The sequence below is a fragment of the Tamandua tetradactyla genome, chromosome 24 (assembly GCF_023851605.1).
Source record: "Tamandua tetradactyla isolate mTamTet1 chromosome 24, mTamTet1.pri, whole genome shotgun sequence".
Classification (NCBI taxonomy): domain Eukaryota; kingdom Metazoa; phylum Chordata; class Mammalia; order Pilosa; family Myrmecophagidae; genus Tamandua; species Tamandua tetradactyla.
The window spans coordinates 10,593,051-10,665,139 of record NC_135350.1 but is presented as its reverse complement, the minus strand read 5'-3'; the positions used below and the strand labels follow the sequence as shown (position 1 = coordinate 10,665,139).

General features: G+C 38.1%; 2 long non-coding RNA genes across 3 annotated transcripts; both read right to left on the bottom strand.

The window, feature by feature from the left end:
- Positions 1-12,194: 12,194 nt before the first annotated feature.
- On the bottom strand, positions 12,195-28,100 carry LOC143667956 (uncharacterized). The gene is made up of 4 exons (XR_013168208.1): positions 28,040-28,100; positions 18,789-18,903; positions 16,725-16,793; positions 12,195-12,405 (listed from the first exon to the last, which is right to left on the bottom strand). It is a non-coding gene; the product is annotated as an uncharacterized LOC143667956 (long non-coding RNA).
- Positions 28,101-34,583: 6,483 nt separating this feature from the next.
- Positions 34,584-47,656, bottom strand: LOC143668461 (uncharacterized). 2 transcript variants are annotated; one of them, XR_013168455.1, is made up of 4 exons: positions 47,551-47,656; positions 45,921-46,106; positions 43,466-43,600; positions 40,476-40,636 (listed from the first exon to the last, which is right to left on the bottom strand). It is a non-coding gene; the product is annotated as an uncharacterized LOC143668461 (long non-coding RNA). The 2 variants fall into 2 exon arrangements; XR_013168456.1 differs by lacking the exons at positions 40,476-40,636; positions 43,466-43,600 and adding an exon at positions 34,584-34,683.
- Positions 47,657-72,089: the final 24,433 nt, after the last annotated feature.

Here is a 72,089-nt window from a genome sequence, read left to right as displayed (position 1 = left end):
TTTTGCAAGAACCAAATGATTGTAGGATATGAGTCTGCAACCTATGGCCCACAAACCAAAGCCCAGCTATGGTTGTCAAATAAAATACAGAATGTCCAGTTAAATTTAAATTTCAGGTAAACAACCCATAACTTTAGTATAAGTGCTCCCAAATAGTTATTTGCTAAATCTGGGAACCCTAAATTTAGTCCACCACTTTTTTTTTTTTTTTGACTTTGCACATACTTTTTTATTCACTGTTCAAATCACTCTGGGATTTATCAGTGCATCGTTCTGGACAAACCAACAAAATCTCACGTCCTACTCAAGGTTCCAGGTACTTATGGTGTTCAATTAAGCTATCTACATAAATTATATTACTTACTGAAGAGAGAGCAACAATAACCTTTGGCCCCTTAGAATTCTCTTCTCGCAGAACTGGTGCTTCAGCCTAACTTCAGAAAGGCGGAGCAGACGGCAAGGTGAGAAGAGCCAGCGAAGGGGGCGGGTGAGGATCCCTGCAGAACTGAACGTGAATCCTGACTCCACCCTTCATGGCTGGAAGTTACTTAAATGGAGGCCATTTCCCATTGCCACAAGGAGTTATATTTATATTCAAAAGGAAGGGGCCAGGTATGTGCTGCCATTACTGCAAGGGAAAAGGAGAGAAGACAAGAGCTACATTTACAAGGCTGTGTAATCCCCCAAATTCTCAAAGGAGACATTGAATGAAGTAGCAACTACAACCCCTTTAGCCTCTTTCTTCTGAGGAAATATTTCCTACTCAGACCACTATTTTTAGGACCTGAGAAAACAGAAAGAATGCAAGTTGAGGGGACAATTTATAAAATTCATTAGATAACTATATTCTGACCCATCACCCTAGGCAGTGGCTCTCAACATGTGAGCCTCACATGTGGAATATATTCCCAAGCACAACTCTGACTCTAGATATACTACAATTTACTCCCTCCTAAAAGGCTCTCAGCATGAAAGAGAGTGACAGTGATGTTATCACAGAGATAACCTTGAGGCTGATCTAAATATATTTTTAAATGTAAATGATGTGCAATCTTCAGAACTTCCACTGGGTCATAACAAATACTTACAATACACTTCACTCCTGAGCTGTGTCCCAGCACTGTGATTCAGTAATATTCTTTCACGCTACTTCCCAAGAACAAAATTTCCCCCCAAGTCTAAGAGTCCATATTCATATTGATCATGAAATAATAATCTTAAAACTGGGTCCAAGGTTACTTCTAGACCTGTGTTTTTAAAATCAATCTCTTTTCAACATATTCACTTTATAGGCTTATATTTGGAGCTGCCCAAGACATTCAACAGTTCATGCAGTCATTCATTTATTCTCAACATATGAAGCTCACATGTTGCAGACCACTGACCTGGTGTGATGGGTCACAAATACTGACATCTGATGAAGTTCGGTCAACCAGTAAGTAATGAGATCCTGCTCTTCGCTAGGTACAGTTCTGGAGGTAGGTTCTGGGAATTAAGATGAATAATCAGAGCCTTGGCTTTCTAGGAACTCGTGGCCTAATGAGGGTAACAGACTAGTAAAACAGGCAATTTCAATTCAGTGTGATTAAATAAAATGGTAGACATGAACACAATGTATTATGAACTCTTGGGAAAGGATACTGAATCAACAAGGGATTATTTAGAGAAAGCTTTGTAAAAAAAATGAATGCTTTGATGTTTCCACAAATACTTATTGAACCCAATGTCAATAACTATACTGGGTGCCTCCATACATCTGTTAAGAGAGCATGATGCCTGACTTAAGGGAGTTTATGGTCTAGTGGAGAGGGACAGTTGCTGCTGAATATGAATCAATGAAGTCTGTTGGCATCTTTGTCCCACCTGCCTTCTGACAAGGCCACTCACCTTTGAGGAAAGCCATGGCAGATATTTCAAGGAATAACTCCTCAGCACAAAATTCTCCCCCTTTTTTGAAAAGCTACCATCCAGAGTTGGCTAAACTACCAGGTTAATGGCACAGTCCTCTAGACTGTCAGGACTCCTGACACCAACTACAAGTAGAGGGTTTCCCAAAACCACCCTCAAATTTGATAATTTGCTAGAAAAACTATAAAAGTCACTGAACCCTATTATATTCACGTCGCGTTTATTACAGAAAAAGGATGCAAATTAGAACCAGATAAAGGAAGAGGCACATAAGGCAAGTCTCAGAGATTTCCAAACACATAGCTTCCACCATCCTCAGAAATCCATTAATATCCAGGCATCTGTGTATATCAATACACACAGACCATTGCCAACTCAGGAAGCCTACCTGTGCTTCCAGACTTTTTATTGGGGTTTCATTAGATAGGCTTGATTGATTGACCCATTGCCTAAATGGCTGAACTCAGTCTCCAGCCCTCTCTCCTTCCTGGAGGTCTAGTTAATATCATGTGGCTCAAAGTCCCAACTCTCTAATCATATGGTTGGTCTTTCAGGCATGACCAAGTAAGTCAACTCATTAGCATAAACTATCAGGAACCCATCATGAGATATGTGTTCTAGTTTGCTAGCTGCTGGAATGCAACACACAAGAGATGGATTGGCTTTTAATAAAAGGGGATTTATTTCATTAGTTCTTCATAGGAAAGGCAGCTAACTTTCAACTGAGGTTCTTTCTTCTGCAGGAAGGCACAGGGTGATCTCTACTGGCCTTCTCTCTAGGCTTCTGGGTTCCAACAACTTTCCCCAGGGTAATTCCATTCTGCATCTCCTAAGGCCTGGGCTGAGCTGCAAATGCTGAGATGAGGTATGCTTAGCTGCTTGGGCAGCTACATTAATCTCTTTCATTTAAGCACCAACCAATTAAATCAAACATCATTCATTGCACCAGGCATGCCTCCTAACAGACTGCAGATGTAATCAGCAACAGATGAGGTTCACATGCCATTGGCTCATGTCCACAGAATAGATCTAGGTACCTTCACCTGGCCAAGTTGACAACTGGATCTAACTAGCACACCTTGTTAGGATAAACGGTCAGGTACGGTCAGAGGAGCCCACCATAAATAACAAAACCACTCCTATCACCTGGAAAATTCTAAAGGTTTAGAGCTTACTCCCCTGGAGCATGGACAAAGGCCAACCCTCTCTTTAGGTGAGACCAAATTCTTATTACACAGCCACAAACCAATGCGTGGGATATGAGAGGTAATATCTCTGCATGACTCTGTCCGCCTAGAAACAACTGATTATTCCAGAAGTAGGAATGTGATATAAAGTGGACCAGTGGCACTCCCTTATTAGAATTTGAAATTCTGAGCTGAGACAAAGAATTGGAGGTAAATCACATTAATGGAAATTTAACACCCTCTGAAGAATGACCACAGACTTCTATTGATGGGGGCACGCAGTCATACTGCTTTTCACTCTTCCCACAGGTTGCTTGTTGGATTTCCTTCTGTAAGAAAACTTCAAGTTTCCTTCCATCTGAATAGGCTGGCCAGAGTCAGTGCTTATACTTACAACCCAAGGAACTTTTAGTACATGTCATCTGTTCACACAGTTACCCAACTCCTATATCTAAAGTAGCTATATTTCTCTCCGATCACAATTTACTGACAGCATAATGGTCCATAAAGTTTAAAATGTTATCTACCCTTCAGAGAGGTAAAATTTGAGGGAACATATGACTGTATAATATTAGAATCCAAAGAATTTACTGCAGGGAGGTTTACGTACCTTAATAGTCCAGAGAAGAGATATATAGGCATATGAAGAACTATCATTAATGCCTCTCAAATTCCACTAACTATGTTCCAAACCTTTCCCCTGCCATTCATTTGACCAAGCTTATACTGATAGTAAATGGTAGAGCTAAAGTTTGAAACCAAACCTGGGTATTTCCAAACCCCACATTTTTTTCCATACCACAGATATACCTATTAATGTCACTTTCCATTCTTCCTTTAAAACTATGGTTCTCAAATTGGGGTGGTTTCAGCCCTCACCCAGAAGTTTTTGGGCAATATCTGGATACATTTTTGGCTATTACAACTGTGAGGTATAACTGGCATTTAGTGGGTACAGGGCATGGATGCACTAAACATCCTACATTGTACAGGACAGGCCCCCACAATTAAGAATTATTAGCCCAAAATGTCAACACTGCCAAGGTTGAGAAACCCTGCAATAAAATAAGAAATAAACAAGTCTTTATTTAAAAATAAGTAAATAAACTTTTTTAAAAATTTAAAAAAACATATAATTTTTTATGATATACATTGAAATAGTATGCAGCCATAAATTATAAGCAGATCCACTGATGCACAAAAAATGCTTATAATATATATATATATATATATTTTTTGAATGGGCAGACACCTAGAAACAAACCCAAAATATATATTTTAAACTGGAAAAGCATGTTCCTAAAAAATTATATAGCAATCCCATTTTGTAAAAATAAAATCCATGCATGCATAAACATGGGCTTGCAAGCATGTAGGAAGAAGACTGGAAGGCTGTCCACCACTATGTCATTAGTGCTGGCCCTAAGGAAGAAGGGGATAGAAAATACATCTCAAATAAAAAAAGAGGAAAAATCATATTCTATCCACTTTTTAAAATGTCTTGAAATGTCAACTGTGTGTTTAAATTCAACTAGCTCAGATTGTTTCACATTTACTCTAGACAGAGACAAACTCACAAAAGGAAGCACCACTTCACTAAAATAGGCTCAGGAAGGGCATGTCTATTTATAAAGGTCTGCTGCATGCTCAAAAATATTAATTACATTGAATCGAGGTCTCATATCTCACCAAAGCCTCTTTGCTTCTGACTTAGGTGAGCCGTTATTTCTAATTCATGCGGTAACAGCACCACAATAGCCTCTTCTTTTTGCTACAAAGTCAATTCTTCTTGTCAAGATTTCCTTACTTCAGGGTGGGCAATGGTGGCACAGTGGCTGAGTTCTCGCCTGCCATGCCAGAGACCCAGGTTCGAATCCTGATGCCTGCCCATTATTCATTACTTCTGAGTAAATGAAACATCAACCACAAGCCAACTAACCATCTCTCAGCACTTAACCAAGGTAATGTAAGAAGAATTTTAGAGCCTAAGTTCTTGATCTAAAACCCAGAGCTAAATCATTAATGCAAAAACAATTTGTCCCTATATAATCTTTAATATTTGTTTACACCTTTCTAGATTTCATTTCTTTCACTGGGCATAACAATACTGGTATTATTTATCTTCTTTCCATTTCTATCAGAGCCAAAAAAAAAGGGATACTTGTTCTTCACTTGAGGTGTAATTTACAAGAGTAGGTCAGTCCAGAAGCATCATCTTTCAAATGCTAGGAGATAAAGACCTTTGTTTTAGAAACATGTATTTTTTTTTTTTAATATAGAGGACTGAGGGAGTTTATAATTTTTTCCTTATACTGGTCATTCACTGTCATTGCTTCTTTAAGTTAATCCTACATCTATAGAATTGCTGAAAGTCCTCCCTTTGTTCTGCAAGGAAAAACCCTCTTCCTCTACAGGGGGAAAAGGAGTTTTTCAGTAATTGAACATTAGCTATCCCAGATTATCGGAAAAGTATTTCCTGTCATTTCTCTTCTCAGTTACTGGGAAGACAGTTCTTATAAAACTCAGAATAAAATAGAACTGCATGTAAAATTAAATTGTATCTCAGTTATTTATCTTTTCCATAGGTTGAGAATTCAAACCGCAAGATTCAAGATTCTGCCTCGAAAAAGGTTCTTAGTTTTTTCTCCAGTACTGCACATCTCAAAAGGAGGTGTGTGTGTGTATGAGTGTGTGCATTAGCATATGTTTGTGTACAGAAGTGCAAGTTTGTATGTGTATATGTTTTTTGTTTAATTCCAAGTCAGTCGAGTAAGACATTTTCCGGAACTTCAAAACTGGGGCTGGGGACGGGCCACAGTGGATCAGCAGGCAGAGTTCTCACCTGCCATGCCAGAGACCTGGGTTTGATTTCCGGTGCCTGCTGTTCTGGTTTGCTAGCTGCTGGAATGCAACACACCAGAGACGGATTGGCTTTTAATAAAAAGGGGATTTATTTTGTTGGTTCTTCAGAGGAAAGGCAGCTAACTTTCCACTGAGGCTCTTTTCTTACGTGGAAGGCACAGGATGTTCTCTGCTGGTCTTCTCTCCAGGCCCCTGGGTTCCAACAACTTTCCCCGGGGTGACTTCTCCAAAGGCCTGGGCTGAGCTGCAAGTGCTGAGATGAGGAATGCTGAGCTGCTAGACTGTGCTACATTGCGTTCTCTCATTTAAGCACAAGCCAATTAAGTTAAACGTCACTCATTGCAGCAGACACGCCTCCTAGCCAACTGCAGATGTAATTAGCAACAGATGAGATTCACCTACCATTGGCTCATGGCCACAGCAACAGAACTAGGTGCTTTCACCTGGCCAAGTTGACAACTGAATCTAACTACCACCCCTGCCCATGCAAAAAACAAAACAAAACAAAAACGGGGGCTGGCACATAATAGATGCTCCATATATGCATGTTCAGTGAATGACCAGTGAATGAAAAAAGGTCTGTAAAATTTTTAATAAAATAAAAAGTATTACATTGTCCTTCCTCTTGATAAACCCACATCCTTGTAAGAGAGACAAACAGCATCACCAACAATTCTTCCTGAAAACTCACGTTATCTTTATCATATTAATAAATGCATTAATAGCTTGAATTAGTGCCATGTTTTTCCATAAAAATGTCTATGCAGTTGATGTGTTTTTAAGTACTGAGCATAATGAATTAAGTTTATTTTTTCAAAGTCAATCTCATTGAGGAATTAGTCTGCTAATATTTTGTTTTGATTATTAGTAATTAAAGATTATAATCTTTGGAAAATGTTACTTTCAGATAAACTGAAAATAGGATTATAATGGAACAGAGACAGCACATTTCATTTTTAAGTAATGAGAAAGATTTATTCTTGAGTTAAAGACATGAATTACTTTCCAGTCCAATATCTTTCTCTCACATACAATAAAATGGAACAAGCTGCTTGAGCTGCTACATAGGACAATTTCTATGATTACAACTAATTAATTTTTCTGGCAGCTGTAATTAATAATCTCCAGTCTACTGCTTCAGGAAATTTCAGCCACAAAGACAATGAAAGACTTCGATGCAAATAATAAAGACTTTCATACATGGAAAGATATTTCAAAACTGTTGGCAATTAATGAAAAATATATGTCCAGAAATTGCAGGTGCTCAACCAATTTCAAATGACATAGCCTTTAGCTATCCAACCAGCAAAAGAAATAACAAAAAAATAATTAATATTAAACCTAAATGCTATTGGTAAAGAAAAATTATCAGACAGAAATCTGTTACTCAAATATAAAATTCAATGTAAATGTTAGAACTATCAATTAAAATAAAGTGTAATATCAAAAAAAAAGTAGAGAAATAATAAATTGGGAGAATGTAATAGAGGTTTAATTTTTGTATGTCTAGTTTTATCGTTAAACTCAAACTGACTAGTTTATAGCTAAAATATTTCAATCTTTATATTTATCAGAGGAAGGTAATCTAGTTACAAAATTAACCTAAATCTAAACTGCCCATTCTGCAAGCACTAAAACTAGTTAAATCTTTTATTTCCTGAAACCATAATTTCTCAGGCACTGGGCTATATTCTCATTATATAAACTACTTTTCATTTACTTTAATACAGCTTTTTAAAATTTTATTTGCAAACCATGACTTTGTATGAATACTGGAAACTGATACTGAATCATTTGTAAGAACTGAGTTGAATTTTGGGAAGATAGTGACAGAATGGCAATAAATCTGGAAAATGTTTTCTGCTATTGTCTCCAACCCCATGTTCATTTACCTGGGGCACAATCTCTTGTTGGCCAATTCACTCAGCAGCTCTGCTAGTGAAAGCTAGCTGACTAAAGAGCTCCCTTCCAAGTCTAACACCTGAACAATCCATCAATTTCATCAGAAAGTCAAAATTAGATGGTAACATGTATCAGATAATTACTCAAGACATCAAATCTTTCCTTCCCAGGTAATAGTTTATTTAACATGCAACACACCAAAAACATATCTTACATTTTTTCAATATTATATATTTGAAATCATATCTTATTCTGTCCATTTATCTTTGCAGGCCTGAGTTTAAAGCTTTTCTCCCCTACATGGATCAGCATGTCATCTGTAATGAACACCATGTAGAGGGTTCTTACAGACATCTTGGCCTGCCACATACCACATCTTAGAGGTCCCTTCTTTACCAGGTCCTCCTGACATTCTTGTATTGACAGAGCACCAAGCCACTCTCATGAAATTAGATCATTACTTCATGTGCAAGCATCTCTATCTGAATCTCTGGAAACCAAATCATGCATCACCAAGGATAGTTTCACATGCTGTGTATGACATCCAAAACAGAGCTTTCATTCCTACTTTTGATAAGATGGAAATTTTCCCTTCACCTGGGCAATGCCAGTCAGTTACGTTTATGCCTCATTCTCTTGTGACATGTGTCACGTTTTCAATGAAATGAAAAGCATATTGTAAGCCTATTTCTCAGCTGTGACATGCTGTCTAAGGCTCTGGGATGACTCAAGTTGGAAAATATGCCTTTCCCTTCACAAAGTGAAATACCACACGTCAGGAAAGCTGAGGCCCCTGTGGGCTTGCTTACTTGTGGTTTACTGAAACAGTAACAACCAAGGAAAGAATTACCTGTTTTAAAGTCACACATAATTAAAATATATCTTTATTTAGCTTTAAAGAAAGGATGTACCTGCAAGCGATTTATTCAGTGCTAGAATAATTCAAAACAACTTCCATTCCTTCAACTACTGTAAGATATTTTATTTTAAAATCTCAGATAGCATTCATCAAAGCGAGTAGCTACAGCTTTCTTCAGACTTTAGCATGAATGTCAAGAGGCATCCAGACTTCTCAAACTTCATATTGGAAACATCTGGGAACTTCAGAAAATACCAATCCCTGTGTTCCACCCCAGATATTGCAATTTAATTGGTCCCTGCGTGGCCTGGGCTTGGGCTCAGTCGATCCTCAGATGATTTTAAAGTGCAGCCAAATTTGGGAACCACTAGCCGCCAGGAACACTGATTTCTATAGCACTATGTAGGCAATGGGTGATACTTACTAGGATCCCGCTGTTATCTGTCATGGTGAGGGAATGATATTCAGGCTAATTAATATTACCAATAATTGTTAACACATATTAAAGTGTCAGGCACTTTCCCAACATTTTATCTAATCCTCATCCTACGAGATACGTATTATTATTGTTATTACGGTCTCACAGATGGGGAAACTGAGGGTCAGAAAGCTTAAGTTGTTTGTACAAAGCCGCCCAATGATTTATGGTGGGCTGGTACCCGAAGCCTGTTTGATTCTAAAAAATGTGTTCTTTCCACTACACCAATCAGTTTCAGCAGGGGCAATATCACCTACAAGGAAGAGAAAGTTGCTTCTCAGAAGCTGAAAAATTCTTAGATGTTTTAATGGTTTGTAGTTCTACAAAGCTCAATCCTGCCTGGTAAAATCTTATTCATTAACATCTAATTTATCTTCTTGGAGAGAATTTACATTTCGTGTAAATTTTCTAGCTAGGGAGGCAACCATGAAAAAGAGTTTGAGAAACATTGCACTCTGTCATGCTCTATATCCATCCATTTGGGCTAATAAGTTAGCATACATACTGCTCATACACCACATACGAATTATCTGCCAGGCAGAACACATGTGGAGAAAATGGCCATCTTGATTTTACAATACTCAAGTTGTACTATGGTTGAAAAGAGACACAATATAAACAAAAGTATATGTCATAGATCCCTAGAGGGCTAATATTAGAAGAGTTAGTAAGGACAATAAGTACTATCTAAAAGTCATTTTAAGTTTCTATTCTCTTGCTACTCCCAGTATCTTAGCAGTAGGTAAATATTAGAGTAAATTCTGATTTGACATGGTTAAATGTCAAAATATTTCAAACTTTTAAACTTCTAGAAACTATTTCCTATAGCATTGGGTCACATGCAAAATAGTCAGTTAACAAATGTTTGTGAAATTAAAATGTAAGGAAATTACCATTTTGGAGGTTACTGAGCTTATAGTTAAATACACACAATCACAAAACAATCCTGAATAAATTTTATTTAGTCATTTTTGACAAAGAAGATGTCCTACTTTATTTAGGGTCATTATTTTAAAATCAAGTTTTATTTTATGACAGAAGGAAGTACAGCACAAAATAAGTACCACACTTTAACCTAATTTCTTCTTTAGAAAACTGCTGATTGGATTTACCAAATGTCACTGTTGCCCCATTTAGGAACGCATAGAGACATCTGAGGCTATTGCCAAGTGTTCGGATACCTGAGCTCAGACTTTAACTGAAGACATTGATAAAGCTTCCCCTGCAGCAGACAGAGAGGGCACATTTGGGAGGATGTGGGCTCTCTCAAGCCAAAAAAAGCCAATGTGTGGATGCCTGCTTCAAGGGAATATAGAAAGGAATTAGAGTGACAATCAAAATATGGTATCACATAAAACTAATTTGCCGAGGGCAAGACTGGAGGGTTTTGGGAAATTGCCTCAGAGGCATGTTGCTTTCTTTGAAAAGCACCACAGTCAAGGAAAATTCCTTTGTGAGGGGCAGTCTAGAAAAAATTTTAAAATTGTGAGGTTTCAAGCCATTGAGATAACTAAAAAATGTTTAAGAATGTTCCTGTGTCAAGGACACTAAGAGAGTTGTCCCCATAAACTATTGCTGGGAATTGTTACCCCCATCTCTGGCAGTGAGCCTACATTAGAGAGACAGAACTTCCAAGCGTAGGAACAGTGAAAGGAGCTGCCGTTCTTGATGGTGGCTGCCACCAGAAGTTGAGATTGTGTTGGGATACACAAATTTAGTGCTCCTACCCAGCCTTAGTATCTTTTGTCATTTTTCTCACTGAAGAGAAACTTAGCTCCAACAGAAAAAAAAACCAGAAAATCGCCAGAACTCTAGTTAAATTTGCATTGCAGAACTCAAACCATTGAGACTCAAAAAAGTAAAGTAGTATCCATATTCATAGCCTCATCAAAGGAGGTATATGAGGCAATAATAATAATGAAGCAGTGGTAGTAGATAGCATTTAAGTAACATTTGCTATAGGTCAGTCACCAGGCTACATGTTTTATATCAATTCTTTTTTTTTAACCTCTTGCATATATTTTTTCATGTGCATATACCCACATGCATGGGGTTTGTTTACAAAATTGAAATCATATTAAACATATTTTTTACATTGCTCTTTCCTATTTAATAACTTAGAGCAGGAGTTGTGAAGTATATAAATTCTTTCATTTAAAACATCCAAAAATCTTATGAGGATTCTTTTCATCATAACATAAGGAACGAAGTTTATGGAGTTTAGGTGACCATAAAAAGTGCTAGGTGACCAAATCTGCCTTGGCTTTTGTTGTGTTATTAGCTGATATTTGAACTTACAAGCTTAGTTCCCTTCTTTTCTTATGTCTGTGTGTGTCATGGAAGAGTTTTGCCTCTTTTGTGAGGAGCAAAAAGCTCACTCAGATTAGGTTTAGCCAAAGGACTCTCTATTGGCTCATACAACCTAAGTACAAGGAGAGAGCCAGGCACCAGTGTAAATGTCATGAGTCCTTTCCATCTCTATCTTGTGTGCTTGCTTCTCTTTGGGTGGAGGTCTCTTTCTCCTCTAAAGTAAACAATATTCTTTACTCTGCTGGAAAAAGCCACCGACAGGTCCAACTTAATCTCTCCTAGTTCATGATTCCAGAGAGGAAAAAACTCTTCTTTCAACTTCAGTATGAAGAAACACAGGGTAGGACGCTGACTAGCCCAGCTTGGACCCCATGTGTACAGCTCCAGACCAATACACTGCGGCCTGAACATCCAAAGCATGTGCCCACCCATCCAATCAAAAAAGTCGGGACTGTATGATTGGCAGCCTCTCCAGAACCACATGATGGGAGGGAGAAAGAAGCAATCCCCTTAAGAAGGAGTGGGAAGCACAGTTATCAAAGTAAAGAATACAGGACCCAGAAAAACAACAGATGCCCACTAGATCAGTGCTTCTCAAATTTTAATATGTTTACATATCACCTGGAGATCTTGTTAAAATGGAAATTCTGATGCTGAAGGTCGGAGACTGGGCCTGAGCGTCTGAATTTCTACCAAGTTCCCAGGTAATGCTAATGCTCTAGTTGGTGGCCGACATTTTGAATAGCAAGGCACTGACCTTCTTACACTCCATGGCCCACAACTGTCTAACCTCGTAGATGCTCTAAGGTTTGTAGTTCATGAACAGGAACAAATGCAATCTCACATGTTTTGTCTGAGTGTGGTGTCTCCTCGGGGCCAGCTGTGTTCCCGTCACAACACTGAAATAGCAGAGGTGTTGCACGTCAGGACTGAGACATATTGGCCGTTCATAGCGATAAAAACACTTTAGAGTCTCATAGCACCTTTCATTCCAAAGTGTTTCAGAAGCGCTATACATTCAGCACTACAGAAAGATGATAGAAGCGGTGGACTCCAGGGGGTGCTTGCCGGGGGTGGAGAGGGGTGGGGGTGGAAGACTGCCTAAACCTAGGACAGCAAGACATTTCTTTGTTAAAGGTAACACACCACCAAAATTTTGTACAGCAAAAAAAAAAAAAAAAAAAAAAAACTAAAATCTGTAAGGTCAAGTTCGAAGATGACAGTTCATAGGTTAATGTTTGGGATTATTTTCCTAAAAGCATCTTCTCTCAATATGTTGGTTTTAGCCATAAAAAAGTGGCTCCATAAGCCTGATATGAGGGGTCTGGGAACACAGAGAGAAATGCAAATTGGAAGCAAGTTTAAACAAAGAAGATTAAAAATATTATTAGGAAATCTGCAAAGTCTGAATCCAGTACCTTCAATCTCTATAGGCTATGTTGGGCTTCTTAATGAAACAATTAAATTTTAAAATCTTAGCGGCAGCATTCCATCACATGTTCTCTGGCTTGGGAAGTAACTTTTTGTTTGCAGAGCATTTAGTAGAAGAAATAACTTTTCAAGCTCTACAAAAAGCAAACACCTAACCTGACCTTAACGTACCTGATGATAACATGGGGAGTTGAAATATGATCCCCCCCCCCAAAAAAAGTCACTTTATGACAAAGTTTGAAAATGAAAACTCCTAATGACTCCAGGAGTGTTTGTCTCTAAAATAAATCAATTTTCTAGTGCTGCTGTTCTCCATTTGTTATCAGAGACTCCTGGGGAGCTTCTAGTTCCTTGGAAGGAGTTCTATTTTCACTGCTTTGGCTTCTGAGCCTACATCAGGCTGATAAATGAAGACACAAAAGCTCCTACAAGATAGTTTAAAAGGTGTGTGGCCACCTGCCAGGGTAGCACATATCAAATTAAAAGGACAAGGAGAGAAATCCTTTTGCTATTTCATATTTCCTGGTGTTTCCCATGAACTCATTTCAATGACCTTGGTTGTAGAAAAAAAGTGCTTATTTATGAACATTCAGAAAAATTTCAAGATAACAAGAAAAACAGACCAGGAATTCTTAAAGCAGAAGCCCATTTTTCATTCTTTTCTTTTTTTTTATTCAGTATCCTCTTATCTTATTTCTCCTCCCACTCTCACTTGAGACAAGGTGGTGAAACTTTACCCAGCTAGCAGATACCAGTGCTTTCTCCATCAGAAGAACATAATCTTGAGTTATGGTACTCTTTTGTCAGAGAGGAAAGCATCCTGTTTGTAAATCCCAGAAAGGTATTTTTTAGTATACATATTTTCTTTCTAACTGAAACTCCTCATTTCCATCAGGAAGTACATTAAAATGGCATGTTACTATTGTTCCCTCAGACCGTAATTTTGGACTCCTGGCAAAGTTCTGCTCAAACACCTATTTTTATAAATCATGGGTAGGACCGATGTATCTGGTTATCTCTCAGAATTCTGTCAGTTCCACAACTGGAAATGGTGCTGCCATCTCACTCCAGGGGAAGGTGGTGGTGAAGTGCGGGCTTCAGATAAGGATTTGTACTGAGAGGCCAGCCCCAGAAAGTACTCAAAAGATTGTAGACAGAAGGCAGACAAGGAGAAAGTTACAGACATAAAATTAAAGTTATTTTAATCATGCAAATAAATGAGTGTGCTCCATTCTGGTTTGCTTTTACATTTGACAATAAAAGAAACAAAATTGAATATATACCTCGTAGATTAAAATCATCTAATATGTGAGCTTGGAATTAATGATATAAAAGCAAAGGAAAAGTTGCCAGTTAAACGCATATGTTTTAATCAGTTTTATTTATTTAGGGAAGGAAAGCAGGAAGAAAAAGATAAATAGAAAAATAGAGAAAGGAAGAAAGAGGAAAGGAGAAGGGAAAGAGGAAGGAGAGAAGAAGGCAGGAGAAGGGAGGGTAATGCAAGCAGGAGAACCCCACATTCCCCATCTGTCCCCCCCAAAATCTTCATCCAGATTATACCAGAGCAAATTGTCAGAAGTTGCATTGACCTTCCATCTCAGAGTTGATCACTTCTTGGCCTATTATCCGGAGCAATTCATTCGGTACAATTGAACCTTGACATTGTCATCTTTACCAGAGTCATAATATCAAGATCATCCAGTATCTATCCTTTTTTTCCCTGAAGATTACATCCTCCAGGCTCATCCATGTTGTCATATGCCTCAGGACCTCATTTCTTCTTATTGCTAATAATATTCAATTGTGTATATATATACCACATTTTGCTTATCCACTCGTCTGCTGATGGGCACTTGGATTGCTTCCATCTTTTAGCAATGGGAAATAATGTCTGTGCTGGTTTGAAAGGAAGTATGCCCCCTAAGAAAAGCCATGTTTTAATATAAATCCCATTTCTTAAAGGTAGAATAATCCCTATTCAATACTGTAGATTTGAAACTGTAATGAGATCATCTCCCTGGTTGATGTGATTTAGTTAAGAATGGTTGTTAAACTGGATTAGGGGATGACATGTCTCCACCCATTTGAGTGGGTCTTGATTAGTTTCTGAAGTCCTATAAAAGAGGAAACATTTTGGAGAATGAGAGACTCAGAGAGAGCAGAATGATGTATCCATGAGATGCAGAGATTCCACGAGCCAGAAACCTTTGGAGATGAAGAAGGAAAATGCCTCCCAGGGAGCTTCATGAAACCAGAAGCCAGGAGAGAAAGTTAGCAGATGATGATGCCATGTTCACCATGTGCCCTTCCAGCTGAGAGAAGCCCTGACTGTGTTTGCCACATGCCGTCTCACTTGAGAGAGAGACCCTGAACTTCGTTGGCTTTCTTGAACCAAGGTATCTTTCCCTGGATGCCTCAGATTGGACATTTCTATAGACTTGTTTTAATTGGGACATTTTCTCGACCTTAGAACTGTAAATTAGCAACTTATTAAATTTCCCTTTTTAAAAGCCATTCCATTTCTGGTATATTGCATTCTGGCAGCTAGCAAACTAGAACAATGTCACTATAAACATCGGTGTGCAAATGTCTGTTCATCACGTCTTTCAGCTCTCCTGGGTATATATCGAGTAGTGGTATTACCAGGGCTATGTTTAGTTTTCTGAGGAGCCACCAAACTACCTTCCATAGCAACTGTACCATTATACAGTCCTTCCAGCAGTGATTAAGAATTCCATTGTATCCACATCCTCTCCAACATTTATAGTTCCCTATTTGTTTAATGACAGTCATTTTGCAGATGTGAGGTGATATCTCATTGTTGTTTTAATTTGCATTTTGGTTAAATGCATATTTTAAGCAATGGAGTTTTGTTTGAATGGTCATTTTATTCATTTACTAATAGTCCATTTCCTTCTCAAAAGTTTAAGTTGGTTCACATTTAACTAATATCAACTGCATAAATATGAATTGAGAGTCTACTCCATCCAGGCACAGTTTCAGGAACTGGGGATTGTTGATAAATCAGATAAGCATGCCTCTACCTCTCAGACCTTACCACCCAGTACTCTGGTCTAGTTTAATATGGTTTCTAAGTTTTGCTAGTATGGACTATTGACACTAGAACAGTGATATTAAGACCTCTGTGGCCACTGAATCATCAGCCACCTTATAGACAGCAACTTATTGAGTGGAAGTATTTAAAAAATGTCCTGTACTCATCTTTAAATTCTGTTGTTTCCTTCTGCTCTCTGAGTCCACTCTCCTCAAAGACAGCATAACATGGTTAACATAATATTTCCAGAGCTCAGTTGAACAGCTTCAGTATAAGTCAATTCAACCCATAAACATTTATTGAGTGTCTCTGAAGTACAAAGCACATGGTATGGTCCCCCAAAGGTCACAAAACCAGTTAAGATGCGGTGCCCACTCCGGCGGTATTTACAGAAAGCAGAATTGAGTGAGCACCGTAATAAAGGTTTACGCTTCAGTTCTGGGTACATGAGGGATGAAAAGGTTAACTTTAGCTGAGATGACTCCTAGAGAAGTCGAAATTTTGAGACTCCATAAGGGATAAATGATCTCATCAGACAGGTTGGGGTAAGGGCAAAGTATAACAGTTAAGACTTGACAATACAAAGTGATGGTCAGAATTCTGACTCTCTCTCTCTTACTAGCCGTATGTCGAGAGTCAGTTTCTTACAGCTCAGATATGTCCTTTGTAAACGGGATAATAAGAGTACATCATAGGGGTCATGCATTGGTAGTTCAGTGGCAGAATGTTTACCTTACATTCAGGAGACCTGGGTTCAATTCCTGGACCATGCACTGCCCCCAGAAAAGTACATCATAGGATCTGTGTGAGGTTTAAATAAGATGATTCATGTAAAGTACTTTACACAGTACTAATACCTGTAATATAATAACTATTCAATAAATATTAGTCTCTACTATTGTTAGAGAGTCAGCACAGAGGAATGGAACCGAAGTAGGGGGTATGCTTGAAGAATAGCTAATAAGGTGCACAAAGGAGCCTATTGAAAAAGGAAGGTTAAAGGGCAAATCGCTAAGGTCCTTAAAATAAAAGTAATATCGTCTTTATTGTATATGAAATAAGAAGCCACCCATGAGTTTGGAGTAAAAGAGTAAGTGACATAACCATATCATAATTAAATTTCTCCACTCACCAATTTTAAGAGAATATTTCTGAAATCTTTTTTAGATATATGGTTGTACAATGATCATGGTTTTGAATACTACTAATTATAATTGCTACTTTGACCAAGCACTTACTAGGCACAAACACTGTGCTAGGTACTCAGCATAAATATTTTTCATTTAATCTTTACCAAAAAGTCCTATGAGTCATGTGTAATCAGACTCACATAACAGATGAGAAAATAGAGGCTCAGAGAGATTAAGAAAAGCCCAATTTGTACACCTAAAAGAAAAATGAGTACTATGAACGATGACTCTCTCAGCAAACTTCATAGTAGGGTTCTGGTTCATTCTATCCTAATAGTTATCACACCACAGTGCATTTGACTTGCTTAATTGTCTGTTGCCTTCAACTAGGTGAAAGTCCTATTGAATCAGGCACTACACATGTGACATCATTGTATTCTAGGCACTCGGTAATCATATGGTGAATAAATGAATGAATGCAATTTTGTGGTGGCATTTTCATGGGATGGCATATTTATAAGGCTCATCTGACTCACTGCCTCCCTATTAGAATACATAATAGAATATTTGTGCATAGAGTTTATATTTTCACTTTCTAAAATACCATAATACAATTAGAATAAATTCAAGAACTTTTATGTATAACAAGCTTAAGAAGCAGATAAATACAAGACTTTCAGAATATTTAAATCTGAATACTTGTATTTGTGCTATCAAGAAAACTATGCTTTTTAAAAAGTAATTGACATCTTCTAGACAAAGGAATCTTCACATTTCTATTTGGAAAAAAGTCATTTAAAAAAATTTATAAAATCTTTCTGCATACAAAACAAAGGTAGAAAAGTGAAACACAATTAATAACTGAATTAAAATGGGCAATCACTAAGACTACAAAGAATGCAAGTATGGTCATGCTGATCGATGTTGATTCTCTGGCTCCAGACCAACCTGACAGAAACAGAAGTTACATTGTCATTTAGTTGATATATTAAAACTGATATTATCTGATAAACAGTACTACAGATAATCTTAAATGGCTTTCAGTTTAAAAGTGGAAAGCCTATAAGACAATTTGAATTTTTCCAGATTTACAACCCAAATAGCCTTTTTCTTTGGCTCAGTATACACAACATGAGGCTTAAGGTGGTTCATAATCGCAAAGAGTTGAAAGAATCAAGTTTAGGGTTTAAAAATTACCAGTAATAATCCAAAAGGAGGATAATACAAACAGAAAATATACCTATATAAGAATACATATGAATATAAAATATACATATAAATTTATCCAGGCTGGAATTTAACTTTCTGCATTATGATGTCTATACCTTCCATGCTTTCTACAGTCGTAATAAAGAGTCTGACCCCATTTATAATGTTTGACTGCTGACAGCTTTCAGACCCAACACCCCTCCTTACCCTTCTGCCTGCATCTGGGCAAGATGATAAGCAAGCCTGGGTGTTCCCTCCTTTGATGCTGGTGGGAAGTTCAAACCAGGCAAACCCTGGCCCCTCATGCAGACACCCTCACCAGCCCCATCCACTGACTACTAATAAAAGCCAAGCCAATTTCCTTTCTCTACTCTCTCAAACTATTTTTGGACCTGCTTGGGAAACTGCCCTGCAATACCCAAAAGCTTCATTATGCAAATAACAAATCTTTTTATACCTTCTCATGGTGTGTGTGGCTTCATCCGTCTCAACATCAGGACCAAATTTTGTGTTGGGAGCTCATCTCATCTCTACAAGTTGATCTCAACAGGCAATATAATTTGTCTTTAGAACTAAAACAACACAACAAGCATAAAATGAACAAAGGAGTTGATGTACCTTATCAGCATGTCTCACCTCTCTGTTACACATACACATACGCACATAGCAAAGTAAAATAAATGTCACTTTTCGATGTATATTTCCTGGATATTTCAAAGAATAATTTCACGTAAGATCATAGGAGACATGGACTTGCTGAAGATCAGATCACAAAGCTAGTAAAGCTAGTAGTGATGTGAACCCCGGAAGTTTGATTCCAGAACTATCTACCATAAAACTGGCCCCTTAACCACCTCTTCTCTAAAATTAAAGAACATCACTTCTTTTTCATAATCATGTTTTGTATTAGACTTATTAGCTACTCCTTTTATGTGAACATTTTCTAAGTGTGTAACATCTTCAAATGACCAAGCTCTAAACTAGATGCAAGCTCCAGGCTGGCCAGCATTATTGATTAAATTTGTGAAACAGCCATCCCCATCTTTCCTTGTCCTAATAATGGTCTGATTTTTCTTCACCCTTCCATCTCTTCTCCCATGTAGCTCATATGTTTCAAGAAACACTACCCTCATCCCCAGCTCTAGGAGTGGACACCCTGGGTTTAAAGATCAGCCCAACATATCTACCACAGTGATTGGGTCAGGAGCACAGACAAAAGGCAATCAGCACACGGCATTGCCCTGGCCACAAGGATTAGTTCGGGACTGGACAGATGATCTAATTTAAATGAATGAGATGCAAAAAAAAGTTTTTCCTAGAACTCCTGGGAAATAATTCTTCTTACTCAATAAAAAAACTACCAGACATAGTTTTCATTTCCTCTAAAAGGAACTATAGAGTTCAAAATACCTACAGTCATGAAGGCTTCCATGAAGGAAGCCAGACTGAGGATGAAGCCAACACAGAGGAAAGCACAGCTGAGCAAACTGCAGAGAACCAGCCAGAGTCACTGGGTTAAGCCAGCCTGCAGCTCGTCCTCTCTGTATTTTCCATCACGGGAGCTAATAACATTCAATTGCTCGTTTAAGCTGGTTTAATTTTGTTTTCTGTTACTTGCAGTCCTAATTCAAACGTGCCTAAAAAAGACTCCCTCTAGCGATTTTACTCTGTCCTACTCTCTCAACAAACTTCTGTACAAAATACTCACCCTCTTGGTACCAACGCAACTTTTCTTATTCATGTTGAAAGGGAGGTCCATAACTTTTCTCTGAAATTTGTGCCTGTCAGTTTATATGTTTTGTTTCTGGAAATATCTTTAACTTCCTTACTCCGCTATTTCTTCATCACAGCTGGTCTCAGGCTTTCTCACAGCTTGTGCCTAAGCATCATGTTATAACAGGGATCGGTAGAGGGAAGCTCAGAGCAGCATGGAGACTGTTTTTAGTGTCTTGTTCCCTCCACCCACTGAGTACCACCCCCATAGGGCCCTGAGGAAATGACTGAGGGGAGCACGGGGGAAGTCACTGAAAGCTTAAATAAAGTTGATCAAGTTAAGCGCTTAGAGCAGTGAAATTTCAAACAGTAAAAATTAGGGGGCATCCAACAATTGGTAAATAATTTAATAAATCATGCTGTAGGGGCTCTAAGAAATAGTATGCAATTTTTTTTTAATTAAGATTGTAGACACTACGGTCAAACATGAAGAAATCTCTTAAGCCATTATACTAAGTGGGGAAAAAAATACAAAACTATATACACAATATTTATAATAATGTAATAGTCACAACCAAAGTCAGAATATTTTAAAATCTGAAGCAAAACAAAACTCAAGAGACAAAGCACCAAAAATACATTTACAATGGGAGCTCTAGTGACTTTTTCTTATTTTGTTCTCTTTCACCATTGTTAAGGAACACATATTATTTATGAAATTAATGTTTTAACATATGGATGCTGTATTTTGTTTTTACTAATCACATAAATGTTGACACATTTATTTGAGATGCACAAAGAAGATAAGAAGGTTAAGGAAGAAACACTTAGCATTGCGTAGTTTAAGGATCTCAGCATACACTCCTCCAAAGAAGAGTTTCTAGGTCAAAGGACATATCCAGCATCCAGCTGAAAATAACACATCACACCTCATAAAATTTAAATGCTGTCCCTTGGGTGTTAAAAAACAAAAGACCATCGTCCAGATCTTCTGGGTCATTTGACTTTTTTCCACTGTTTTCCAAAGCAGTAAAACCATGCAGGAAATAATATTGCTGGGGAGAGGGGAGAGGAGGGAAGGGTAAAGTTGTGAATCAGTCTGATTTAGCCAGACTGTGCAAGCAGCAAAAGGAAAGGCGTCAAGGTATTGGATAACGTCAGGTTGCAAATCTGTGTGTATCATTACTTTCCAAAGGTAAAAGCACAAAGTGAAAGGTTGAAATGAGGGAGGACAAGGGGAAAATGAGGTGGAAGGTGATGGAATTGCAAAGATAGATGCCAGAGATAAGTACACAAAAGGACAAACGAGACACCAGAATTATGGATAGAGATAAAACAGTTAATAGAAAGGACAGAAATAAAGCGAACAGGGAACAAAACAAGAAAAAATATTCCCGGTGGTGTCAGATGTGGTGATGGAAACCTTGGCGAGACCTTGGGAAGGAAAGGTGGAGGTGAATGACAAACGTGCAATGTAATAATAAATCATCTTTTCTAGATCTTCTGCAGGAACAAATTTTCCAGAGATTTAGATTTGGTAAACAGACCAAGCTGGATCACAGTGAGGAACTTATAGGGGATTTGAGATGTCAAACACATGGAAGCCAAGGTTTGCCTCTAATGTTGAAAATAACACCACCCATGGCTCATTTCAAAATAACTGCAGTTCATAGAGGCTCCTCTAAAAAAAAAAAAAAAAACTAAGACAATGTAAATTATAGCAATAATAATTCTACTAAAACTTTTGGAGCCTTGTTAATTTTTCCTGAGACCTCAAAACTATGTACTATGATCGTGCATATTTCGTATTATTAGTTAACATGTTTACACTTAGTATATGAAATCATCTCAATATTTCTTTAATAAAATATGATAAAGCTGGGGGTGCAAGGGTATTTCAGTGGTAGAATTCTCACCTGCCATGCGGGAGACCTGGGTTCCATTCCCAGCCCGTGCACTGCTCCTCCAGAAAAACAAACAAACAAATAAAATTCAACAAAATGGTGCTCAAAGAACAGGATATTCACATGGAAAAATAATGAAATGTGACCCCACCATACAGGATACAAAAAGTAAATAAATAAAAATAATATATATATACATATGATAAAACTGTCAAACTGAAAGAGAAGCAAGTATGGAAATAATTTATATTTTCTGACTTTTAAAATTAAGATTCTTAAAAAAAAAAATTAAGATTCTTCAAGCACAAACTGTTACTTGGATGCAAACTATGTGCTTTAAGTTGCTTTATTAATTCTCAGGTCCAGTCATACCCTAAGCACAGTGATTAAGAGAATGGATTTGCGAGTGAGAAAGACCTGTATAGGTCCAGGATCCATAATTTATCTAAGTGTTGGCATGTTGGCTAACCTCTCTCACCTTGAATCTCTCAATCAATGAGATGAAAATAGGAGTACCTGCCTCACATGGCTGTTGAGCGGATTATATAAAGTAATACATATGAAGTACTTAGCACAGTACCTGGCACGTAATAAGTATTCAATAAATGCTGCTACTTCTTAAAGACACCATTATTTTTGTCAGTATTCCAGTCAGGCAGTCCTGAAAACTGATGGGCTGAGAGTGAGAATTTTACTAAATAGAAAGCATCATTTCTTACTTACTTAGCTGCTCACAGTGTTTCGGGCACATGAGGTCCTTGATCTGGAGTGTCTTAGCTCCTGTGCCTGGAGCACAGCCCCTACCATCTCCAGGCCCGCTTTCCCTGGGTGACTCCTGCTCATCCATCCCCCACACTCAGCTAAGACCTGGTTTGCCCCTGTAGGTCAGCCTTCCCTCACTCTGAAGGCTGGGGTTGGTACCAACTGGTCTACTCTTCCCCTATGCTCCCCTCATCACAATACACGGTAATTTCATGTTTATTTTACTGATCTGTATTCCCTCAGGTTACACACAGAGAGACACTAACGCATAATTTTAAGCTCTCTGAACACCTAAATCTACCTTCTCAGCCTTCATTTCTAGCCCAACCACGCAGTCGGTGTGTGCCCGGCATATATTAAGTTCTTAATAGGTGCACTTTTGGAATAAATAACACACTGAAGACAAATGTGGAAAAGTTTTGGAAGTCTTGTGTCCAATATTGTATCATAAAATACCTACCAATCAGAAGAGTCCAATAACAGACCTATTAAATTTGCCGACACTTGCCAAGTGTTTCCTACATAAAATAACTTGACATGGTTATATAGATTAGAAAAACAATGCATAGGAATAGGCCAGACTGAGGTAGTCAGCTGAAGAAAGCAATTTAAATTACATGCACTCCAGCAAGTTTTTATAAAAGTTAGTCCTACTTTCCTAAGTCCAGTTATTTTAATGTCTCCTTGAATAGAAGTCACTCTTATGGGAGAGAGTGACGCAAACTATCAGAAGTGCATAGAAAATTCAATTAATAAACATTGTGAGCCTCTCCTACGTGTTAGGTATACAGGCAGATCAAAGAAAAATGAAACACAGCCTTTGCCTTTGATAGGTTAATAGTCTAAGTGATGTGTCGGGAAAAGGGAATTTTACATCTACCTACCTCCCCCCATCAAATTCATTAATAAAGGACATTTGCTTGTAGTTTTCTTTTATTTTCTTAATTTTTCCTTGGAAGAATGCCATTATAAAATGAATGCAGGTACATATATTTCTTTTGCAACTGATATGAGCTGGGGTATTTGAGATAAAACATGCCAGGCTGCACACAAATGTATGATGAATTCAGTCTTTTGAAAATAAACCAATTTCTCCTATAGCACATGTTCAAAACATTCATCAAATAGACAAGATGATTTGTATATAACTTCTAAAAATTTACGCACAGCATCTAATTATTTTTCCTTTGGCAAGAGTTTCTCAACACCTGTTGAAGCCATTACTGTTCTGTCCTTTGGGGACAATAGAATATATCAGCTCTCTCACCCACTGCATTTTTCTCAAGATACACCAGGAACTATCAAAACCTAGTAGATTCACTGCTGCACAACCTGAGCCATTTAACAGGTGGCTATTCCTGCTTCTCTTCTCCTTTCCCACCCCAAGAATGATGTAATAGATTTCCTTTTGTTTTCTTTTCTTTTCCCTTCTACAAACTTCCAAAGTACTGGGAATATTCTCAGGAGCAGACAGATGTTAACCCAGAAGAGTAATTCCATGAGCCTGCATAGAACAAGAACTTTGCTTGTGAAACAAGAGGTAAATGGAACTTTTCCTGTTCTTTAAAACTGAAGAAGATGTGTAAGAATTATGAAGATATCAGCCTTTCTATAATGAACCAGATCAACAGAGAAAGTAAATTAGTTCCAACAAAATGATAGATCCGTAATAGTTTATTACACAAACACTGATCATTTCCCTTTGAAAGTTAAGAAGTCTTTACTTGTGATTACCAAGTCTGCCTTTCCCTCACCAAGAAATGCTGAGAATAGGTCCTAGGCTGCTATATGTATATAAAAGAAAGCTTTTGTTCTAATGCATTTAGGAACTGGAGCATAGTGGTTTCCAGCCACTGGATGGTGAGTATTCCCATCCTTTCTTCCTGCCATGCAGGTCTCAATTAGTGATAAAATCTTATTTCAAATTCTGAGATTGTGGTTCTATTTTCCATGATACGAAGATGTTCTATTGCATCATTCAGGATCCCAGAAGGAAAGAAACTCATTCCAAATCACTCAAATTGAAGAGACTCATGTGAAACAAGAAATTACACAAATTTTGGGCAAGGTTAAAGGAACAAACAAAGGATGGTGAGGCACCCAAATATACCAATAGTGGAAAATCATTATTACTCCAAGGAAGAAGAGAAAACAATGTTTCAGGGGTTCAGTGACACCTGATACTGTGAAGGAAAGACCACTTGGCAGGAGTTGCAGCCACAAGGGAGCAAAAAGGAGGAACAGGAAATAAATACACTGGCCTCTCTCTCCCCTATCCTCCTGTGGGTCTCTTATTGGAAGGCTGGAAATCAGCTGTTAGGGAATTCAGGTGGCAAAATCTATAGGGATCAGCCTCCTGGGTTGGTGGAAGCAAGGAGAGTGGGTCAACATTTCAAAGGGTAAGCAGGGTAGGAAGGGCAAAGAATAAATCTTGGGTTGAAATAAAAAATTCAAAAGGGTGTGGACACATCAAAACAGGATTCATGAGGTGGTAGCCAAACTGATCCAACATCATTTATCCTCAGTGGCCTAAATAAAAGTACACATAGAGCATTCCAGGTGAAGATTTTGTAAGGCATTTGTAGATGTAAGTAGCACTGCCTCATTTACCCTCTCCTCTTCTACTCAAGCCAAATAACAGTCTTAAGAGAGCTACTTAGACCGAAAAGATGCTTTCCAGAAGGGCAGGCTCACTGGCAGTAGTCTTGCTAAGTGACAGAAGCTCACAGGGCAACCCTGTTCTACTACTGGCATAAAATAAGTGAAGGTTCTTAGCTTTTGCCCTCAGGAGTTCTGAGGCCTAGATCCAGATAGCTGACATTATTTGGATAAAGACAAGATGCTGGCTAGAATACCCATGATTGGGTGAAAGAGAGTAAGTTGATGGGACCAGGCCAAGCTCCTGTGGATTAGTTAGGATAGATGGGCATCAAGAAAGTAAAAGCTCCTTGCCCGAGATGGCTACTTCCCAGAGCCTTGAAATACCAGGAGAAAGAAGCCCTGTGGGCATATCGCAGGGTTGGGGTTGGGGAAGACAGACACAGAACTGAGTCCCAGCAGGAGGAGCTTCCAAACACCCAAAAGTTGGCCCACAAGACAGAGTGAGCACTTGGACTTAGGCCATGACATAGGATATTTAAAAGTCAAGAGCTCCTTCCCTCCCCTTCCCCCCCTCCACCCCCTGCCTTGTTTCATCTTGAAGGAACCTGAAGCAGGAAGAGGAGAGGCAGGAGCAAGGAGAATAGGTCAACAGTTCACTGGATCCCCCGTCCCCACTGCTGGCCACTGAGTCACTGAACAGGTCAAGGGGGGAAGTTTTGATTTGAATGAAAGATTGAAAGAAGTTTTTCTTTGAATTGTACTCTACCTTTCAATACATAAGAGTAAGTCTCAGAAGAAATACCTGGAATTGACCATGCACAATGCTACATAACTTCAGCAAAACTCAGACGTGGGAGGAACCCGGTCCCTCGGAAGTCTGAGGTGAAGGGTAAGGCTGGAAACAGGTAGATGTATTGAAAGTCTTTAAAAGAAGAAGTTAGAGATTTCCTTCACACCTCCTGTCACAGTCAGTGACTGCCCTGCCCACCCACCCATCCTCACCCCCAATCCCACAAGCTGGAGTAATAGCTCTCCCTTGAGCAGCTGAACCAGCCAGGTTTTTACCATAACACAGGTAAGAATGGAAGCTAAGTGAAGCACTATAAAAAAAATAAATAAAAATAAAGCACCATGGTAATTGACACACTGTGGTGGTTTGGAGCTACGTACCGCAGGAAAAAAACATGTTCTTAATCTTAATCCATTCCGGTGGGTGTGAACCCATTGTAAATAGAACCTTTTGGTGTGGTTACTTCAGTTAAGATGTGGCCCAACCCAATCTGAATGGGTCTTAATCCTATTCCTGTAGTCTTTTATACAGAATGAAATTCGGACAGAGAAAAAAGCCATGAGAAGGAAGAAGCTGAAGGTCAACAGAACCCAGAAGAGAAGGGAGAGTCCACCATGTGCATTGCCATGTGGCAGGGGAGTCTAGGATCAACGATAACCAGCAGACAGCTCCAGAATGCCAGTCTTGGGGAAGAAATCATCACTTCAATGACGCCTTGATTTGGAATTTTCCCTGCCTTGAAGTCATGAGCTAATAAATTCCCATTGTTTAAGCCAACCCATTGCATGGTATTTGCTTTGGCCATCAGGAAAACTAAACACACACCTAACACTGGGAACCCTTAGCCCCTCTCCCTGCATGGATACCAAAAACAGGCAGCCAGGCTTATACACATCTCAGCAGGAGACTAGGGTTCTTGCAGGAGATACGCACTGGCTTAAAAGAAAAGGCCTTGGAGGAAGGAAATTGAGCAGCAGATGTCAAAGAGGGAGGAAGGCTCACTTTCCATCGAATAACCTATTTTTTATTTGAGAAGTTTCAGGTTTATAGAAAAATCATGCAGAAAATACAGAGTTCCGTATATCCCCTTCCACACAGGCAGTTGTTCCTATTATTTATATTTTGCATTAGTGTAGTGTCTTTGTTATGATTGATGAATTACACTATTAACTATAATCCATAGTTTATATTAGGGGTCACTGTTTATGTTGTACAATCCTATGGCTTATTTTTTTGTATACTGTATGGTGGGGGTCACATTTCATTCTTTTTCCATGTGAGCACCCAGTTATTACAGCACCATTTCTTGAATTTTTGTTTGATTGGGTTTTTTTTTGTTTGTTTGATTGCTTGTTTGTTTGTTTGGGAAGTGCATGGTTTAGGAATCGAACCCAGGTCTCCCGCATGGTAGGCGAGAATTCTACCACTGAATTACCCTTGCACCCCACATGTTCTGTTTGTTTATTTTTTAATTTTTATTTTAGTAACATATATACAACCTAAAATTTCCCCTTTTACTACATTCAGATAGATCTTTCAGTTGTGTTAATTACATTCCCAATGTTGTACTACCTTCACTACCATTACCATACATTACCAAAACTTTGCCATCACCCCAAGCAGAAACTTTGTGCCTATTAAGCATTACCCCTACCCTGTACTGGGGAAGTCACAGATATACCTAGTGGCCATCTCCTAGACAATGTTTCAGTCTGTTTTCCTTCTACAGCCTCAGGGAAATGTTAGGTGATATGAAAAGGTCTGAACAGACCTTAAACCAGGGAACAAGGAGCACCAGATGCTTCTCAGGGCAAGAAATGCTCAGTGGCAGAACTCCTTCCCCCTGGGTGGGTAAATACCCTCTTCTAGCAACACAAACTTATCTCTTATCTCTGACATGAAGTGAGGCACGTGGAGCCGCCATTCAATAATACTGACCTGAGCAGTTTGGCCTCCTGGAAGACCAGCCATGATGAGATCTCTTCCCCTGCTCTTTTTTTGAACTCTTTGTGCTGTGTAAGAAATAAAGCAGTCATTTGTTGAAAGTTTCTGTTGTACTCAAGCCTGTGTTCCCACAATACATCATGCAGCAACTCACTCCACAGATTTGGGTGCTGTGAGCAGGATGCACAGGAAAGTATGGAGTGGGTTGATTTATTTTTACCGTTCTTTTCATAATTATTGCATTCTTTTTGTGCTGAATATCTTTAGGCAACACGGGTCTCATGGCTTCATCTGCTAAACTGAAGGGCCCCACCCTACCAGCCTGAGTAGAATATTGACCTACCAATGGGGGACTTGCAGCATGCTATTTCCATTCTTTGGAGGAGAGATGAAATAAGTGAGACTTCAAAAATTGCCCGACGAATGCCATAGAATTGGCTAGCTGGTTCCATGCTGAGATCAATGAGATTGGGGGTCCACCACCTGGCGTACACTCTCCTGGCTCATGGCTTCTTATATCTGCTCTCATTCTGGAACTAGGCATACCCTCACTCAGGCCACACAGGCTGATCTTGAGATTACTGTGAGGCCAGTTATTATTCAGGAGACTATTAGAACTGAAGATAGGAGTGGAAGCTGAAAACAAAAGTATGAGCTTTCACAGTGAAGTAGATAAAGGATATGAAAGATAGATGTGGACAGAAGCCAAGAGAGGATCTCCTCTTGAAGCTGTGCCAACTTCTGACAAGAGTACAATGACCAGCCTGGTCAGCCAAGCTGAGTGGAAAAGTTTTGGCCACCTGCCATCTAACCCTGTCCTCCAACAGACTCTCAGTCAATTGTAATTAAAACAGGAGGAAGGGCAGTTATGGTGGGGATGGCAGGGCAGGAGCGGCACAGCCACAAGCTTTGTTTGGCTGGGCTCTAAAGGGGGTTATATGAGTATATCCCACTCTGGGTGATCGCCCCTGAATTCCAACTAAGTCAAGGAAGAAGCTATAGTGATGCTACAACAACTGGATGTTGGCACATGGACATTCCATCCCCACCCAAGGGACTTAGCAACCCACCAGATTCCTATTTTACAGCAGAGCATTGATTTTATTAGAAGGTACCCTACTGAGTCGGATGACAAATTGATTTTGATCCTTGTCCCATGATTTCCCCTGGGAGATGTGATTGAGCAGTTCATTATACACTCCCTGCTTGGGGTGGGGGCTCCTGTGCTAGGAGAGTAGCTGCAGTGGTGCCTGGCAGGGGAGTCTGCCCAGCAGGTTGTGGAGGGACACATCTTATTCAGGAGGGTCCCAAAGCCTATGGGTCTGGTCAACAGCTGCCCATTCCTCTCATGACTTCATTTGCCAAGCTATGTTCTTGTGGCTACTAGAGCAAGGGTTCCCTAAGAACACCATAGATGGACCTTCAGTGGAAAACATGAGGAAAAATATAAACTAGAAGGAGGGCTATGGATTGCACGGGGCCAATCTGCCCCTGCTTAACCCCTTCCCACAATCTCCAGATACAAGTAGTAGAAAAGGAAGAACTTGCAAATGTCCTACCTCTCCCTTCCACGTCCAACTGAAGAATCGGGACCCCAAGAAGGACCTCTTTACAAAGACTTAACTATATTAAAAATGGCTTAAAGTGGGGCCAAGGGCCCAACCCACCTCCCACCCTCACCCCCCCATACCAAAGACCATATGCCCCAGTGCATATACCATCTGGGGGCAGTGAACAAAGATTTATGACATTTTGGGATACAAGTTCCAAGGTCACTATTATTCCAGGAGATGCAGATGGGAAGGGGCAATGAATAGCATTGGGAGGTTATGGTATGGGAACAAGAGGTTGCCCCTACTTTGTGGCTCAGTCCCCATGGCTTTTTGGTTACCTCTATTGCCATGTTTCTGGCCTGGGAATGCATTGTTAGAGTTGATGTTCTGCACTGCTGCATCTCCCAGCAGCAACAGCAAAGATGGCCATCACAGTCGGGCAGGTAAAAAGTCATGCACCCCCATGCAGAATGCAGATGTGCCCCCCTTGGCGCCTATGGTCCCAGACATTGTACTAGTTTGATATTAGCACCAGCATATTCCTCATCCCAGTATCCTCTTGGCACCCCCTTTATACTGAGTGGCATAGAAAGCAGGAATGGAGGAAGAACAGGGATGCAAGAGGTAAAAGTGGCTATTTCAGCTGCCCTGTTTCTAGAAACTTTAGAGCCTGGATCTCTATTTGAGCTAAAGGTTTCTGCTGCCAGATCCATGCAAACTGGTCTCTTTGGCAGGAGGGAACAATAGAGTTCATAGATCCCTTGGCTTCTGGATCAAGAAATTATCAGACACAACCCAGAATAGCCCCATCTTTGAAAGGTAATTCTGGTGTGCTACTGGACCTACATGAAAATCAAAAGGATCATCAAGAGCTTCCAGGTCCTATTGAGGCCAAGATCCTCATCATGTCCTGGGTCTTAGGTAATTGAAACACTTGCCTAGGCAGTGCTAAAGAGCAGCGCATCATCAAATGGAAGTGGTACATTCAGGATTGTGCTCACCCAAGCCTCCAGGGAGTAACACACTTGCATGGGCAGTCTGTCTCAACAATGATCCTCTTACAACACTGAATGAGGGTTCTTTCCTCCATGCATTGGCATCTTGGGGGCCCAGACTTAAGGATGCCCCATCAGATGCTCAACATTGGTTCACTGATGGATCAGCCAAGCCGAAGCCAAGCCTCACGTGAGGACATTGAACTTACCCTCGATGATATTCATGAAATAACTGAATTTCCTGTGGATGCTTCCACCACTGGATGGAGTCATCATCAAATTGGGCATGGAAATTCTTATACTATGAAATTATGGGACCAAGAACATGGGGTATCTCTCATTAAAATGTGATGTCATCTTGGGCGGGCCACGATGGCTCAGCAGGCAGAGTTCTTACCTGCCATGCTGGAGATCCAGGTTCAATTCCTGGTGCCTGCTCCCCGCCACCAAAAAAAAGTGATATCATCTTACTGATCTGAGAGATGTCAATTACAAGCCAGAGCCTGAAAAGAGCATTTAGGAGCTATGCCCAGAGGGGCCACACCCAAGCTGTTCATGGCAGGTGGATGATAGCAGTCCTCTACCGCCATCCTAATATATGCCCTGTGCCTTGATTGCAGTAGATGCCTATACAGGCTATGGCCTTGCCTCTCCAGTTCATCAGGCAGAAGCAGTGTATACAGGGAATAATTTGGAAAAGTAGGTTTGCCAATCCTTTGGATATCCAAATGATGTTTCCTCTGACCAAGGGCCCCCACTTCACTGCACAATCCACTCAAAGACGGGCCCAGACTCACTAAATTAGATGGACCTTTCACATGATCCACCAGCTACAGGTAGCCAACATTGTAGAGAACTTTAACGGCTACCTGAAAAAAGAGCTTTGATATCTACTCCCTGACACCTCTTATTGGATAGACCAAGCACCTCACTTGGGCCTTCTGGAATCTGAAATCAGCAATTCCCCACAAAGGAAATGCAGCCTTATTCCTCTTTCTAGCACAGGGTGGAGATTGGAACTGGGGCAGGGGAACCCAGATTTTGCCATGCTTTTACCCTTACACCTATCAAGAAGTGGACTGACTCTGAAATACGGACCAAGGACTTACTACTCGGGGGCTCTCCTTTTCTCAGGGAACATTCTGCTTTTTAACTCATTATCCCACACACACACAATTCCCAGGGTGGGGGGAGGTTAGGGCAGCCAGGTGAAAAGGTGGGATGATGGAAGCAGACCAAGAAGAACTTAACGCACATGGGACCTGCAGGGTCTGTCACATACATACTAGCGGTTAGTGGGTGACATCTACCCATGGTTAGGCCACCAGTTCCTTTGGGAAGGGTCATGGAACACCTTCAAGGAATCTGACAATTCCCATCCATCAGGAAGGGGTTGAAGTTGGCCAGAAGATATGGGTAAGACACTCGCATCAATGAGAAAAGGGTGTGGTTATAGCTCAAGGACAGGGGCAGATAGACAGGTGGCCTTAGAAGGAAAAAATGTTACTGTAAATAGACCAAGAGAAATGTCTCCAATAGGAGTGGTTGCAAGACTACCCCATCAGGAGTAATTACTGCTCCCTTCTATTGTCTTCTATTTACAGATTTGATCTAGCATCATCCTGGAAGGAAAACACCTTTGTTGAACAGACCAAGGCTATCATGGCAGCAGGGAACCTAACCAACAGCTGGATCTGCCATCTAATCCCTCGGTCCCTCTCTCTCCTCTTTGCCAAGTCCAGGCTGACACTCAGGAGCTGATTTTCCCTGCCTCACATTTGAATTAATGCCACGAAGTCCTTCATTTACACCCTGTGACAAAGGCACATTTCTTCTCTACACCCTTGGACAAATTCAGGATGCAACAATTCCCGAAATAAAGAACTGGCAAATAGCTCAGACATCTTTCCAATTCACTATCTCAGGCAAAGCATGATTTGCCTGGGGAGGGGGGGCAGGTCCATGATCCTGGATTCACCTCTTTCAGCAGATCATTATTGCCCTGGCTGGGAGTAAGTGGGAATGAACACACAAGATGCATTCTGTCAGCCACCTTGACTGACATTGCTGAGTTTACAGGATGAGCCCCTCAGGCTCAGCAAAAATCATTAGACTCTTTATCCAAAATAGTGTCTGATAATTGCATTGCCTTAGACTTCTTCCTAGCACAACAAGAAAGTGTATGTACAAGTGCTAACATGGGTTTAAACCTCAGAGAAGGTGGAACAGGAGGTGACTAAAATCCAATGGCAAGCCCACTGACTCAGAGTGAAAAAACAGATTCTTTATCGAACCTCGTCAGCTCTCTCTGAGGGGCTAGGGGAGTATGGATGCAACCATTGCTTCAGATAAGCCTGATCACCAGGCTTGGAGTAATGGTATGCATAGGTAAAGCTCTTCTAATGAGTTGCAGCCACTGATGTTTTTAAATCTTTACTGTCAACATTGTTAAGAGCCACAGGCCACTAGACTGACATGTCCCCTCCTTCATGTCTGAGGTGAGAGGTGGGATTATGAAATGGAAGGTAACATGAAAGAGTAGACTAGGCCTAGTCAAGAGCCCAAGGGGTAGACTTGTAGGAGACGTCACCAATACACTCATGGCCATCTCCCAGCCCTCACCTACTCCCTGTTTCCTCTTCTATTGTGTGATAATAATTCAGTCTGTTTCCATTGCACAACCCAGGCGAGATGTTAAATCTAATGAAGAGATTTTACCAAACTTTAAATCCAGAAACCAGGAACAAGCAGTCCCAGATGCTTCTCAGGGCAGGAAATTCTCAGTGGCAGGACCCTACCCCTTAGGGTAGATAAATATGCTCCTCAGGCAGCACAAACTTAACTCTCATCTCCAACACAAAGTCGGGTATGCAGAGCTGTCATCCACCAACATTGGCCCAAGCAGTTTGGCCTTCCCAGGAAGTGGGCTGTGGTATTTAGATTCAGTTGTCAATTTGGCCAGGTGAAGGCACCTAGTTCAGTTGCTGTGGACATAAGCCAATGGTACGTGAACCTCATCTGTTGCTGATTTACATCTGCAGTCGGCTAGAAGGTGTGCCTGCTGCAATGAAGGACATTTGACTTAATTGGCTGGTGCTTAAATGAGAGAGCACAAGGTAGCACAGCCAAGCAGCTTGGCATTCCTCATCTCAGCACTCGCAGCTCAGCCCAGGCCTTTGGAGATGCAGAAAGTCACCCCAGGGAAAGTTGTTGGAACCCAGGGGCCTGGAGAGAAGGCCAGCAGAGACCATCCTGTGCTTTCCCACGTGAGAAAGAACCTCAGTGGAAAGTTAGCTGCCTTTCCTCTGAAGAACTAACAAAATAAATCCCCTTTTATTAAAAGCCAATCTGTCTCTGGTGTGTTGCACTCCAGCAGCTAGCAAACTAGAACACTGGCCATGATGGGGTCTCTTTCCCTGCTCTTTTGGACCCCTTGTGCTATGCAAGTAAGAAAGCAGGCATTTGCTGACCATCACTGTTGTGCCTGAGCTGTTTCCATAATGCACCGTGTAGCGACCTGCTCCACGCCCTGATCCCTGCTACCCGCTATTCTAGTTTTTGACTCCATGAATTTGCTTATTCTAATTATTTCATATCAGGGAGGTCATACAATATTTGACTTTTTGTGTCTGATTTATTGCCCTCAATATGATGCCTTCAGAGTTCATCCATTTTGTCCATGTGCCAGGACTTCATTTCTCCTCACAGCTGAATAATACATTCCACACCACCACTTGTTTATCATTTTCATATGTTGGTGGACACCTGGGTTGCTTCCACTTTTTGGAAATTATGAACAATGCCACTATGAACATCAAAATGAAAATATCTGAAGTCCCTACTTTCAATTCTTTGAGGTATTATACTTAGAAATGGATTGCTAACTCATGTGGTAATTCCATATTTAATTTTCAGTTAAATATATATATATTTAATATATACATTTATATGTATTATATTTATATATATAAATATATTTAAAATACTTAACTTTTCAATTCTTTGAGGTATATACTTTGAAATGTATATTTGCTGAGTCATGTGGTAATTCCATACTTAACTTGTATGGAGCAAGAGGACAGAAGACTTCCTAAAGGAAATAGTCAAAGAGAAAGGAAGAAAAGAAGGAAGTAAAGAAGGGACAGAGGGAGGAAGGAGGGATGGAGGAAGAAAGAGAGAAACAAAGGGAGGAAAATTATGATTAATTAACTGATATATTTGATCAAATTGAAAGGAATTTTATAATTCTCAGAAATTTGGAGAATCGATTAGCTAATATACCTAAAAATAATGCAAACCAGAAAAAGAGAGAGAGAAAGAGTCAGGGATAAATACATAATTAGAATAAACAACATGGATCAGCTGAGAAAAATATTTGCTTAGCTGTCATACTGAATATTGCTTTAACCAGTGAGTGTGATTTAACTACATTGGGAGACTATGGGTAGAAGAGCTTGGCAGGTTAAAATAGTTAAATTCACATCTTCCAAAAAGAGATCATCTAAAATTGAAGAAAAGTAGGATTAGGATGTTACTTTAAAATATAGAAGTAAATACCAGACCCATCAGCTTTTGCAGAGTGAGAATTCAGGACGGATTGGACAGGGACTGATAGAAAACATTTGTTGTTGTTAAATGCTTGATGATATATGTAATATGTTATATACTTTATATATATGTGTGTGTATATATACAGGCATGTCCTAAAGTTCGTAATTTTCAGTTCATCAAAAATGGAGTGTAGATTAACAATTACCTATTCCTGATATTATTTTTTATTTACTTATGCTGACTGGCAGTGCATATTCTCAGTATTGTAAATGCTTTCAAGTGGGAAAACTGTCAAAATAAGTTAGGGAACATCTCTAGGGCCTTCAAAGATTTCTATTCTGTCTTGTCTGAGAGCTAAATTGACTGATTCATGTAAGGACAAAAGGACAATTTCAGGTAGATAACTTATGGTTGTTTATGTTTGTTAACTGTTTACAATATAGTCCTGATTATATAAAATAACATAATTCTCAGCAATTTTTATCCATATGTTGAAGTAGTTTACTTTTGCTTATTTGACGAAATATCCTTTACCAAATTTTACTTGACTTTTCCATATATCTCCATTAAAAGCTACATTATAATCCTGCATGCTAATTTAAAATGTTAGGTTTTTTAAAAATATTTTATAGAGAAATATACACACATGTACAGTCCAACCATATTATACAATCAATGGCTCACAATATAATCACACAGTTGTGTATGCTTCACCATGATCATTTTTAGAACATTTGCATCACTCCAGAAAAAGAAATAAAATGCAAAAAAAAAGAACACATACATTCCCGTACTCCTTACCCCCTCTCTCATTGACCCATAGTATTTCAATCTACCCAATTTTTACCCTTTATCTACCCCTATTATTTATTTATATTTTATCCTTTTTTTTTTTTTTTACTCACCTTTCCATACCCTGGATAAAATGAGCATCAGACACAAGGTTTTCACAATGACACAGTCACATTGTAAAAGCTATATAGTTATACAGTCTTCTTTTAGACTGAAGGCTACTGAAACACAGTTCAAAAATTTCAGGTACTTCCCCCTAGCCACTCTAATTCACCATAAACTAAAAAGGGGTATCTATATAATGCATTAAAGAATAACCTCCAGGATAACCTCTTGACTCCTTTTGAAATCTCTCAGCCACTCCCACAGAGATTTTATTTTGTCTCATTTCTCTCTTCCCCCTTTTGTTCAAGAAGGATTTCTCATTCCCATAATGCTGGGACCCAGCTCTTCCCCAGGAGTCAGGGCCCATGTTGCCAGGGAGATTTACACCCCTGGGAGTTATGTTCTACATTGGGGGGTAGGCGAAAGGCAAGGAGTTCACCTGCCAAGCTGGCTTAGAGAGAGAGAGGGCGCATCTGAGGAACAGAAGAGGTTCTCTGGGGGTGATTCCTAGGCATAATTATCAGTAGGCTTAGCTTCCCCTTTGCATGAATAAGCTTCATAGGAGCAAACCCCAAATTTGAGGGCTCAGCCTATTGATTTGTTTGTTCCCACTCTTGTGAGAATATCAGAAATTTCCCAGATGGGGGAGTTTAATATTTCTTCCTTTTTCCCCGGTCCCCCAAGGGGATTTTGCAAATACTTTTTTATTCTCTGCCCAAATTACTCTGGGATATAATGGGGAATCACACTAACCTGTACAAACCAACAAGATTTTACATCCTTTTCAAGATTCCATATAATCATGTTGTTCAAGTCAACTGACCATACAAGTTAAATTAGAAAATGTGATCCCAAAAATATAAGTTTTGCACCCAATAAACATCTCTCCCTTTGGTCTCACAGAAAGGTTGAAGTGTGATAATAGGGACCATATCATCCTTTAGCCAGTATTCTGATTTACTTTAGTCCTATCCAGATCAGCTTCATTCATAGCTCTACTCAAAATCTGATCACTTTTTCAGCTTTTTAACTGTTAAAGCATTAGGCTTTAGGCTTAAAACATATAAACCTCTGTTATTAGGTTTAAAAATCCATAAAGGCCTATGAGTTTTCCAAGGTAATATCAGGTAATACAAATAGTGGTTTTTAAAATGGTAGTAGCCATAGGCTTTGCTAATGTATCTTCTTAATGCTGAAAAAAAAATTTACCACTTTATATATATATATATGTAAATTTTAAAATATTGCTTTAAATATGTAAATTTTAAAATATTGCTTTAAAACTTGAGCACAGCTGATTTTACATATCACATATAAAAATACGGACTAGTTTTTACACTGTGGCCTTAAAAATTCTTTCAAGTAGAGTAAGAGCCCTCACATGAGCAGCTATTAAAGATTCAAGGACACATTCCATTAGAGCTACTTTTAGATAATTGGTCTCAACAAAGTTGGTGTTTTTAATATGTGCCAACAAGTAATGTGTACACTTCTCCCCTTATCTAAACTAAGAGAATAACTATTACTATGTGCACACTTCTTCCCTTATCTAAACCATAGTAAATAATGATTACTACTTATTGTGAGAATAAGCAGTTAAGCATGCAAAAGATACCTGTTATGAAGTCTAGGAAAGATGATATTTTTGTGTATGTCATGGCTACAGGTAGAATGACAGCTAAGTTCAAACCAAGAACATTATTCAACAAATTCATTACCTTTTAAGTTCAGCAGGAAAAAGCCCAGGTTCAGAAGTCAGACTGGGGTTTGAACCTTGATTCTGTTGCTTACTGTTAGTATAATCTTAGTCAAATGCCTACACTCTTTTTTACTCATCTGTAGAATGCTCTGAGACACCCACCTCCCCATAATAATTACTTGAGAAAAAAACACATGATGTGCTTAGCATAGTGCTTGGCACAAAGTAAGTACTCAATAAGTGTTAGTTATATTGTTATCAATAATAATTATACTTTAAAATGTATGCACTTTAAAGTTACAGATAGATTACTTAAGTGGTGGATTAATGCCTTGATTTTAAGGTCTTAAGGAAAGTTTTTAAGCTTTTAATCAATTTCATTTATTTGCCTTTTACTAATACTGTGATTTTCAAAGTCTTTTTTTTAAACAGGATATTACTTTGATAGAGATTAAAATTTAAATTAAAAAAGTAATGAAGCATAAGGCTAAACCTCACAAGAGTAAAAAGATAAATTGAACAGAGCAAAACAATTAGAATCCAATATGTAAGCTGAAAAGAGATCATTTGACCAAAAAATTGAAAACCCTAAAGGTCACTACACAGAAAAAATGTAAAGCACACGGTACGGTATTACCAAAGGAGTTGTTTCAGTCTCAACCTGGAGTGCTTAATTACATCTCAGTTATATTCTAGAATATTTACGGTTTCTGCCTATTTAGCTTTTACATAACATGCGACTCTTTTGTGCCTTCCATATTCACGGAAAGAGTTAGGCACCTGTGGATCTATTGTTTGTTACAAAGAACTGAATGCGAAATCCAATGACGTTTCCATAGCTCCCTTGCAAAGTGTAACTTGGTGGTAAGGGGCTCTTAATGTGCTCCCAAAGGTGAACATCAACTAGAAAGCATCGATGCTTTAGTTTGCTGGGTTGCCTAACAAAGTACCCCTGACTGAGTGGTTTAGAACAACAGAAATTTATCGTCTCCCAGCTCTGGAAGCTAGAAGTCCAAAATCGAAGTGTTTGGAAGTCCATGCTTCCTCTGAAGTCTGTAGGCTACTGGCCATGGCTTGCCTGCAATTGACATTTTTTGGCTTATGACATAGCTCAATCTCTGCATCCATCACATAGCTGTCTTCTTTCTCCTATTGACTCTGTCCAAATTTCTTATTCTTATAAGGGCACCCCTCATCCAATTTGGTCTCACCATATCTAATAACATCGTTAAAAAGTCCATTTCCAAATAGGGTCACATTCATGGGTCCTGGAGTTAGGACTTGAACATGTCTTTTGGGGAGACACAATCTATTTCGTGATAATCAGTGTTAGGAGAGTAAGAGGCAGAGATGCTGCTAGTTGGAAGCAAAAGTGTGGGACAGCGTTGCGCCTTCCAATGTCCACTCTAGGAACTGGAAAGACAACATAAAGCTTCCTGTTCTTTCTCTAATTACTTGAAATATCCAAAAGTGTATTCTAAAAGTGTATGTTTCATTCATGGTTGCAAATATCCTTGTTAGCCATAGGTTAACAGAGGAAAAATTGTTCAAATGCTTTCAGGACAAAACAGATCTATGTTTATTTACTTGGGCATTAGAATTATCAGCAACCTTTCCTAAGATTCTTCTTTGACACCTGATATTTGTTTCCATTATTTTCCGATGGAGATTTACAAAAGAATAATATCTTGAGTTGCAAGTTCAGAGTCATGTTACCCTCCAGATTACCCTTTAGTATCCATATAAGTAGTGCAAAGAACATGGCATTTGGAGAAATGTCACCAAGCTCGATACTATATGCAATAGACTAGTCCATATTGGGACTAATATTACCAACCTCAGAGGATTATTGTAACAATTAGAAATAGTCTATTAAACAGTCTGGCATATAGTAGGTACATTATAATTGTTTTTATTGTTGTTATATGCAAAATAGCTTAGATTGCAGTCAGACATGACCTTGCATATACTGTCCTCTCTATCAAGCCCATTTTCACAGATTAAGAAAAAAATAAAAGGTAAAGTGCACTAGTGGAAAAGAGAAGTACTAAACATTTTTATGGCTACATTAATGCTAAGAGGTGATTTTAGAAGTGTGAGACCCTTGGTTTAAGGTGTTGCAGGGATTATGCTATTTACCACTCCTTTGAGTATGTAGTCGAGGTGGGGGATGGAATCATTCTGGCCAATGAGTTTGAACAGTAAGTGGCATAAGCCATTTCTGAGCCAGATATTTAATTACAAAGCCAGATCATCCAAAACTCGTTTTTTTCTACCTGGCATGTTCAAAATCATGGCTGCTCTGTCAAGCCATGTTCCTGAGTTCCTGAGTGACTACAATGTATCTCCCCAACGACCCACAATTGCTCTCAGAATTTGGGGATTATTTCTTACTAGCCTAGCCTAGCCTAACTGATAAATAAGGGAAGACAATTCATTCATTGATCAGGAGCCTATCAGATTCTGTGTGTCTGTTCCCTACCTACCTTGACCTCTATTTGGTCTAGGATAAATAATAATTATATGCAATAGATATTCAAACTGAAAGAAGACATGAATTCAAGGTGGCCATGTGCATGCTAATGAGTATACATAAAAAGACAATCTGCTGAGAAAAGCAAGAGAAATCACTAGGTGCAGAAAGAGTAGAGACAAGAAACTCACAACAACAAGAAACGAGAGTGAATGACAATTTTGTGGTTACTTTGAAACCAGGTAATATTTTCTACCTTTTATTTCCAAGAGAAGTCCTTATACTCTCTCAGCCAGCCTTTTTATTATTGGACTTAGTCTGAAGAGTTTTCCGGTCCTTGCAACAAAAAGAACTCTGATTAAACCTGGTTCTTGGTCCAGGGCAACACCCATAGTGCCCAGTAGCGATATAGGTAGTATATTGCTAAGATGGAGGAAAAAAAAAAAAAGGAGAGATTAAAGGGATAATTCCTCACTGCACAACCCAACAGTTAAGCCAAATAGCATAGTTGCCAAAGGCAAACTAAGCAAGCCTACAACTAAGCCACAATGAGGATGATATGGCATAATGAATGTTAATTGCCTGTCTGTTGAAATGGGAAAGACAGTTCATTCTCTGAATTAAAATATTACTATTCTATGTAGCAAAATGTCTCTCTATGAAAAATATGTCATCAATGAAAAATGTTTAAATGCAGAAATCTTAACCCAAGGAGAATGTACATTAGTACATCCCCAAGCATAGTTCATCTGGTATGTACAAGTGCTGCAGGGAAAATTAGAACACCTGCATGAACATTTGATTACTTAACCAGGCCTTTTGTCTAGTCTGTCAAATCCCTCTGTTAAAAATCCTTCTTTCTGACATAATAACAAGAGAACCAGTTTTTCAAATGAATATCCCTTTAGTCCAACAAGCAAGTCAAGACTCATAGTCGCTGTGTGTGTCACCATCTCCTCTCAAAGATGGTTGATAATTACTGCAGGGATTCACTCCAGAGAAGCTTTGCCTCTGCATCTTCCACTGATTTGTTTAACTAGCAGTGAAATGGTGATTTACATGCCTTTCTCCCAAGGTGGTCTTCTTTAAAAACCACAGCAAAATGATCATCTGCAAACTGAGCTCATGATAAATAAAACCAGGTCCCTTCTTTTCTAAAGTGGAAGGTCTAATCCTGGAGTCTTGATTGCTTTCCTAATTACAGACTCCAATCAGTTCCAAAGTACCCAGTGGTGACAAGAGATCTGTAACTGGTTATACACCCATCCCCACCAGAAACCTCCTGATTTAAATCCAATAGAGAATTATCACCAATCTACTCTCTTAGTACATTTTATTCCCCTTTTTATTTGTTCTTCTTCCTCCCTACTCTATCTTTATCTTTCTCACTATTACATAACTGGGGAAATATGCTCTTTTCTTCCAATAAAAAACTAACCCAAAAAGACTAGCATCATCTCTTATAAGTACAATATTCAGAAATGACAAAGCAACCCAGCCCCTAAAAGCACAATAGACCTTGTTTCCTCAGCTCATTTCTCAAAAGAAATAGGATGAGAGGAAACAAGGAGGGTATATATCACAAGCAGATTCCTGCCCATGTGACTGAAGAGTGGACAGACACACTTCTACCAAGAATCTGAAAGTCTTAGAGTAAGATGAGCAAAAACTCTAGAGACAAGCATCATTGCATCCCAGAAGACCTCACCTTAAGAAAACACTGGCCCCCATCTGTCCACACTCTTCCACTTGACCATCTAAAACCCTGTGATTCCCCTGAAGATATGCCTTTGTCCTGGGCACTAAGCCAACTCAAATCTGAGAGGAAGAGCAAGAAAAATATTTTATCTGAAGCTTAGACATAGAATTTAGTACTTTGTAATTCAATAACACCCCCTGCTCAATATATCTAAACGGTTCTGCAAGTATGAGATTTTATTTAGCTCCTTTTCAAAAACCAGGAAAACAAATTCAGACAGAATAAAGAACTTAAGCTTAAACTCAGCTGAAGGCACACTAAAAAATTATAGAGGGGGCGGGCCGCGGTGGCTCAGCGGGCAAAGTGCTTGCCTGCTATGCCGGAGGACCTCGGTTCGATTCCCGGCCCCAGCCCATGTAACAAAAACGGAGAAACAGAATACAATAAAACAAGAAAATGTTTAAAAATGTTTCCCTTTCTTCCTTCCTTCCTTCCTTCTATCCTTCCTTCCTTCTCTCTGTCTTTCCTTTAAAAAAAAAAAAAAAAAAAAAAAAAAATTATAGAGGGAGGAGCCCAGAAATCTTTATGGCAAATTGGGCCTCTGACATCTTTCCAATGCCTCCAGTCGCACCATCTCTGAACCCACCTCCACCCAAAGAGGATTAAAACCCCAACAAGAAGAAGCTCATCAGGGAAGAGGTCCCTGTGAGGTCACTCTCTACCACTCAACCTTGCAGATTAAGGAAGCAGGAAGGGAGGAACCCCAGTGGCTCTCTACCAACAGCTGAAGCTCTGTTGCTTCATTGAATAACAATCTTATGATGCTAATTCAACTCACTCAGAAAAACACATCAACAAGTGGGACTAACTAGTGAAGTTTAATGCCTATAATCACTAAAGCAGGCAAGAAATTACCCACAACGCCCATTTTTTTCCTCACCGAAAGGAATACAAATAAGGTAAACAGAGTCACATCTTAATTTTCTTTCTCTCCACTTACTGTATGAGTTTTATACATTCAATGTGTTTTCTGACCAGGAAAAAAAAACTATAAGCAAAGAATACCCAGTAAGTGTATTTTTTTTGTTTTCACATGGGCAGGCACAGGGAATCAAACCCAGGTATCCAGCATGGCAGACAAGAACCCTGCCACTGAGCCACCGTGGCTCGCCCAAGCATATTTTTTAAGGTAGAAAATTTATTAAAATTGCTAGTGGTAATGATTAAGGTATTTCTCTATTTGTTCTGGCAAGTTTCTCAATCACCCCACCCCCCACAAATTTATCCCCGTGATCATGGTGCCCCAATGGAGCCCACATGGAATAGGAGCTCAGTAGCACCTGCTATCAGACAATCTAATTGTCTTACAGCCTTGTCTTATAGGCAGTATTTTCTTTTCTGACCAGTTTTCCAGAGAATGCTTTCTTTTTATTTTTTGAGAACTGATCATTGAATAACCAGATCAATATCAATCAAGATCCAACTTCAATGTTTCAATGTTTATTTGGTACAAAACTTATATTTTGACTAGTGCATTTCCTAATATAACTTACGTGGACAGCTTAATCAAACACCATAGTACTTGGAACCTGAATAGGGCATGAGATTTTGTAGGTTTGTCCAGAGTGATGCCCAGGTAAATCCCAGAGTGATTTGAACAGTGAATAGGGAAGTATTTGCAGAGTCCCCTAGGGGGAATGATGAGAAAGGAATACAAATAAGGTAAACAGAGTCACATCTTAATCTTCTTTCTCTCCACTTACTGCATGGAAAATTCAACTTACCCAAGTGGAGAATTCTTGATATTCGCACAGACAGTGGGGACAGCCAAAGCAATAGGCTGAGCCTCCAATCTTGGGGTTTATTCATACGAAACTTAATCCCACAAAGGATAGGCTAAGCCTACTTAAAATTAGGCCTAAGAGTCACACCCAAGAGAACCTCTTCTGTTGCTGAGATGTGGCTTCTCTCTCTCGGCCGACACAGCAAGCAAGCTCACTGCCCTCCCCTTCTCTACATGGGACATGACTCCCAGGGGTGTGGACCTTCCTGGAAAGGTGGGACAGAAATCTTAGAATGACCTGGAACTCAGCATCAAGAGATTGAGAAAATCTTTTCGACCAAAAAGGGGAAGAATGAAATGAGACAAAATAAAGTGTCAGTGGCTGAGAGATTCCAGAGTCGAGAGGTTATCCTAGAGGTTATTGTTACGCATTAAATAGATATCACCTTTTTAGTTAAGGTGTAATGGAGAGGCTGGAGGGAACTGCCTGAAAATGTGGAGCTGTGCTCCGGTGGCCATGTTTCTTGAAGATAATTGCATAATGATATGGCTGTCGCAGTGTGACTGTGTGGTTGTGAGAGCCTTGTGTCTGATGCTCCTTTTGTCTACCTTATTGATGGACAAGTAAAACATATGGATTTAAAATAAATAAATAATAGGGGAACAAACGTTAAAATAAATTTAGTAGATTGAAATGCTGGTGATCAGTGAAGGGGAGGGGTAAGGGGTATGGTATGTATGAATTTTTTTCTGTCTTCTGTTTATTGCTTTTTCTGAATTGATGCAGATGTTCTAAGAAATGATCATGATGATGAATATACAACTATGTGATGATGTGAATTACTGATTATATATGTAGAACAGAATGATTGTATATTAAGAATGTTTGTGTTTGTATGCGGCTATGTATCATAAATAAATAAATAAATTTTAAAAAAGAAAAGGAGGGGTAAGGGGTATGGTATGTATGAATTTTTTCTGTTGTCTTTTTATTTCTTTTTCTGAATGGATGCAAATATTCTAAGAAATGATCATGATGATGAATATGCAACTATGTGATGATATTGTGAATTACTGATTACATATGTAGAATGGAATGATTGTATGTTAAGAATGTTTGTGTTTCTTTGTTGTCATATTTTTTTAAATTTTTTAATGAATTAAAAAAGTTTAAAAATTAAATAAATAAATAAATTGGCTCATGGTATGGAGAGATGAGTAAAGCATATGGATTAAAAATAAATAAATAATAGAGGGAACAAATGTTAAAATTAAAAATATATATATATTGGATAGATGGAAATACTAGCGGTCGATAGGAGGGAGGGGTAAGGGGCATGGTATGTATGGTTGGTTTGTTTGTTTTCTGTTTATTTCTTTTTCTGGAGTGATGCAAATGTTCTGAAAAATGATCATAGTGATGAATATACAACCATGTGATGATATTGTGAACCATTGATTGTATACTATGTATGGAATGTTTGTATTTTAAGAATGTATGTGCTTGTACGCTGTTGTATCAATATAAATAAATAAATAAATAAATTTGCTAAAAAAAAAGATACAATTTCACCTGATTGGACATATCAGAACGATATTTATTTGCTAAATCACCACTCACTTTCATATATAAATATAAACAGCTTGAACAAGAGACTATGTAGGAGTATGTAATGTAAGTTTTCTCTTTCTGCATTTTATACTTAATTTTCTTAAAAACTTTATATTTCTGCACATCGCACTACGTTCTTTTGAAATACACCGCTCTCATTATGATATCCGATTTATAGATAAGGAAATTGAGGCACCAACACAGAGATTAGATCTATTATTTCTTTTACAGCTAAGCGTCTACTGTTGACAGAATTAAGAGAGACAACAGGCAAGCCAATTACTGAGCTGGGTTAAACCTTCAAGTTGTCCTGGCTTTATGCTTGATCAAGGAGTCACCTTGTCATTCCTACATGGACATGGAGGTGAGTAACCTTATTACAATGTCGCTGACTTTAAAGGAAACCTATCTTCATTCAATTGACTTTTTATCTTGGTCCTTCCTATTTCAATTCAGCTGTCTGCCTATATCCATGTTTTGAGTATACTCAAGAGCAAGACTGTAAAGAATACAAAAATAAATCAGTCCATAAAGATTATCAGCCGAAATGTCACAAGGAGACAAAAGAAACTGCCAGGAGGAACAAAGGAAATTAACATTCTTTCATACCCACCTGGCAAGAACTGGGATCAAATGGACCCTGTTTGCAAGATCTGTTGATATGAAAGTACTGAGAGTAGAGACTCCTCTGAAATATTCTGTAGCTGTTGATACTGAGATTTCCAAAGACCCTTTAATCCTTTCTCATTCTCCAACCCCAAGTTTTGTGCAATTCGGTTTTGCAAACTGCTTCTAATTCCTTTTGAAACAAAATAAAGAATGAGTTAATGGTTGGATGAATAGTAGAAAATGTGCAAGCTTCATAATCAGACACACCTGGCATTGAACACCAGCTTTGACTTTAGGTGGGTGACACAGCTTCCTCAGCTACTTAGCTTCTCTGAGCCACGATATTCTCGTCCGTTTTTTCTTTTAATGGATTTTTATGTTTTCCCCTTTGATGACTAAAAGATAATATACATTAAGTACCTGGCAAATAGTGGACATTCAGTAAATGGTAACTCTTAATTAGAGCTTCTAATTAGCCCAAATTACCAGTTAAACCATTCTGTATCAGCGCACTTTCAGATAAATATAACGAGGAAAAATAAATAAAATTAACTAAGCCTGACCACCTTTATCATATGTAAATAAAACATTCTATTTAGGCATTTTGGAAACAGTTTGCTGGTACCCACTAATACTCCCAATTTTTAATTGGCATCCATAGGCTACCAATAGATAAAATGTAAAGTTAATATGTTTTACCTGTCTATGCAAAGAAAAATGCATCTCACCAAAACTGTTGGAAGGAAATAATGAAGTTCAGTATTTCTTCAACCAATTTTCAGAGCCTACTAGGTAATGTACTATTCAAACTTAAATTCCAGTTACATTAGTTTTGTTAAGAAATTGAAAAATTCTTCTATCATAATGTGAGTTCCTGATTTCAGCCAGTTGAAGCCATGTGACATTAAGCATGCCATTTAAAACTTTTGATCTATGATTTCCTCACGTCTAATGAACTAGACTCCTAATTGACCAGTTTCCTTCTGCAACATCATGTACTAAGCACTAAACTAGGGAAAACTATTGAAGTGGGAGAAGGAAAAAGAAAAATGTATAAAAACTATTTTCCTTTGAAATTGACATAAGTTATCCAGCCTATGCACTCAAACTAAAAAATTTTATGATTCTTAGAAGACAAGGATGTATCTTTTTATCTCTTTCCCACCTCCATTTCAATACAATACCTTCCCAATAGTAAGCATTCAGTAATGTTTGTCAATGAAGAAACAAACAAATGATCCTAAACTTCTTCTTTTTTCAATCTAAACACCACAGCGCAATATCCAAAGAACTGCCAAGGATTTTGCTCTTCTTATATACTATGATTCTGATGCATAAATACACAACCATGATTTCCTCCTGGAAATATCTCCAAGGTAATCTCATGAGACTAGAGGACTATGGAAAATAGCAAAGACGCTGATTGATTACAAAATGGAAGAGAAGTAAAATTTTTCTGAGTCTCTATTTCACATAAAAAGGCAGTGGAACAATCAGCAGAATGCCAGGAAAATTAATTCAACATGCAAGGAAGATAGAACACCAATCAACAAACCAGCTTCAAAAAACTGTACAGTCGTGGTAAAGAATCAACAGTAAAAGACCAAAGACTTCTGCTTTAGTTTTACACTTACTTTAGATGAAACCACAAACTTTGCAAACCAAGTGATGAATACTTTCTTCTGAGTTTTCTTAATGTGATCTAATTGCTCCCGACAGTTTCCTCTTACCACACATGCGTTATGCACATTATGATGTATAGACAGTTCCATCCCCCTATCTCATACAGTTGCATACCCCTTTTCACATGAAAAAGTTAGAATGGGCATTTTCCAAATATACCTAAAGATTGGGAGAAGGATCAAAGAAGAATAAGGTGTTATAACAGAAAAGTTAGGACTTAACAAAAGAGTATGGTTAGTGAATCATTATATTGATATTTCTTTATGGTCTCCAGTATCTTGGAGAAGCTAGAAGGAAAAATCTGAAATTGTGGAACTGTAAACAATACCAACTTTGAAATCTGTTCTATAACTACTGGTTAAAATGTACTTTAAAATTTATTGCTTTTTTTGTATATATGTTTTATCTCACAATAAAATATGTTTAAAAATATATCAGAATTACTACAGTTTAGAGAGATATTTGGGCCAGTAAACTATCTGATCTCCTGCTACAAGCTTACTAACAAACTCTCTCTCCTTGAGAAAAAAAAAAAAAGATAGTTAGAATGGGGGGAGAAGGCAGGGAAACTATTCAAGTGGAATGAGGAAACAGAAAAAATATGTATTATTGTCCTTTAAAATTGGAGTAAGCCAAAAATAAAATTGGAGTAAGCTATCCAGATCATGCTAAATTGAATTATTTTATGTATGAAAAAAGGAAACGAAGTTGGCAAAAATCACATTGAATTCAGTGTTGAATGTTAGCTTAATTATCTTTTGAATAATTCAATAAATTATCATACCTACAATACATTTTATGTGTTAAATTATGTTAAATCAGTAATTAAATTTTATTGAAGAATTAGGCAATGCTTTATTAAGGTCTTCATTTAAATAAGTTTCATTTCACTGGAAGACTGGAACGAGATATATTCACATGCTTATACTCCCAGACTTTGTCACCTTTCCCATCTCCTCATTCTCTACCTCTAAAGAGAATGTTATATCATTCCACTTCTTCTCACTTCTCTTTCTCACTTCTAAGGAGTGTTCCACTTTGCCAGTCCTATTCCCCTGCTCATATTTTCTTGGAATCTTCACACTGTATGAGTAACCTGAATATCCCCTGAGTCTCATTACTGATGGGTCCCAGGTAATATCGATTTTCCTCTAGATGACCCTAGAAGTAAAGTCGAGTAATTCCCATATACACCTCTTAATTTGTCTAGTGCTCGCACTCTCTCTTTGTTCCATTATCCCTTGGAGATCTGCTGGACTTAGCCACTGTCAATTGCACCTTGCCAACTTCTGCACCACTGACAAACTACCGCCTGGTTACTGCCAACATATTTCTGTTAGTTTTCTTTGCTATGCTGCATAACAAAGCACCACGAACTTAACAGCCTAAACCAACATCATTATTTCCTCATAATTTCTATTGGTCAAGAATTCCTGGCATGGCATAGCTGTGTTCTCTGCTCAAGGTCTCACAAGGCCAAGGTCAAGATGTTGACTGGAGCTACAATGTCATCCAAGGGTCCTCTTCCAAGCTCTTTCAGGTCTTTTGCAGTTGTAGGACTGAGGTCTTCGACCCTAGAGGCCACCCCACTGCATAGGTAGTTCACAACATGACTATTTGTTTTCTCTCTGATGCTTCACCTTTACCTGGTTAGGTGAGGTCAACACAGGATGATCTGCCTTTGGATCACCTCAGTTAACTGATAGAACCCAAATTATATAAGTGAAATCCCATTGTATGCACTGATTCTACCCACACTCAAAGTGTGGGTATACAGGGTATACACCATGAGACAGATATCTTGGGAGCCATCTTCAAATTCTGCTAATACAACCTTCATATCATTTGCTCCAAATTATCAGATTTTGACTATTTTTCCAAGCCCTAGGGGGAAACATCATTCCCTTGGCAAAATTGTTGGGGCTGTACAGCTCTCTTCTTTTCACAATTCTTGGACAATTAGCTGGTTGGGAGGAGGGAACAAGGAAGGGAGAGAAGAATTTCTGGGACTGGGATTGGTTGAGTAGGACTTCATGTTTTAGTTGAACCATAACTTTCCTCCAACATCCACCCAGCCAGACTTCTTTCTCAGTCTCAGGGATTTCTCTCTCAGGGGTTTATGACCCTCCCTCATTCAGGTTTCTTTGGGAGGTCCCTAAAACAGTCACACATTACCTCTACCTCAATGGCGGAAAGGGTTAAACTGCTATCCGATAAGGCTCCTGAGACCCTGCAAATCATGGAAAATGGATAGGCACCCTTTTAAGTGTCTGTGAACATTCTGTAATGATTAAAAATTGTGTAATATGCTATTACAGTCTGGAGGTTTCTCTAAACAGATTCCTCTAAAGAACTCCAGATGGAGATACCACTTAACAGGACATGCTGGCTTATCCAAATCTTAACTCTGACTCCAACAATATCCCCTGTGAAAATAACTATGCTATCAAGACAGAAAATATGCAAAACTGGTTGCTGGATTTGGCCAGTAAATAATATTAGAAGTAATTAACGATATCATTAAGAAATGTTTTGGTGGTAAGAAATTTAGTGGTGAGAAATGGGCTATCAGGTGTTTAAAACTCAACAAGACAGTTGATAGTGAATAACTAGAGGATGTGGGTTTATCGTTCAAGGAATTTAGTAACAGATTTGTGAAAAGTCATGGGATAGAAGTAGGTAGATGCTAAAAAAGTAAAACAAGAGCTTAGATCAGGGATCAGCAAACTATGGAAACCACTTGTTTTTGAAGATAAAGTTTTATTGGATTATAGTCACACCCCTTCATTTACATACTATACAGTAAAACAGCAGAGTTGAGTACTTGTGACAGAAACCATATGGCCTGAAAAGCTTAAAATACTTACTATATGACTCTTTATGGGAAAAAAAAGTTTGCCAATCCCTATCTTAGAGTTTAGAAAGATGATGAATACATAAAGTTTGAGAAAAAAGTTTCTGGTTAACTTCATACCTCATGTCCACAACTAAAATTATTTCATACTTTAAGCCATATTTGGGTGGTCTCAATTTCACTATTTGGTTGATGTGACAAATTTCTATAGATTGCTTATATGATTTTTTTCATATATAATACTAGTTAAAGTATTCCCTTGCTGACTTTTGCAAAAATATTAAGTAACAGTGTTGTGTGTGTGTTTTAATTGTAACATTTCCAAACAAATCTAGAATTCCCTAAAAGCATTTGATGATGATGATGATGGTGATGAAGAAAAAGAAAATGTCTTTAGTGATTTTTTAGTGATGAGCGAAATGTTCTTCAGGAACCTAAAGAATGAGTAAATATTGTCAAAGGTCACTGTAATAGGGGTGCATGGATAGTTGAGTGTTAGAATTCTTTCCCACCCTTGTGGGAGACCTGGGTTTCCAGCCTATGCACCCCCCAAAAAACACACACACACATTCAACAAATGGCGCCATGATAGCTGGGCATTCAGATGGAAGAGTGAAATGTGACTCCCACCACACGGCATACCAAAAGAAACACTGAGACAACCAGCTGTTGATCATGATGACCATATCTACCTTGCCTGGTGACTAAGAGGTGCCACTGTACCTTGTCACCTCTGGATTCTGTGATACCCTTTAAAATCAGGGAGCCCATTTCAATGGAGCCTCTCCTATCTTTAGCCTAGAAAGAATAACTGCTATAATACTTTAGAATGCCAATATGCCATTTAACAATGTATTTCTCTATTCTTTGGTTAAGAGAAAACCTTTTTGCACCCTTTTCACTGAAGTGGATGATCAGTTCAATATCTGTAGAGTCAGTAAAAAAATCTTTAAATCTGATAAACAGAGAATTGACTCAAATGACCACCACATTGGAAAATGTTGGCCCTTCATCCAGTTATCAGACTTAACTCTTTTTACAAACCCAGTCTTTTGAATGGAAGGGGATGCTGGGACACCTACAGAAAAAAACTCTCTGAAAGCATCACCAATTGATGCTATAAATCATTCCTCTGCCTTCTCCTAAAGGGAACTGTGGCCATTTACACATTTCTAGTCTCTTAGAGCTCATTTAGTGGCTTGGTAGTTGCATGGGCTATCAAAGACTCAGATTGTTGAGAAAAAAAAACTTGCAAGATTGTGTGCTATGCTCTAGAGTGTGCATTTTGAACCAGCACCCTAAATATGATACTATTTTTCACCAAGAAGTGATATATGGGTTCAAGTGTCAAAGGACAAAAATAGGAGTAGCAGCCTTCACTCCAATTCCTAAAGATTGGATATTAAAATCAAATGTCTAAGAGCCCTTAAGACACTTTCAGAGAGTCCACAAAGTCAAAACTATTTTCATAATCATGCTAAGATATTATCTGCCTTTTTCACTGTGTTGATACTTGCACTGATGGTGGGTAAAATTGCTGGAGTCTCAGTACAACCCAAGGGAGTGGCCCCAAAATGTAGAGTAGCAGTTGTCTTCTTCACCTCTATATATTCAAAATATGAAAAAAGAAACAAAAAAAAACAAAACAAGCTCCTCCTAAGAATGTCCTTTATGAAGCAGTAAAAATTGTTAATTTTATTTCATCTTGACTCATTAGCATGCATCTTTTTAATATCTGTGTGACAAAATAAGAAGAATGCATAGAGCACTTTGACTTTACACTAAAGACATTGACTTGAAGAAAATCACTTGTAGGATTGTTTTGGATTGTGAGTTGGTGCTTTACATGCAACACCATTTTTCCTTTCTAAAAAAATGACAAAGTACTCAGATTGAGACGTGGAAGATGGTTTCTTGAAAATTAACAAAGTGAACCGTCACTCCAAGAAAAATAACTGATAGTATGTGTAGCCCATGATAAAATTTGAGCTTTCAAGAGAAACTCACATTTGGGGAAAAACTCGCATCTACCATCCTGAGCTTGACAGCTTTCCAAAACTTAAAACCTTTTCTGATGAGATCAGTGGTAACATCAAGAGATGTGAATTGTTCTATATTTTATAATGAAAGAGGTCAACATTTGAAAGATCTGAATAAGTCAGAGAACAAATAATTTCTAAATGACCAATACAATGTTAGAAAATTATGAAAGTTCTATCAAAAATGCAAGACAGACTAATGGATTTTAATGTAACTGAGTACTAATAATTCACTGGTAAGTGATAAGATTCCACATTGCAACTGGCCTGAAAGAAACTACAAATTGTCTTTGGTGTGTATTAGAAAGAATATCCACAGTCAAATGAGAAGACTATTAAAATATTCCATCTTTTCCCAACTATCCAATCTGTGTGAAGGTGAACTTTGTACATATACTTCAACCAAAACACCATATTGCAATAGATTGAATGTAGAAGCCCAGCTGTCCTCAACTTAGCCAGACAGTAAAAGGATTTGCAAAAATATGAAACAATGTCACTCCTTTCCTCTATCATTACTTATTTAAAATATGTTCTATATGTTAACATGCAATGGGTTTATTTAGCTATTATTTTAATGAGCTAGTAATTAAATATGTAAAAATTGTCTTAGTTTTAATTCCTAACATGGCAACTATCAATAACTATAATACATATAAACAAATACTCTTTGTGAAACTCAATACTTTTAAAAATTTAAAGGGATTCTAAGAACAAAAGTTTGAGAACTGCTGTCTTATTCTTATTTTTATAACTATAGTTAAATATTGTTTTTTAATCATTCCTATCAATCCTTGAATGGCAAGAATAAGGATTTATAAGATAACTGTAAAATCTTATATAAACTGAATTCTTTACTTCAAGAAGCTTACAATCTCATTAATTTCATAAAATCACTTTTACAGTTACTGCTTTATCAAAATTAATATTACCAGGTAAATATGTTGAGAAGCAGCTTCTAATAAGTTCCTCGGAATTTACTTTTGACGAAAGACATCTCCTTCCTAACGATGGACATTATAGTATACTAACTATGCTCTCTCTTCATTTAGACTCACAAATATGCATAGCATGTTGTCAGGACCTACTTAATCTTCATTTAACTGAACACATTTAGTTGTCTTAATCTCTTCTTACAAATCGATTCTTCAGTCCTCTATATCACTACTGTTGTTCCTTCCTGACTCTCCTCCAGTGTTTCTTCTCTAAGAGTGCACGAAACCGCAGATTGATTGCCAGGTGTGGTCTTTTTACCACCTTATGGAGGGGGAGCAATCCAAGCCCTGATCAGCTATGCAAAACCCAGATTAGCTCCAGATACCTCACCTGCATCACTGCCAGACCTTATCTAATTTTTTTTTTCTTCAGTCCCCTTGGTCTTTTTGGAGTAGTCATTGCCTTCCAGTTTTTTCTTTCCTACTGACCTTCTGAACCTCAGATCAAGTTCCCATTTTTCAAGTGAAGTAACTGTAACGATGATGTTATCAGCACCTACAGTTCTATAAGGTTGTAAGAACGACAGTGATGAAAAGAAAGTTTAGTAAGAACAAGAATGGCACTCAACCACGGCAATTTTATGGGCATGTCTGCACATATATTTCAGAATTTTGAAAGTAATGATTTTAGCCACATAAATTTAGGCATCAAAAATAACATATAAATTGTTTCAACTACCCAATCTTCCATATCCTTGGGGTACATCAGACTTTCCAGCATTTAATTCTTTTGTTTTATTACTTATTGCTAATGTATGTTTTTGGCAAAGGCAGGAAGAAGTACATTTTGGAAATTGTCCTTTTAAAGGAGAAATAACATATTTTATGAAATTCTTTTCTTTTTTCATACCATGAGACTCAGACAAATTTGAAGTTGGGCACTTTTCCTTCTATTGGTCAGTGGAATTTTAAGATCCTCAAACTCTTGGTAGAAGCAATCACTAGTAAATAGAAATAAACCAGAGTACCTAACCGAGGAGTCAATTAAGGAAAAAAATTCCATTCAAAATAGACATTAAAAGAATCAAGTATCTAGGAATAAACTTAACTAGGGATATAAAGAACTTCTACACACAAGACTACATAACATTGCTAAAAGAAATCCAAAAAAGATCTAAATAGGTAGAAAGATATTCCCTGCTCCTGGGTAGGAAGGTTAAATATAATTAAGATGTCAATTCTACCCAAATTGATCTACAGATTCAACACGGTACCAATCAAAATTCCAACAATCTACTTTGAAGACTTGGAAAAACTAGTTATAAAATTCATCTGAAAGGGAAAGAGACCGCAAATAGCTTAAAACATCCTAAAAAAGAAGAACAAAGTGAGAGGATTAACACTCCCTGACTTTAAAATTTATTATAAGGCCACAGTGGTCAAAACATCATGATACTGGCACAAAGATAGAAGTATTGACCATCAAATCAAATCAAGAGTGCAGAAATAGACCACCAAATCTGTGGTCAACTGATCTTCGACAAGACCCCCAAATCCACTGAACTGGAACACAATAGTCTTTTCAATAAATGGGCATGGCAGAACTGGATATCAATAGCCAAAAGAGTGAAAGAGGACCCTTACATTAACATACAAAAATTAACTTAAATTGGAACAACCACTTAAATATAAGAACCACAGTACCACAAAGCTCCCAGAAGAAAATATAGGTAAACATCTTCAGGACCTAGTAACAGGAGGTAGCTACCTAACCTTTACACACAAAGCACAAGCAACAAAAGAAAACATAGACAAATGGGAGCTCCTCAAAATCAAATGCTTTTGCACCTCAAAAAACTTTGTCAAAAAGGTGAAGAAGCAGTTAACTCAATGGGGGAAAATATTTGGAAATTACAAAACAAATAAAGGTTTGATATCCTGTATACATAAAGAAACCATACAACAACCCAACAACAAAAGGACAAGCAGCCAATTTTTAAGTAGGATAAAGACATGAGTAGACATTTTTCTGAAGAGCAAATACAGATGGCTAAAAAGCACATGAGGAATGCTCATTCTCATTAGTTGTAAGGGAAATGCAGATCAAAACTATAATAATATACCCCCTCAGACTTGTAAGAACGGCTGCTATTAAACATACAGGAAACTAAAAATGGTGGAGAGGATGTGGAGAAACTGGGACACATATGCACTGTTGGTGGGAATGTATATATACCCACTATGGAAGACAGTCTGGTGGTCCCTTGAAAACTAAATATCGAGTTGCCTTATGACCTGGCAATAACACTTTTCATTATATACCCAGAAGAGCTGGAAGCAGTGACACAAATGGAGATTTACACACTCTTCACAGCAGCACTATTCACAATCACCAAAAGATGGAAACAATCCAAGTCCCCATCAACAGACGAGTGGATTAACAAAATGTGTATATACATACAATGGAATATTATACAGCAGTAAGACGAATTGACATCCTGAACCACATGTCAAGGTAGATGAGCCTTGAGGACATAATGCTGAGTGAAATAAGCCAGACACAAAAGCATAGATACTGTATGATTCCACTTTTATGACCAGGGTAAAGGTATAATCAGAAGCTTATAATACCGAATTTTGGGAACTAGAGATAAACAGAAGCTTGAAATGAGTGAACAGTTAGCTAATGATGAACTTAATTGTAAGTGAACAGTTATAAGGGAAGGTGGTTTATAAGTATTATTACCATATTGAAGGTGAACAAAATTGAAAGTGGCTTTAGAGACTCATGTGTCCCACTGATTAACACTACAAATATAAATAAGTTCTTACAGGGCTACTGCAAAGGAATGAAACTTGTACAAAGAGTGTATGAATTTAGGGTATGGGGGAAAACTGCTATTGCATGTTATTCGGCTATGTTTAACAGGAAATATCAACAATACCACAGCAATACCGGGGGTACATAATGGGGGAAGGGACAAGAGTTAGAGGAAGGTTTGGATTTTCTATTTGGTGAGGGGTGTTTATTGGCTACCTTTCTCTTGGGAACAATGAAATTATCTAATTTTAGACTTTGGATGTTATATGAGGCCCAGCAGAATGGAGGTGGTTTAAAGATGCTCTGATTGAGATGTAGATTGGTGAACAATGGAGTATAAATATGCTCAAACATTGTGTTGCTACAAAAAGGGATGAAGTTGTGAGGCATGCAATGATGTGAATAAACATCAGGGACATTTGCCAAGTGAAAATAAGCCAGAAACAAAAGAGCAAATATTGTATGATCTCATTTAGAAAATACTTATAAGAAAACTGGGGCCTAGACTGTAAGGTCTTACAGCAGTCCCATTTAGTCTGGAGCGGTAATTGTTATTTCTGGATTTTGAGGGGCGGTTTCATATATATATAGACTGGTATTTAGAGATAAGAACAAAGCTGATCAGGTCAGGATTAAAGTAATTCAGAACACAGGGGCAAGGAAGACATTGCCTGTATTTTAGAATTTCCCCTACTCTTTGAGACCAAAGGAAGCTTTATCTTGTTCAGAAACTAAATTTTCAGTAGCACATAATCTAACTTAACCTGTCTGGATAGATCATTTAAACAATCTACACACAGGGAGCCCAGAATAAGAATGAGAGCCTTTAATTTTGTATAGCTTAACGTAATGCCCGGATACATCCTAGAGTACATTAAGCAGATAATCAAAAAGTATTGGCAAAGACCCTTGAGGGATGGGGAAAACAATACGGAACTATTAAACTTTACCTAGGGAAACCCCTGATACTGTGTCAAACATTAGGGATACCCAAATCAATATGCCAAGCTCTTGATCTTGAGACTTGCTCTAATGAAGTTTGTGTATGTTGTGGAGAAGCTTAGCCTACCTATCGGCATGCCTAAATGTTACCTCCAGAGGACCTCTTTTATTGCTCAGATGTGGCCTCTCTCACTCTAAGCTCAACTCTGTAAGTGAAACTATTGCTCTCCTCCCTACATGGGACATGACATCCAGGGGTGAAAATCTCCCCTGGCATAGGAGATGACCCCCAGGTATGAGTCTGGCCCTGGCACCATGGGATCAATAATGCCATCCTGATCAAAGGTGAATAAGAAGTGTAACAAATAAGGTATCAGTGCCTGAGAGAGTTCAAATACAGTTGAGAGGCTAATCTTAGAGGCTTCAGTTAGACATCGCTACTATCACAACTTGCCAAACCCCAACCAAAACCATTCCTGCCAATCCTAAAGAGCATAATAAGATTCTACAAAGATTCCGTACACTAGGGTAACTTTCCAGAAACCTACAACCTCCAAATGGTTCCCTAGACTAGATAAGTCCTGAAATGCAGAGGGGCCAACCTCTCCAGAGCATCAACTAGTTCCATCCCCCTATCCCATATTAATGACAGCCCCTTCCAACATGAAGAAGTTAGAATGGCCATAGCCCAAATACCCCCGTGAAAAAAAGACCAAAGGTGAAGGTGGAGTTATACAGAGAAGGTCGGGTTTAACAAGCAAGTCTGAGTACTGAATCAGTATATTGATATTTCTTTTAGTCTCCAGTACCTTTGAGCAGCTACAAATAAAAACCTAAAATTATGGAATCGTAACCCATACCAAACTCTGAAATGTGTTCTACAACTAATTTTTGCAATGTGCTTTGAAATTCATTGCTTTTTTGTATTTATGCTATCCCAAAAAAGTAATGTGAGAGAAGGAAGAGTATAATAGAGAAAATAGGATGCAACAAACGAATATGACTGCTCAATTATTACATCGATGTTCCTCTTGGTCTCCAGTGTCTTGGAGCATCTAGAAGAAAAAATGAAAAATCATGGAACTGTAACCTATACCAAACTTTAAAATCTGTTGTATAACTTCTTGTTAAAATGTACTTGGAAATTTATTGCTTTTTTGTATATATGTTATTTTTCACAATAAAAAAATTTAAAAAAAAAAGAATTCAGAATCATCCAAATTCAAACCTACTGGATAATTAACTGGAAGAAGCTATACATTTATAGACCATTTCTGAAGACACCTTAAAAGAAAATAATACAGGAGAAAAATTAGAGTAAGTGTAAGATTTTACAATAACCCATATTCCACTGATCCTTTCTGAGATGGATTTTATAAAATGATTGTTAGAGAAAAAATAAACTGAGAATTAGATTGGAGAGATTACAGTGCAGCACTGCATTGGATATTGATGTTCTCTCCAATCAAGAGAAATTGCTTCAACCATAATTATATCTATTTCTGTTTCCCAATGTCAGTAAGTCAAATACATGGGTTACAAGCACCATGAAAAAAAAAGTTACCTTCAAGAGGCTGATACTTAAATATTTATTTGTAATGTTAATGCTGTTATTAATTAGAAGCTAAAGTAATAAGAAAAATAATTTCTACTTTATTCTAAATTCCTTTGAAAAGGGTGAGGACATTTAATTCAGAAGATTAAAGATATTCTGACTTAAAATACTTATTATTCATATTGAAAATTTCCAGAAAGTATGTTTTTATTCTTAAGGGGCCAGCTTTAAAATATTGTAAAAATCATTCCTTGAAAAAAAGAAAGAAAAAGAAATATTTGATGATTTTCATTTAGTGAAGGTTATTGATTCTACAATTTTTCAATTTCTAGGAAAAAATAATAAATCTAACCTTGGTTTTTTAGCAAAGTATCAATGAGTATGGGAAAACTTCACAAAAAAGCATAATTTGGTTTCCTTAACTTCTAATTAACAATACACTCTGTAGAACATTTCAGATTTTATTAAGTCAAACAAATCAAAATATTTGGTATTTATCGTAAAGATCTATTTGCAAAATTCATGTAGTAGGGCGGGCTACGGTGGCTCAGCAGGTAAGAATGCTTGTCTGCCAAGCCCGAGGACCCGGGTTTGATTTCCGGTGCCTGCCCATGTAAAAAAAAAAAAAAAAAAATTCATGTAGTAAAATAATTTGTTAATTAGCAAGTGTTGATATTGTAGCATTTTCCAACCTAATGGCCAAAGAACTCTCTCTTGTTATGTTGACAAAATATATTTATCCAATTTTCCTCCTGGCAAGAGTTTTTTTTATTTTAATGTGGTTAATCAACAATTTCTCTAGCAAATTTTTATTTTGTTTGAATCTGAATTCTATTGTTAAATCCCTTCAATTCAACATTTATTATTTATTAAGAGTTGTGAGTGTACCAGTCTTTGGATTAAGCACTATTTAATCCCTGAATTCTGTTATAAAATCCTGTTTTATACATCAGTGAGCCCATTTCAGAGTGTAAATAAGTGCAGTAACTGGTCCCCATAATTTCAGTTTATCCCTCCTTCAATCCTACCTGAAAACTACAGCCAAATGAATTATAAAATAGAAATTTAATAACTTAACTGCTCTGCTTAAGAAAACATAAAGTAACTTCACATATTGTTCTTATCTGTGGGAATTTATGCTTAAATGAAATATTTTGAAAAAGCCCAATACATAAAACAGATGAATGTGGAGCTACTTGGATTAACGTAGGGAAGAGGAGGCAGAGACCATTGGATCAAAGGATAATGTTCACATTTCTTGGTTTGCATTGAAGGTGTTCCATAAAATAACCTCCTGTTCCTTAACCACTCTTTCCCTCTGATTATGCCATTCTTGAAACTTCTAAATCATCCAGACAAGCTGAGCATTTTCTCTCAAACACATGCTAAACATTGCTACCTTTGTCCTTTGATCATGCAATTTGTCCTACCTGAAATACTACTTCCTCCCGCCACTTCGACCACCTAAACAATTCCTAACAATTGTTCAAGGCCTAGTAAAATTCTGCATTTTTTGCACACGTTCCCTAGTGCCCTGGGTAGTACAGAAAACTCCTCCCAATGCTTTCCTGGTGGGCTCTGTTTAGCATTGTTAATTTAGGTAGTTTCCCCAAGATTTTCTCATTGATTTATGATTCTCCTCCTGGTGAAATGACTCCTGGGCAAACATTCTTCCAACAAAGATTTCCTGTGGTTGAAGATCTGGAAAACCATCACCAGTTTCAATGTTTTAGACTCTTTGTGAGTTACCTAGTGCTGTGTAACAATCCATCACAAACTTAGTGGTTTAAAATGACACACATTTTCTCACAGTTTCTGTGGATCCTCTGCTTAAGATCTCACGAAGCTGTAATCAAAGTATCAGCCAGAGCCATACTGCTCATTTGAGGCTGGGCTAAGAAAGGATCCACCTCCAAACTGAGATGGCTGTTGGCAGTATTCAGTTCCCTACTGGTGGCTGGACTGAGAGGCCCAGTCTCCTCTTGACTGGTAGCCAAAGGCCAGCCTCAGTTTCCTGCCACATGGCCCTCCCCATTGTCAGCTTAAAACACAGCAGCTTAATTCACCAATGCCTTCATGGGATAGACAGTCTTCTTGCAAAACAGGCACTACAATCACATGTAATGTAATTGCAGACACATGATCGCACACATCCTGCTTTTTTGCCACATTCTAAAAGCCAAAAATAAGTCACAGGTCTTGCCCACACTCAAGAAGAGGGTATTACACAAAGTCATAAATATCAGGCAGTAGAGTCAGGGGAGCCACTTAAAGAGTCTGTCTGCCACAATATTCTAAAATTACTGTAGCAGTTAAAGGATGTTTAGATTATAAAAAGCCAAAAAGACTTTCAAAGTAGTTCCAGACATATGAGGTACCTGCACACCCATTTGTAAAAGGTATATATGTGAATGGCATTATTCACAATTGCCAAAAGACGAAAGTGGCCCAAGTGTCCATCAACCGATGAATAATTAAACAAAATGTGGATATACATACGATGGAATATTCTTCAGCATAAAAATGAAAGAAGTCCTAATGCATGTGATAACATGGATGACCCTGATGACATCATGTTGAGTAAAATAAGCCAGACACAAAAGGACAAATACTGTATGATCTCACTAATATGAAATAATTAGAATAAGCAAACTCACAGAGTCAGATTTTAGAACATAGGTTTCCAGGGGATGGGATGGTAAGTGGTGATAAGAATGTTAGGCTTAAAATGTGCAGAGTTGATATTTATAAATTCTGAGATGCTGAGCTATTTGTATATAATCAGGTCATTCCCTGAAATTTCGGGTATTTATGTGATACCTGAGACTCAGAGTTCTGAAACTATGAAAGTCAGCAGCACCCCACACAGGGACTGTTTAAAAAGTTGAAAAACAGATCAGACTTTGTCTAGAGATATGAATGAAGCTAATCTGGATAGAACTAAAGTAAATCAGAACTCTGAGTAAAGAAAAATATTTTCAAACTTCAACCTCTGTGAGAGACCAAAGGGAGAGATGTACATTTGGTGCAAAATTTATATTTTGGGTAGCACATTTCCTAATTTAACTAGTATGGTCAGTTTACTTGAACACCATAATTACATGGAATCTTGTGTAGGGTGTGAGATCTTCTTGGTTTGTACAGGTTAATGTGATACTCTGATATATCCCAAAGTAATTTGGGCAAAGAATAAAAAAGTATTTGCAAAATCTCCTTGGGGAACTAGGGAGAAAGGAAGAAATATTAAACCTTCCCATCTGGGGAATTCCTGATATTCTGTCAAGAATTAAGGACAACAAATTCAATATACACACCTATGAAAGCTTATTCCTGCAGAGAAGCTACATTTATTGATAAGTATGCCTAAGAGTTATCTCCAGAGAAACTCTTTTGTTGCTCAGATGTGGCCTCTGTAAGCCAATTTGGTGGGTGAACTCACTGTCCTTCCCCCTATGTGGGATTGACTACTCTGGAGACTACTCTTATGCAAGTTTCAGTTAGATATTGCTATTTATCATGGTTTGCCAAACCCCAATCAAAAACTACTCCTGCAAATCCTAAAGAATATCTAGGGCTTTATCTCGAGATTTGACAAATGTTCCATGTACTGTGATTACTTCCCAGAAATCTACAAACTCCAGATGGGTTCCTAGGCCAGACAAGTCCTGAAACCCAGAAGGGCCAGCCTTTCCAGAACAGCAACTAGTTCCATCCCCCCTCTCATGTTATTGACAGCCCTTTCCAAGTTAGAATGGGCATTACCCAAATAACCCTAAAGATTGGGGAAAGATCAAAGGAGAAGGTGGTGTTATAACAGAGAAGATAGGATTTTACAAATGAGTATGACTGTGTATCATTATGCTGATATTTCTTTTAGTCTTCAGTGTCTTAAAGCAGCCAGAAAGAAAAACCTAAAATTGTGGAACAGTAACTCATTCCAAATTCTGAATTGTGTTCTATAACTAATTGTTATGGTGTGCTTTGAAATATATTGCTCATTTGCATGCATGTTATTTTTTACTATTAAAAAAGATGTACTGTCAGCAAAAACCAACCATTGGGCTGTACAACACAAACAGTAAGCCCTAATATAAACTATGGGCTATAATTAATAGTACAATTATAACAATATTTCTCATCTATTCTAACAAAGTACCATGCTTAATACAAAATATTAGAAATGAGGGTGACTATATGGAAACTTTATATTTTCTTCATGATCTTTCTGAAAATGTAAAACTTCTCAAACAAACAAACAAAAAAACCAAAGTAGTGTCAAGACATGGAAGAAAATGTTCTTAGTACATGTGAAAGAAATATAGTTAAATAAAGACTTAACTGCCTTTTCCTCTATTCAAAGTACATTTCCGAAGGACTGAATAAGAAAATGAAATAAGCCTGAGAAATGGTGAAATTCCATGAATACTACTTACCAATACAACTGTGTTGGGAAAGGACATGCTGATTTGGGACAGAGTGTAACACAGCACCATCCACGTCTGACAGACGTCTGATTGCAGATATCCTCTTGCCGAATATCTGAACAGTCAAGCATTTGTTTAGATGTTGACAAAAGCAAAGGACCATGAGTCTCCATAACCATAGAGAATGGAGTTCTCTGAGAGTGAGGTGTGGCCTCAAACACTAGAACATCTTTAGGGAGATTTGAGGAGAATTCACACCAGAGGACAAAGTTAAGTTACTGTTATTAGAGTCTCATCAAGTCAGGTTTCAGAGGCCACAGTTTTCAAACAGGAAGTCTCTCAGGTAAGTTAGGCAGAAAGAAAAAAGGCTGTTTTGGTTAAAGTATTATCCAAAATTGGAGCTAGATTCAAAGTCTTAGATCCTAATTCTAGTTTACTTTGGCATGTCTCAAGCCTGTGTACGGTAGGCGGCAGTATTAGTGTGTTTTGCCACATTACCTGGGACCCACAAATAAATCTTGTGCTCAGGAGCTGGTGTGTAAGCCTGGCAGGATAAATGCGAACCCTTAGTAGCTAAGGGTATTGCCAGTATATTTCTCCTCTTATTTTCCTAAGCACATGAAAACTTTCACTGGAGACAGTCTGACTTTGGTGGGCATGTTTTACAACATCCAATGCACACTCTAGTGGTATATCTGTTCCTGACAGGTATGAAAACCACTGGCATCAGAAGCCAGAAGGAACAGAACCAGGTACAAGGGCCAAAAGATGCCAGCAATGTGCCTTCCTATGTGACAGACACTGGCTTTTCTTGAGCCAAGGTATCTTTTCCTGGCCTTAGAACTGTAAACTTGTGATCAATTCCCTTCATAAAAGCCATTCTATTTCTGGTTTATTGCATTCCAAAAGCTTTAGCAAATTAATATAGGAGTGCTATGTATTAACCATCTCCTTATATGGATCATGGATGGAGACCCACTGGCTATGGAGAGATGCTGCCCACCAGTAGGGCCTACCTTGCTCTGTCTCTTCTCTATGTGAATAAATGTTTTTCCATCTGAGGGTGATCCCGACACCTTATTAGAATGGCTGACATCTCCTTAGGTATCTCTCCCCCTAACCAAAACTATGTTTTAGAGTCATCTATTCAATCATCTTTAGGGAAATGTGGTAGATTGACTCATGTGCTCTGTTTTGGTTTGTTAAAGCTGCTGAACACAATATACCAAAAATGAAATGGCATTTATAAAAGGAATTTAAGTTGCAAGTTTACAGTTCTAAGGCATAGAAATGTCCAAACAAAGGCATCCAGAAGAAGAAAGCTTAACTCCAAAGAAAGGTCAGTGGGTCCAGAACACCTCTGTTAGCTGAGATGGTATGTGGCTAGCATCTTCTGGGGTCTTTGGCTTTTTGTTTCAGACAGCTTCCCCAGGGGCATTTTCTTCTGCATCACCAAACATCTGAGTCTCATGTTGGCTCTGTCAGGCATGGAAGTTTTTTCCAAAATGGTTTCCTCTTAAAGGACTCCATAAGTGACCCAACTTGAGTGGGTGGAGACATGTCTCCATGGAAACCTCCTAATCAAAAGGTACCACCCACAATTGCATGGGTCACATCTCCATGAAAGTAATCAAAAAGATTCCCCCCTTTAATTAAGAAAGAATCTTAATTAATTTCTTTAATTAAGATTAAAGAAAATGGCTTTTTTGAGGTACACAACAGTTTCAAACCAGCACATACCCCAACATAGACATGTTCTTAATCTTAATCTGCATTTCTGTGGTTGCGAACCCACTATAAATAGAACCTGAGAAAGATATTATTTTTAGTGAATTTTGGCTCAACTGAATGAGGGTAGGCCTTAATCTGGTTACTAGAAACCTTATAAAGAGAACCAGAAATTCACAGAAACTAGAAAGGACAGGACATTAGTTGCCGTGGGATGGGAGCAGATACACAAGCCAGGAAACCATAAGAATTGCTGGCAGCTACCACCAGAATGTCCAGATTCACAGAGAAAACACATTTTGCTGATTTCTTGATTTTAGACTCCTTCTAGCCTCAAAACCATGAGCCAATTAATTCCTGTTGTTTAAGCCAACCCATTGTGTAATATTTTGTCATAGCTGCTTAGGCAAACTAGGACAATTTTCATACATAAAAAAAATACATCTCAATGAGTGTGATGGTCAGGTTCATGGGTCAGCTTGACCAGGTGGTGGTGCCCAGTTGTCTGGTCAGGTGAGCACTTGCCTGTCTGTTGCTGTGAAGACATTTCATGGACTTAAATCATGACCATTGCATTTGCAGTCAGTTTAGGGGAGTGTCTTCTTCAATGAGTGATGCTTAATCTAATCACCAGAAGGCTTTCAAGGAGGATTCAGAAGGCAATCACCCTTCCTCCTTCACCAGCCAGCCTCTTCTGAGATTTCGTTGAGGACCTTCATTGGAGCTGCTAGCTCATGGCCTGCCCTACAGATCTTGGACTCTTATATCCCCACAGTTGTGTGAGACACTTTTATAAATTTTATATTTACAGATACCTCCTGCTGATTTTGTTTCTATAGAGAATCCTAACTAATACAATGAGGATGTCTGATATTAGTCAGATTCTCTTTAACTTTCTTGAGAATAGAAAGGATTTGGAAAATTTGTACAGTAAGGAAACACTTTGGAAAAGCTACTTTAATGTGAGGTCAACAAATTTAGTCAGAAATGCTTGTAAAAATATAATAAATTCATTAAATACTTTATGTTGTTACTATCTACAAATGTGTTTTAAAGTTTATGTCAAAGTTTCACAACTCCATCACCATTTTCTAAAATTAAAGCTATTGAACTATTATATTGAGAAGACTCATAGAAATGGATCTGTGGCTGCTTTTTCACTGATGTATTCCATGTGCCTAGATCAACACTTGACCTAATAGATGCTCAATAAATATTAGTTGAGCAAATGAGCAAAAAGGTAGAACTGGGAATGATTTCAAAGATCATCTAATCCACTTCATGTCTAACTCTGTGTAGTCCTCTCACAGTTTTCCAATCTTGAGTACTTTATATTTGTAGAGCAACTTAGATTGAGAAAGTTTATTTATATCCATTTCCTTATTTCATCTTCAGCATAATGTTCTGTGATCAATATTAGTACCCTCCTCACTTACCATATGCAAAAACAGAGACCTCAAAAGATGAAGTGGTGAAAAAAAAACGTGAAATGGCATGTCCAAGATAACGTGGCAAGTTAGTTTGTTCCATTGCAGCTTTATGGACCCAGCACTGTCTTATGTACTCATATCATAGAGACCCCATACAACACAGCCTAGGCCCTATTTTGGATTATAAGCTCTCCCCTTTGCTAATAAAAGCAGATGGGCCAAGCAACCCTGAGTAGCAGCAAAGCCATCAATTTCTTAGAAGGGCTGTCAGTGCACCCTGGCTCCTCTGGGCAAAGCTGTTCTATGTTGGAAAGAATAGCCTTAGTTCTAAAGATTCAGGGAAAGACATCAAGACAGCAGTTTGCATTATCTCATTAGCACATTGTCCATTAAAAAATAAAGGCTATTCCTAGGGTGCATGGGTGGTTCAATGGTAGGGTGCTCACCTCCCATGCAGGAGACCTGGGTTCGCTTCCTGGACCGTGCACCCAAAAACATAAATAAAGAAATAAATAAATGCTATTCCTGCAGGACCTATGGAGGAGATGCCCATGGCTCTGGGAGTATTCATACTGTACCCATACAGGTAAAGAAGCTTTGAAAAATAAGAAATGATATCCACACAAAATATATTCAAGAAAGACAAATCCACCGCCATGTCCATGGACATCAGATTTGCAAATCAGATGTAGGTTTCTAGTTGGAGCAAGGAGTGGAACTGTGAGGAGAAGGAATGGTATTTTAGCAATCCCAGAATCCAGGGAAAGTGGTTTCAAAAACAAAAACTGCTATCCATACAACATATCTGCAAGAAATACTCATCTAGCATCATGCCATTGGGAACTTCATGGGTACAAATGCTGGCTTCCTAAACAGATAACTGAAAGTGGAACAAATTAGGAATTCAGTACAATCACCTCACTTTACAGTAAGTTGGTTGAAGTGTTAATCCAGACAAAGTCTGATATTTTGAATCAAGGGAAAAAGTAATTTGAGCAAAAATATCACTTGAGTTTTTATGGAAAAATAACTGCATAAACATAGCTCTAATATACCATGTTTGAATCTCTACCTAATCTTCAAAATACTACAGTCTTCAAAATTTATGAGATAGCTCTGCAGTTGGGATACTACAAAAGAGAAGATGTCTGTGATTCAGGAGAATGAAAGTGTATATAACTAACTTGGAAAGATTTTCATTGGAAAGTGTCACTGAATGATTAGTCTAGAATTCATATACATATGGGTGAATTTTTATGGAAAAATCTTTTACAGTCTCTTATCTATTTCCCAGAAGCATCAATTGAATACACAAAAACAATGGCATTACATGCAATGAATTCCCAAAAGATTCCACTCACAGATTCAAAGTGACTCAATATGTGTTAACTCAAGGGAAAGAAACCTACTTCAGCAATCTGTTTGGTAAAGCTCTCTGTGACCAGTCATCTTTTAATCAACAAAAGCAAATTTACACCAGATGTAAATCAGATAAATGCCATACATTTATATGGTGAATCCTTTATTCAAAGCTCTGGCCTTACACATTACAATGGAACTCACATTGGAGATCAGTTAATGTTCACAGATTACATGAGACAATTTGTACTATATGTATTTTAATATTGAAGAAATTTCAGCCTCTAAGTTAATTTTAAACATCCTAAAGAACTCACACACTGAAGAAATAATGTTTGTAATCAATCTGGTAGTTATATGGCTGACTACTTCATCAACCTAATTTAATTTCTACTGGAAAGAATCAATATCAATGACAACCATATAGCAAAACCTTTAGTAAGGTGGTCTGATGATATACAACATGAGAGAACTGATTCACGTAATGAAAGTGGAAGAGTCTTCATCCACTGCTCCATATGATAGATATGTCTATACCAGAGGATAAAGCCCCTTGAAGGTGTACAGATAATTGTTCATGAAAAATCACAGAAAATAATTTATTCATGCAGCAACACTTGTAGGAAAAGTGAGAAGTCACACTGCTTAAAACTCTTATTAGTGTCATGAATGAAAGCATGCCTTCAGTAATTACTCATTTCTTTAGTATTAATATTCTTATGCTGATGAAATAACAATCCTAAAGTCAATTTAGGAAAATCTCCAGCTGAATTTCACATCAGAAAATTCATAGTGGAAAATGAAATACTTTATATGGATCCCTTAGTACATAATTCAGCAGTCAAGATTTTGAGCAAGGCTTACTATTGAAATTATATGGTATAAATGTAGATGTGTTAAGTAACATTAAGTAAGTGAAGGCTGAATTTTATAAGAATATGAAGTGAGATTAATTCAATAATTCAGAACTTGCATATATATAAGCAACAGATATTGTTGCTGAAAATCTAATTGGTCACATTCTAGTTTTGTTTTTAATCAGTTCTAAACCCAAAGAGTAGAGTCAATCATAAAATAACTTCAAATGTGAACTCAAACATTTAGAACATAAAATTATGATTCTTAACTGTTATCATAGTATTATAATATATATGTTCATAGCAAAGATGAACACAAACATGGATTAATAAACATATTTTAGAAGTAGAGTCTTATGAAACATAAATACCCCTCTTTTAAAATATCATTTAATAGTTCAAGAATATGGCAGGGGTGGAATACCCTTACGTAAAGTATGGACAGTAGTAACAGTACTACTTTAATGATCTTTCATTAATTGTAACAAATGTGACTACTGTTAAAAATGTAATTACTATTTTTTTAAAAAGTAGAATTACAAAAGAAGCATTATCATCGATTGTAACCTACTTTCAAAACCAATTCAAGTGTTGGTGGTATGGTGGTGTATGAAAATTCCATATATTATGCATGATTGTTCTATAAAACTACTTCTTTAATAAAAATGCTTAATTTAAAAAAAAAGACTGTAAGCATTTGTTAAACACTGCTTATGTCAGTTCCCTAAGCCATGGCAAGAATGAAGAGAAGAAAGAGCCAAAGCATTTTCACAGTGACAATGAATGTTATTATTTTAGTTCACTCAAGCTGTTGGAAAGCATATACCAAAAGGGAATGGCTTTTATAAAAGGAGATTTGTTAAGCTACAAGTTCACAGTCCTAAGGCCATAAAAATGTCCAAACTAAGTCATCCAGAAAAAGATACCTTGACTCAAGAAAGGCTGATGGCATCTGGAACACCTCTGTCAGCTGAGAAGGCACCTGGCTGGTCCTTTGGTTTCTGGTTTCAAATGACTCTTGCAGATTCAGTGGGTCTCTCTGATGTTTCCTTCTGCATCTCCAAATGTCTGCATCTTGTTGGTTCTGGGTCTTGTTTACCTTCTGCTGACTCTCTCAACCCAAGTCATCTCCTGGGACTTCTGAAATCTATAAACATCTCTGCCTCTGTCACCTCTGAAGCACTGTACTTTCTCCAAACTGTCTCCCCTTTTAAATGACTCCAGTATTTATCAAGACTGACCTTGAATGGTAAGAGTCACATCTCCATCTAATCAAAAGGTCATGCCCACAGTTGGGTGTGCCACATCTCCAGAAGAAGTAATCTAATCAAAAGGCCACACTCACAATTGATTGGGTCAATCTCTATGGAAACAATATAATCAAAGTTTCCACCCTTAAGGTCTGGTTCCACAAGACTGGATCAAGATTGGAAGAAAATGTCTTCTCTGGAGTACATAATGGTTTTGAACTAGCACAGTTTTCTGGGTTGCTGTTTAGCTTGCTAATGCTTCTGAAATGCAATATACCAGAAATGGGCTAACTTTATAAGGGGATTTATCAAGACACAAGTTTACAATTCTAAGGCTGTAAAAGTGTCCAAGCCAAGGCATCCAAAGAAAGATACCTTGACTCAAGGAGAAAAGCCGATGTCTGTCACATGGGAAGGCATGTGGCTAGTGTCTGTTGGTCTTTTTTTCCTGGTTCCAACGCCTTTCGTTTTAGGCATCCGTAGGTACTGATTTACCTGCTCTGGGGCAAAACTATGGGTTTCATCTCTTAGCATAGCATCTCATGGAAAGGCACATGGAGATGTCTGCTGGGCTTTGGTTACTGTCTAGCTTCTGTTGGCTCTCTCCAGTTCTGGCATCTCCTGGGTCTTCTATATTTCCAAACATTTTCATCGAAGGTTTTTCCATCAGCACTCCAGGCATCTTCAGATGTCCGCATCTATGCTTTCTCCATATTGGCTATCCAAGCACCTTTGTTGGCACTCCAAACATCACCAAATGTCTGTGTTTATGTCATCTCTGAAGCAACTGTGCTTTCTCCAAAACTGTCATCTTAGTAAGTCCTCTCTGATGACACCCAGTTTTGTTCATCTTTACTTCTCTACAGCTATATGAGCAAGAGACAATTACAATACATGGTTATATTAAATAAATGTCATGTAACTAAGGTGATGTTCTAGTTTTCCAGCTTCCAGAACATGTTATACCAGAATTGGAATGGCTTTTTAAAAGGGGAATTTAATAAGTTACATGCTCACAGTTTTAAGCCTATAAGCATGTCCAGACTAAGGCATTGTTCTAGCTTGCTAGCTGCTGGAATGCAATATACCAGAAACAGAATGGCTTTTAAAAAAGGGAATTTAATGAATTGCTAGTTTACAGTTCCAAGGACAAGAAAATGTCCCCATTAAAACAAGTCTATAGAAATGTCCAATCTAAGATATCCAGGGAAAGATACCTTGGTTCAAGAAGTCTGATGAGGTTCAGGGTTTCTCTCTCAAGTGAGAAGGCACATGGTGAACAAAGTCAGGGTTCCTCTCTCATCTGGAAGGGCACATGGCAAACACAGCATCATCTGCTAGCTTTCTCGCCTGGCTTCCTGTTTCATGAAACTGCCTGGGAGGCATTTTCCTTCTTCATCTCCAAAGGTTGCTGGCTGGTGGACTCTGCTTATCGTGACTATGCCATTCTGCTCCACTCTTTCTGAATCTCCTTCACTCTCCAAAACGTTTCCTCTTTTATAGGACTCCAGAAACTCATCAAGATCCACCCAAATGGGTGGAGACATGTCATCACCTAATCCAGTTTAACAACCACTCTTGATTAAATCACATCTCCAGGGAAACGATCCAACTATAGCTTCAAACATACAGGATTGAATAGGGATTATTCTGCCTTTACAAAATGGGATTTTGATTAAAACATGGCTTTTCTAGGGGACATACATCCTTCAAACCAGCACAGACATCCAGAGAAGATACCTTAATTAAAGGAAGGTCGATGGGTCAGGAACATCTCTCAACTGGATAGTCACGTGGCTAACATCTTCTGGTCCCTTGCTCCAAGATTCTGTTGCTTTCAGCCTCTGTTCCTGTGGGTTTCCTCACTTTGCTTCTCTAGGACTGGCTTTCATCCCTTGGCTTCCCTTGGCTCTCTCCAGATTCTGGCTTGCTTAACATTTCATGGCAACATCTGCCGGGCTCCAAGGATCTGTATCAACTCTCTCTTTGTCAGCTGTGTCATTTCTATAGGCTCTGATTCTCTCCAAAATGTTTCCTCTTTTAAAGGACTCCAATAAACTAATCAAGACTGACCTTGAAGGGTGGAGTCACACCTTCATCTAATCAAAACGTCACATGCACAATTGAGTGGCTCAATCGCCATGAAAACAATCTAATCAAAGGCTCCACCATAAGCAATAGGTCTGGCCCCACAAAATTAGATCAGGATTGAAAGAAAATTACTTTTCTGGGGGTACATATCAGTTTCAAAGTAGCACAGTTTCTTAAAGTAGTTATCATGAATGGTTCAGGTGAA